Here is a 64,140-nt window from a genome sequence, read left to right as displayed (position 1 = left end):
TCAGCTCTGGTCGTGACCTGAGGGTCCTGGGTCTGAGTCCTGCATCGGGCTCCCCACAGGGAGCCTGCTTCTCCCTCTGCCTGTGTCTCTGCCTCTCTCTGTATGTCTGTCATGAGTAAATAAATGAAATCTTAAAAAACAAAACAAACAAGATCCAGTAGGGAGAACCCCTGCCCTGCACCTTACCTACCTATGTCAGCCTCAAAGAAATTACTGTTTCTCAGCGTCCATTTCCTCTTCTCTCAAGACAGAGGGTAACAGTACCTAATTTTTGGGACGTTGTGAAAACTAAGTAAGATTTAAAAACAAAATAAATTAAAAAGTAGTATTAAAACTCAGTGCATGAATATATCTCAAATAATAGTAACAAGTGTTACTCTGTTGGCTTCTTATAAGTGGCTGTTTGAGTGGTTCTGTAGCATCACCTGAGATCTGACTTTTACTTTACTTACTTACTTTAATGCACTGACTTTTAAAAAATAACAGCTTTATTGAGATATAATCACATGTCATAAAAGTCACCCTTTTAAAATATACAATTCAGTGGATTTCAGTATGGCCACAGACTTGTACAACCATCACTTATCTAATTTTCATTACCCCAAGTAAAAGTGAAGAAACTATACACTCTACACAGTCGTTGGCAGTTACTTACCATTCCCCTTCCAAACAGCCACTTGGAAGCCACTCGTGTAATTTTTTTGTCTATGGATTTATCCGAACATCTTATATGAATTAAATCATGCAATTCATGGCTTTCCATGTCTGACTTCTCTCATTTAGCATAATGTTTTCCAGGTTCATCCCTGCTACAGCCTGTGTCAGTATTCTATTCCTTTTTATGGCTGAATAATATTCTACTGTATGGACATACCACAATCTGTTTATCCATTCATCTGTAGATGGACATTAGGGTTGTTCCCACTGTCTGGGCTCTTAGGATAAAGTCACTATGAACATTCATGTACACGTTTTTGTGTGTATGTCCTGATCAAGTTTTAGTTTATGGTTTATCAGGCCCCTGACTTTTTTTTTCTTTTTTTTTTCCCATGGCTTATTATGATCAGATAAAGAAATGGTAAATATGAAAGAGAGGCTGATGTCATCATTTCTTTTAAAATTTCCTCCTGACCATACCCTGCTTTACACCTATTCTCCTTATATTTTCACTCATCTCTCCCCGTGGAGTGGTCTAGTCACTCTTGTAAATATCCACATAAAGCACTCTGAGATGCTCATGAAAGATATTGTTCCTCCCAACAAAAGATATTCTATAAGTGTGGATAGAGGAGAGAGAGAGAGAAAGGAACAATGTTACAGAGGCCAGACTTATTATTCAAGGACAATTAAAATATTACTTTAAAACATTGTTTTTGACTTTTTAATTTTTTTATTGAGGGAAGCTATACAAAAGTATGCAATTCAAATAATCATCATACACACCCATGCAAATGCACATACTTGCACATCGGTTAGGATTTTCCCATCTCCACCAAGGTAAGGGTAGATGTAGGGTTGCTGGATGAAATATGGAGATACAGAATGTCCAGTTAAATTTGAATTTCAGGCAAACAATGAGTACATTTTTAGTACAAGTCTATTCTATGCAATATTTGTGACATATTCATTTTTTTAAAAAACCATTCATTATTTATCTGAAATTCAAATTTAACCGGGTGTCCTGTACTTTTGCTTGGTAAATCTGGCAATCTTAGAAGGGGACATTAAAGAACATCCATCGGGTAAAATCTTTTTTTTTAAAAGATTTTATTTATTGGGAAGCCTGGGTGACTCAGCAGTTGAGTGTCTGCCTTTGGCTCAGGGCGTGAACCTGGAGTTCCATGATCTAGTCCCCGCATCGGTCTCCCTGCATGGAGCCTGCTTCTCCCTCTGCCTGTGTCTCTGCCTCTCTCTCTATGTCTTTCATGAATAAATAAATAAAATCTTTAAACAAATAAATAAATAAATAAATAAAATTTTAAAATAAAGATTTTATTTATTTTATGACTTATGACTGAGTAACAACTGAAGCTGTGTTAGAGGAAATCCCTGAATAAAATGCAATTTGGAGTTAGCTTGTAGATTTAATTTACTTGGCACTCCCCCTACGGTTTTGTATAACTAAGCGTTGTGCCATCTTGTTTTCTCCCAATACCTCTGTGAAATACTTAGGAGTCTACCAATGGGCACAGAAAGACAAGGAAATTTAAAGACATTCCAAGATCCCTCAGAGTTTGGAGTCAACTTAAACAAAATGTTGGGATTGGTTTGGGAAAGAAAACAGACTTCAGATGGATTAAATTTATGAGAAGGAAAAGATCTGATTTGAAGATCTTTATTTTATTTATTTATTTTTTTGAAGATCTTTATATCATAGATGAGCAAACTGAGGTTCAGAAAACCCAGTAATTCTAAGTCATAGAGTTAGCTAATGTTTATTTATTTTTTAAGGTTTTATTTATTTATTCATGAGAGATAGAGACACAGGCAGAGGGAGAAACAGGCTCCATGCAGGGAGCCTGACATGGGACTCGATCCTGGGTCTCCAGGATCACAACCCAGGCTGAAGGCGGCACTAAACTGCTGAGCCACCGGGGCTGCCCTAGTTAATGTTTAAGTCGACACTGAAATCCAAACTCCTAACTCCTAGCTTGTGGAGCTTTCCCCAGTTTGCCAACACCACATACCCTTCAACTTCTCTTCCCTTCCCTTTAATTTTCTTCTCTAGTAATGTGGTCTACATAATCAGATCACATAATAATCATAATCACATAGTTATATGAGACACTAGACTGAGAATTTTTCCTAGATCTTGCAAGTATAGAGAGCTGGATTATTCAATATGGATTAATATTTTTCTGTTCTAAAAAGGTTTACAAAAGGATTAAAGGATGGGACACCTGGGTGGCTCGGCGGTTGAGCATCTATCTGCCCTTGGCTCAGTGCTTGATCCTAGGTCCAGGGATCAACCTCCACGTTGGGCTCCCCACAGGGAGCCTGCTTCTCCCTCTGCCTGTGACTCTGCCTCTCTCTCTCTGTGTTTCTCATGAATAAATAAATAAAATCTTAAAAAAAAAAAGGAAAATGTATAAAAAAAAGAAGCTCACTCCTTACCTATCAGAAAAGATTACCCCATAATCTAATAATAATTATTCTTTAATCCTTTTGTTTTTGTTTTGTTTTTAAGATTTTATTTATTCATTCATGAGAGACAGAGAGAGAGAAGGAGAGAGAAGCAGAGTCACAGGCAGAGGAGAACCAGGCTCCCTGCAGGGATCCCGATGTGGTACTCCATCCCTGGACTGAGGATCACGTCCTGAGCCAAAGGCAGACACTCAACCACTGAAGTCACCTAGGCATCCCCCAAAGAGCAAATTCTTAACCTGGAAAGGAACTGGATTTTTTTTTTTTTTTGAATATGCAAACTTACAGAATCAGCAGATTTTGAATGATTGTAGATTGCCAAGTTTCTCAAAGCTTCTGTATTTATATTCATTCTATATCTAACTGCTCTGTGTGTCTCTAAGTCAGTATTTGCCTCATCAACTTCTTTTCACATGTTCCAGGGATCTGATCAATATCTAACACTGTATTTTTCCTCTTGTAGCTCCTCAAAATCCAGTTGCAATGCCCTGCCATGTCAAGAATTTTGCAGGATGTCATTTGCTATGTATATTTTTGGGGAGCCATCTTGCTCATCACCAACCATACTTCTTTGGGGCTTGGTGTTTCAATGTTGTGAAGCTTTCACCTAGTAGGATGTGACAACTAGAGGAGACTGGTTTATTTAAATCCTGGCGACCAAGACTTTGTGAAAAAGCCTAACTGCTGAAAGTGAGACTATGGGGGCTCTTTGCTCATCATTTCTACAGGGTGAAAAATGATGTCGTGACTCAGAGTCAAGTCTTAAGGAGGACAGCTGTGGCCTAGGGCAGCATTTGCAGTGCATGTAGGGCTCTGGGGGTTTGCTGGCGAAGTGATTTTTATATGGCCTGACGAGTGCAGTGAAATGACAGTGTTAATTGGCATTTTCATTTCCTCCAGTTTATTTCTGAATCATCACATTTCTGAGTACCAGGGCATCCTGGGGTAGCATAAAATAGAGATTACCTGCGATAGAGGGAAGAGGGAGTGAGTCCTCAAGGGTTTATATAAATGATGTGTCTGCTTGGCCTGGTGGGCACCTGAGGAACCTAAAATTAACCTGATAGTGAGCTCGTGGACCTGAACCACCTTGTGAGTGGCCTCTCCTCATGACACTGTGGTTGAGGCTGTATTTCCTATCGAGAGTAGGAGACAACAATAAGCCTATTCTGTCCTCATTCACCCAGGCACATGCTGAACTGTGCTGATAAATCACTTGGTAGCTACAGAGAGGGGAAGATTAATGACCTTTCTCTTTTGACCACTGCAGATCTACAAGCTTCCCCCACACCGGGGATCTCATTTTCCTCTTCCAATTAAAACCTGTGGTTCTCCTTTCCTGAATAGCCAAATATTTTCTTTATAGAAAATAAAAATTGTCATCATATTTACACTTAAGGGAATTTCCAACACCTTAAGGGATCTCATGCTTTATTTGCCAACTAGTTCATGTATTTCATCATTTTTCATCAGGTCACGGAGGTGACTATTCTGGAATTTGTAATTATTCTTGAGGTTGATTTATCGTCAATTTTTATAGTGCTGCTCTTTCTTTTTGCAAGTAATGTGCTTTTGCTCTTGCTGCTTGCGCTTTGTGGTGGAGGGTAATTACCCACCAACTAGATGGCTATGAATAGATTTTGAATCTTGGGGAATATTCCACTTCCCTTGTGGAAACAAATCAGGGAGTTTAATCAACCCTGGAGATTGAGGATGGAGATGGATATGGTCTGGAATGGAATGTTGGTGTTTGAGAGCTACCAGTGATGGAAACATCAAGCAGCCTTAAAATGTTAGCAGCTATGAGCTCATCTTTATTTGCTGGGCTGTGATTGACATAGGTTTTCAAAAAAGATTCAGCAGCTCATTTCCAGAATACCATGGAAAGCTGGCTTCTACAAGAAGGATCCCTCTAAGGAAAGTCAAATAGAACGAGCACAATACACATCGTGCTATTACTGAATTTCTAACAATAACAAGCTGTTTCTAGCCTTGAAGGCCATTAAAAACACACAACCCGAAAAACAGAAAAGGAATGTGCCACTCTGCCAGGTCAGGTTTCTCATCACAGGAGGTGTCTAAGAGCACCCGGAGGGATACTGGTTTCTGAATCAGGTGCAATTAGGTTAGATGACCTTTAAATGCTCCTTATTCTCCAAGATTCTTTGATTATATCAAGTAAATTAGAGACTAAAAAAAGTTCAGTTCAGGAACTAAAATAAGCTCTTAGAATGGTATTAGTGTGATTCCAGAAGTATCATTTACCCTGTATTTCCAACAACCAGCAGTTTGAACCTATGACCGACCAGCCTTAGTTTTTCTTACTTAAAAAGCCAAGCTTTGGCTATGCCAGTTCTCTCTGGAGGAAATGCAGCCCCGTGCTGGCGGGACGTTCACTTACCCCGTGAAGACCTATGTGTAAGATAGTGGTTCTCCACTAGGGTGATTTTGTGATTTTTTCCCTTCCAGGGGTCACTTGATGAAATCCAGAAGCATTTTTGGTTGTTACAACTGGGGGGATGCTACTGGCACCTAGTGGCCAGGGATGCTGCTAGACATCCTGCAACACACAGGACAGCCTGCAATGGCAATCACCCAAAATATCTACAGGGCTGAGCTTGAGAAAACCTGCCCTTAGGTTTTCAGGCAAAACCCTGCTCTCTTCCTTACTATCACGTAGCAGTCATAGAACTTTGTTTAAAACACTTTATACCTGGGGCGCCTGGGTGGCTCAGTCAGTTAAATATCTGTCTTCAGCTTGGGTCGTGATCCCCAGGGTCCTGGGATAGGGCTCCCTGCTCAGCAGGAAGTTTGCTTCTCCTTCTCCCTCTGCCCATCCTCCTGCTTGTGTGCACGCATGTTCTTTCTAGCAAATAAATAAATAAAATGTTAAAGAAAAACCCTCAAACACTTTATATCTTCTTTAAAGCACTGATCACTTTTGTCTACTGAGAGTGTCGTTTGTTTGGAAACTTTCCTAAGGTCTAAAAGCTCTTACTATGGGGATGCCTGGGTGGCTCAGTGGTTGAGCGCCTGCCTTTGGCCCAGGGCGTGATCCTGGAGTCCCGGGATCGAGTCCCACATCAGATTTCCTGTATGGAGCCTGCTTCTCTCTCTGCCTATGTCTCTGCCCCTCTCTCTCTATGTCTCTCATGAATAAATAAAGAAAATCTTTAAAAAAAAAAAGCTCTTACTATGTATAAATAAAATTGGACTTACTCTGATTGGAGATGTGGAGAGGTGGGAATAGCTCTACCTATTAACCTTAAGGAGGATTTTTGAAACTTTTAACAATAGCATATAAGCAGCACTTATTGAGCACTTACTATATGCTAGGTCCTGTGCCAAAGTTTTACATGGATTGCACTCAGGAGGTGTAAATATGTGTTGAATGTTGGATTGTCTTATATAATTCTGCTGGGGTTCTGTATTAGTTTCTTGAGACTGCCTCAACAATGTCACCGAGTCACTGGATATCAGGCCCACCCTAATCCAGTATGACCTCATTACCTATTTCCAGGTAAGGTCACATTCTAAAATTTGGGGTTGGGATGCCTGGGTGGCTCAGCGGTTGAGCATCTGTCTTTGGCTCAGGATGTGATCTTGGAGTTCTAGGATCTAGTCCTTCATGGAGCTTGCTTCTCCTCCCTCTGCCTGTCTCTGCCTCTCTCTGCATCTCTCATGAATAGATATATAAAATCTTTAAAAAAAATAAAATAAAATCTTTAAAAAAGAATAAAGTTTGGGGTTTCTAGGGTCTGAATTTTTTCCTCCTCTTAAAATTTACAGATTGGAAACCTAATGGCCAATGTGATGGCATTTGGAGGTGGGGCCTTTGGGAAACCTCACAGATGAAGTGAAACCCTCATGAAAGGGGTGAGTGCCGTTACAAAAATGGCCCAAGGGAGATCCCTAGTTCCTTCTACTTTGTGAGAAAATGTCCATCTGCAACCCGGAAGAGACCTTTACCAGAAATCCTGCCATGCTGGCACCACAATCTCTGAATTCCAGCCTCCATACCTACTAAAAATAAATGTCTGTTGTTTATAATCTACCCAATCTGTGGTACTTGGTTAGAGCAGCCTGAATGGACTAAGACATGGGTGGACATGAGTTTTTGGGGGACAATATCCAACCCACTATAGTCTGCCTTCAGTCCTCTTGTGCGAAATACCTTCATGCTATACCAGCATTCCCAAGTCTTAACCCATTTCAACATTAAATCTCATCCAAACGTCATCAATTCAAAAAGTTTCAAAGGTCATCATCTAAGTCAGGTATGGGTGAGATCGTGGGGGTGATATACCTGGGAGCAAACTTCCCCTCCCTCTGTGGATCAGTGGAACTCATTGGCTTTTAAAATACAGGGTGGGACAGATGTAGGATAGACATTCCCACTCTGAAAGGGAGCAAGTGGAAGGAGTAACAGGATGGCCAATTTAAGGCAAGCTTGAAACCCAGCAGGGCAAATTCCGTGAGGTTTCGAGGCATGAGAATGATTCTCTGTGCCTCAGAGCTCCATCCTTCAGACCAAGGGTGGCTACTCTGCCTTCAGAGTCGTTCTTCCTTCTTCTTGGAGGATACCAGGTGTTTGCAGCTGAGTGCTTCTATCAGCCTGTTTTCTGACCATGGATTTCAAAAGTCGGGTAGTCTTCCTTCATCTCATCCCATTTCTGATCCTTTTGGCCCAGGTTGGCAGTGTTTCTGTTGGGATAGAATTCTCAGAAACCTTGCATGCATAGGAGTGCAGGGGGTGCAGGCCATCATTCCTCATTGCATTTTGCCCTAAGCAGCAAGGAGATGCCAGGCCACATTTTTCACCCTTTAAAGACTTTTTTAAAAAAATGTTTTATTTATTTTATTCATGAGAGATACACACAGAGAGAGAGGCAGAGACACAGGCAGAGCGAGAAGCAGGCTCCATGCAGGGAGCCTGACTTGGAACTCGATCCCGGGTCTCCAGGATCATGCTTTGGGCTGAAGGCAGCGCTAAACTGCTGAGCCACCTGGGCTGCCCCATTTTTCACCCTTTAAACGTCTCCTCAGCTAGGGGCGCCTGGGTGGCTCAGTCAGTTCAGCACCTGACTTTTGATTTTGGCTCTGCTCATGATCTCAGCATCCTGGGATTGTGCCCCGAGTCAGGATCCCCCCTGTGGTGGGAGTTGGCTTGAGATTCTCTCCTCCTCTGCCCCTCTCCCTGCTCACATGCTCTCATTTTCTCTAAGTAAATAAATCTTAAAAAAACAAAACAAAACAAAACAAAAAAAACAGAATGTGGTACATCCACACCATAGAACATCATTCCATCTTAAAAAAGAATGAAATTCTGACCCATGCTACAACATACTGAACCGTGAAAGCATATGCTAAGTGAGATAATCCAGACACAAAAGGACAAACTTGGAATAGTCAAATTTATAGAGATAGAAAGTGGAGTGGTGGTTACAGGGTGTGCAGGGAAGAAGGAATGGAGATTTATTGTTTAGTTAATAGAGTTTCAGTTTGGGATGATAGAGGTGATGGTTGCTATAATAATGTGAATGTACTATATGCCGCTGGATTGTACATTTAAAAATGGCTAAAATGGTAAATTTTATGTTGTGTGTATTTTGCCACAATCAAATGAAAGAAATGTTTGCTGGAAGAATAACTTTGTTTGTATTTTGGGACATTCTAATTCCAGATGCCTAGAATATCAGTCATCAACTTCTAGTTCCTTCAAATCCTCACAAAAACAAGAACAACAGCAGTATTCCCTTATTGAATACTTAATATATGCCAGGCACTATGCTAAGCATTTTGTGTGTATTATTTTATTTAATCTGCACAACCACCTTGTAGGAGATATTGGAATCCCCACTTTACAGATGAGGAAATTGAGGATCAAAGCTGGTAAGTAACTTGTGCAGAATCACCAGCTGAGAAATGGAACACTGAGAAATTTTCTGCAGAGCCCAGGCTGTTTATCACTTTGCTGTGCTTCCCTGAAAACCTCTCTCAAACCTGTGAATCCCATGCTTTGAAGATCAGGACAGAAGGTGCCCTCTGATACAGTGTCCTCAAGCTTTTCTTAAAGAGGATGATGGCCAAGACTTACATAGTGCCTTCTAGTGTGCCTGACAGTACTTTACATATATTAACTCCTCTAATTCTACAGCAGGCCTCAGAGGTGGGTGCTCTTTATCCTCATTTTACTGAAGAGGAAATGAGGCACAAGGAGGTTAATTTACCTAAGTCATAGAACTGGGTTATCATCGCAACAAAGTAACTCAGGCTCTCCCCCACCCTCCAATTTTTAAGATTTATTTATTTAAAAATTTTTAAGTATTTTATTTATTTATTCATGAGAGAGACAGAGACAGACACAGGAAGAGGGAGAAGCAGGCTCCATGCAGGGAGCCTAACGTGGGACTCGATCCCTGAACTCCAGGACCATACCCTGGGCCGAAGGCAGGCACTAAATCGCTGAGCCACCCAGGGATCCCCAAGATTTATTTATTTTAGAGAGAGAAAGAGCAGGAGTGTGGGAAGGGCAGAGGGAGAAAGAGAATCTCAAGTAAATTCCCTGCCGAGCATGGCGTTCCATCTCATGACCCCGAGATCATGACTTGAGCTGAAATCAAGTGTCTCACCCTTAAATGACTGAGCCACTCAGGCGCTCTGACTCAGACCTTTTAACAACCTCTTTCTTTCCCACTCAATCTGGTTGATGCCACCTGAAGGGCAAAGTGATCAACTCTGCCTAGCATCTGGATGGGACCTTATTCACTTGCTCCACCTTTGTCTCATAATTCCAGTGTCTGTGGAATAAATGCATAAATGAGCAAAAAAAGGGCTCCCTGCTGCTTTCAGCAGAAGCTCTCAGCTTCACCATGCTTCCGCCAGTTATCTGACTTATCTCTAACTTTTTAAAAAAAGATTATTTATTTATTCATGAGAGACACAGAACACGGGCAGAGGGAGAAGCAGGCTCCACGCAGGAAGCCCAATGTGGGACTCGATCTCAGGTCTCTAGTGTCACAACCTGGGCCTAAGGCAGCGCTAAACCACTGAGCCACCTGGGCTGCCCTGACTTATCTCTAACTTGATGAAAGTATTTTGGGTTCTCCAAGCAGACATGCTCTTCAGGTGCCTTTCATTGATACCTGAAGGTCTTGCGTTCTTAGTTACCGGCTTTCATGAATTATTAGATTTTGTATTGGCAGCATCTAGAAGCACAGACATGCATAGAGGACAAGATAAATGAATGAGGAGGAAATTTTCATAATACCCCAGGGTCCTTCCTTATATCCCCCGGTGAAGCATCCTCTGTTACCTGTGCCAGAAACCTTACTCAGCTTAATCAGCCCGGATCGAGCTCTCCTCCTGCATCTTTGGGCGGTGAACGCATGTATCCCTGTTGGCTCGAGGTCTGAACCGGGTTTGGGCTGGGAGGCGCTGCTCCGCTTGCCCACCTCGGTCTCCAGTATAGTAGAATGAGTCGGAGCCCCAACAGTCCAAGGGAGCCTTGGTGTGTTTGGGGGCATCCGCCTGCCCATGCACTCGGCCCCCTGCCCGGGTTTTCAGGGGGAATCTGCAGTGCCAGGCGCTGGGAGGCAGCCGGCTTGGGGGTTCCTGCGCGCACACATCTTGGGGCTTCTGCATATTCATGAGGGAAGCCGAAAGTCCAATGTTAGAGGGGGGAGAAATAGTAATTCATAAATATTAATAAAGGCAGGCCACATGCCGCCTGGAAGGCTCTGAATGCTAACGAGTCGATGACGTCGGGCCTGCGCGTGCCTGCGGGCGGCTGCCGGAGCGCGGGCGCGCCCCCGAGGCCCCGGGCGCGAGCGCGGGGAGGGGGCGGAGGGGGCGGGTGGAGGAGGGGCGCCGAGCCGGGCGCCGGCCGAGCTGCGGGGGGAGCGCTCGCTGGCTCGCCGCTGCCGCCGCCGCCGCCGCCGCCGCCGCCGCGCTCTGCTCCGGCCGCTCCCCGCGGCCCTGGATGGGGGTGTCCCGCTGAGCCCCGCGACCCGCCTCCCTCCGCCAGGACCCGCACAGGTGCCGTCGCGGGGGCGACCTCAGCCCGACCGACCCACTGCCGCGGGTGGGGGTTGCACGGGGGGGGGGGTGAGGGAGGCCCGGCGTCCGGGCTTCTCCGCCGGCGGGTCCAGGGGCGCCGCCGCCCCGCACCCCAGCCCGTCCCAAGCTGGACTCGGACCCCGAGAGCCCCGCGGCGGTCGCCCTGCTGCCCAGCCCTTCGCGGGAGCGCGGCGCCCGGGCCGGGAGCCTGGGAGGACGGGCGCTTCCAGCATCATCAGATCAGAGCCTCGGCCCCCCAGCCAGGCCTGGCGTGCGTGTGCGTGCGAGTGTGTGTGTGTAAGAGAGGGAGAGCGGAGGGAGCGCTGGGGGCCGGGGGCCGGGGGCTGGGGCACCGGGAACGCTGCCGGCTGGTGTGGGGCAGTGGGTCTGCGCCTCCTCCCAGGACCGCCGCCTGCCCGGCCGCTCTCCAGCGCCGCGGGGTCACCTGTGCCCCCGGAGCCGGAGCCCGCTCCCGCGCGCGCCCCTCGGCGGGGTGCCGGGCCGGTCCCCGGGACCGTGCATTCCTGCAGTGTCAGAACCGCTGGCAGCCGCCGCGCACGCCGCGGGAGCGATTGTCTCACCACGGAGCAGGTCGGAGGGAGGACGCGGGCGGGGGCGGGGCGGGGCGGGGCGGGCGGGGCGCGGGCGCTGCCCTCGGGTGGGCCGCGGGGCGCGGGGCGCGACGGAGCCCCCGGGCGGCCGCGCCACCCCCGCCCGCCCTCTCGCCGCTCGACCCCCGCGGAGCTCCCCGCCGCTCCCGCGTCCCGCTGCCGTTTGGCCGAGGCCCGTGGGGTGTGCGTGCGGCCGCAGGCCATTGTGCAGCCGGGAGAAGCCTTCCTCTCCCCCCACGGCCCCGGGGCGGGGCGGCGGGGAGGGCGATGTGCAAGGAGGGTGAGCGGAGCCGCGGGAGGAGGGAGGGGGAAGCGGCACCGCTCAGGGGTTGCTGACTTCTTTGCAAGCAGACACTCTGTTTCTGTGAAAATGGGAAGCTGGCACGATCGTCTCTACGGACCGGTTTTGCTGAGTAGCGGTGGGACAGCTGCGTGGCTCCAGCAGGGCAGATTTCAGGGGTGAGGCGGGTGAGGATGGCAATCAGCTGAACTGCGGGGCAGGTAATAGGACGAAGGGGGAGATGGACCGGGGCCTCCTAGGAGGTGCAGAGGCCCAGCGGCGGGGAGGCCCTGAAGTCTCCACGGCTCCCGGCTCCCGCTCCGCTCAGCTCCGCAAAGCAGGGAGTGAAAATTTGTTACTGCGGCCCCAAGCTGCATCATGATGCTGCAAGGGAGAGGCTCATGTGTTTCCTACTGGGTCTCTGTTAAGCTCGGAGCCGTCTTTTCTTTTCCAAATTACACCACCTATTGGGAGCCAAAATAAACGGAATAGATTATAGGACATAAACGATAGCCCTGTAGCTTGTTCTAGGATAAAGAGAAAAAAAGACAAGGTGACCCTTCTGTGGTTCCCTTTTTCTGCCATTCTTCCTGCATTTTTTTTTTTCACATTGATTTTGGAAGTGTAGAGAAAAGAGGATAAGCTATGAATTGTATTAACCCTAGCTTTTCAGGGAGAAGGCCTCCGGGATGAGCTGTGAATGAAGACGAGGGGTGAGCTTGCCAGGCTGCAAGAGTGGGACGTTTCTGTAGGAGTGCAAAGGCGCCCCACCAAGAGAGAAGAGCAAAAAGAAAGTGAGCTACAGAAAGGACAGAAGGGGCACCGGTTCAGGAAGGGCTGCCAGCGCCAACCCAGAGACCCCTCCCGGAGCCAAGCTCTCATGGCCTCTGCCACAGCCCGGGGTCTTTCTATAAATACCTGGCTCAGTTTGGGTGTTGAGTGACTTCCAATTTCCAGAGCAGGCTTTCTGGTTTTGTTTCGTCTCCAGGTGGCCATTCATGCAGAGCTTCTTGGCTTCTGGGTAGTGAGCTGATGAAAAGAAAACAGGCTACATTATGGATTGTTCTGATGACCACGTTTCTGAACTCTAGAGCTGTGATATCCAGTTCTTTTTTTATAATTGTCTAGGTGAATTCATTTTCTCTGGAGGCTGCCTGGGCTGAGGATAGGTGCTTTCAGCATAATCTTCCTGTTGCCCACACCCAAAACTCAATCTTTGTCTTAGATTCTGGTTGGATTGCCCTCTTGTTGCTGGTTAATAGTATAGATTGTGCCATTGCAAACTAGCACCCCATTGCTAGTTTACTCATTCCGGCTCCCTCTTCTCTCTTAGAGAAGAGTATACATCTAAAGGGAGTGTAAGTATCTGGAACATCAGCTGGTTAGCTTTCATGTCTTTCTGAAATGGGGCCAGTGTTCCAAGAAGTTTTGACCAAATATATTGAAAAAAAGGTAATAAAATTTACTTGGCGATAGTTCTCCCATTTGATCATTTATTGGACATCACATATGCCATACATTGTGCTTAGCACTTTCAAAGATTATCTTCATTACTCTACAAAATAACCTTCAAGTTAAGTACTATTTTATTTTTTTAGGGATTTGTTTATTTATTTGAGAGAGAGAGAGAGAGGGCATGAGCAAGGGGAGGGGCAAAGGGAAAGGGAGAGAGAGAATCTTAAGCAAACTCCCCACGAACGTGGAACCCGATGTGGGGCTCCATTTCATGACCCTGAGATCATGACCTGGGCCCAAACCACGCTTAACCGACAGAGCCACCCAAGTACCCCTAAATATTATTTTAAACCTCCTTTTATGGATGAGGAGACTGAGGCACAGACTTTTTAAAAAGATTTTATTTATTCATGAGAGACACACAGAGAGAGGCAGAGACATAGAGGGAAAAGCGGGCTCCCTGTGGGGAGCCCGATGCAGGACTCGATCCCAGGATCCTGATCCAAAGGCAGCCAAAGGCAGATGCTCAACCACTAAGCCACTCAGGTGTCCCCTAGGCACAAATCTATCAGAGGCTGATAATTTGATGGAAGTCTCACAGCTAGGAAGGGATAGGATCAGCATGAGAACCTGGAGTCCAGACTCTCCTGGAGTCCAGACTCTTAGCTATCACAGATTCCAGCTCTAGTCCACACAAATCCTTCATCTGTAAAGCCTTCCTTGCTCCCTATTGTGCTCTGCGATCTTTTCTCAACTTACTTTGGCACTCACGGATTCTCAATCTTTTTTGTGCTTTGGCGCATTTGGCAAAGTAGAGCCTATGGTGTTCTCCTTCAAATATGTTTTTTTTTTTTTTTTAAAGATTTTATTTATTCATGAGAGACACAGAGAGAAAGCCAGAGACATAGACAGAGGGAGAAGCTCCTCCCTGTGAGGAGCCTGATGTGGGACTCCATCCCAGGACCGTGGGATCAGGCCCTGAGCTGAAGGCAGGTGCTCAACCGCTGAGTCACCCAGGCATCCCTCGTTCAAATATGTTTTTTTTTTAAAGACTTTATTTATTTATTCATGAGAGACACAGAGAGAGAGAGAGAGAGAGAGAGAGAGAGAGGCAGAGACACAGGCAGAGGGAGAAGCAGGCTCCCTGCAGGGAGCCTGATGTGGGACTCGATCCCAGGACTCCAGGATCACACCCTAAATCAAAGGCAGATGCTTTAACCGTTGAGCCACCCAGGCATCCCCTTCAAAATATTTTTAAGTACACAAAATATAGTTATATTTAAAGAGCCCTTTTAGGGGTCTGTAGACCCTAGATGATGAATTCTTGACTGGCAGTTAGTTGTGTATTGCTTTATAGCTGTGTTGTCCAATATGGTAGCCACAAGCCACCTGTGGCTAGTCCAAATGGAAATGTACAGTGAAAATACACTGGATTTCAAAGACATGGCATGAAAAAAGAATGTAAAATGTTTCACTAATATTTTAAAATGTAGATTACATGTTGGAATGCAATCTTTTGGATATAGTGAATTAAATAAAATGCATTATTAATATAGATTTGTATAATTAAGATTAACTAAGTTAATAAGTTATTAAAATTAACTTCCAAAGCTGTTAGCTGTACACCAACATCTTCATATTTTAACAGATCGGAAAATCAGGACTGGGATGCTTGTCACTTAGCTACACTTTGGCAGGTCTGTTTGGCTCTTGAGCATATGTTCTTTCTAAGATATCATACTGTTTTTATATATCTCTTTATCTTTACATCTTATCATGTGGCCTTTGCAAACTGTAAATATGTAGAATATGTTTTGACGTGATGCGACGGTAATTGGCTTAAACCTAGTATAATCCCAGTAAGAGGTAGCCAGGTCCTTGCCTGGCATGAACTTTGCCTCACTTATTTAGAGTTTAAGTTTTATAGGCAGAGATGGAGACTGGTACTTGCCGGGCAAAACCCATGGTTTTTAATGCCTGTCTGGTTCTCCTCAGCTGGTAGTTCCAATTTCAGCATCTAACTGGATCACTACTCATGCAGAGAGAAGAAAAAAGTTTGGTTACCTTTCCATGTTACAGGGAAGAACGTTGAGTATATAGAGAAAGGTAGATAATAATGCTGCGCTGTCTAAAATTGAAGATGAGAAACTGGGGGTACCTGTGTGGCTCAGTCGATTAAGCATCTGCCTTTGGTTCAGGTCATGATCCCAGGGCCCTGGAATTGAGACCCACATGGGGCTCCCTGCTCAGCTCTCACTCTCCTCTGTGTGCTCTCTCTTTCTCAAATAAATTTAAAAAACAAATGAGAAACTGTATGTGGGGGACAGATGATCATTTTTCAGTGAGTGCACATTGATTGATTGCCTTAGCCGCAGAGCAGTGTATGCTCAGAGCCATGCATGATTTCCAGGGGACTTCTGTGCCCTCGAGGAATTTAAATTAAAATTGGGGAAGGGCTTGAATAGCCACACAGTTGGATAAACCACAGTCGAAGGCAGTGTATGAGGAGGACCCGGAGATGTGGAAAGGAAAGCAGGCCTGAGTGTGCAGCTTTCCAGCATGCAGTGCCCGAGATGGTTTTGGAGGCTGACCTTGGAGCTCGTGGCCTTATCCTCTCTCCTTCAGGATAACCAATCGTTTGGTCCAGTCCTCTAGCCTTAGACATAAGCTCTGTATCTTAGTCTATTATTTGTTGATGAGGGTAGTAATATCCAGGTCTGTGAATCCCTATCCAAAAGCCTTGGGGCCAGGCATTTTAGAAGCCAGTAATAGAGTGTGCATTCTGCATAACATCTCCTGGGGACTGGGGCAGCAATCACCATAATTAAAAAAAAAGTAATATTTCTGCAGCAAAAACACACTAAATGGGATAAATTAAAACCATAAGCAACTTTATATTCACGTAGATCAGGTTTGGTTGCCAAGCGAGGTCAGGTCAGGTTTTGCCACCAAATAGGTTATGAAAGACTTCTGGTTTTCAGAGCATGTGGTTAAGGAGGTGGACCTATGGTGGTAATAATAATAATAATAATAATGTGGACCTATGGTAATAATAATAACAACAACAATAATAAATGGAGAACATATGGGACAACGATGTTTACTATCTTCCAGACACTGTTCTAAGCACTTACACGAGTTTACTCTTTTAACCTTAAGACAGTTGCTTTAAGATGATTATTTCTGTCTTGAGAAAAATAAAAGGAAGCACAGAGAATTAAGTCACTCATGAGGCTGCAACCGGTAGGGGTGGGACCAGGGTGCAAACCTGGGCAGGCTGGTCCCAGAGCTACATACTTAACCACTCTGTCTTTTGGAGCAGGGAACCAGAAGCTGGTACGTCTTCAAAGTTTACTCCACGTAGGTTCTTCACACTGATGACACCATTTGAAAGCCTCACATGTATGATAGTGAGGAAGTGCGGCAGCAATGGGTACCTGGGAAGTTAGAATCTTCGTTTTCAGAGGGATAGAGTCGTGGGATACATGGCGATGGTTCCTCGGCAGAGCTGGCGCAGTAGCCCAGTCCAAGCTCACGTCACCTTGTTTTTTTCTCCTAGGTAAACGAATCCTGAAAGTGGCAATTGTCCCATTGCTGTGCAAGAATGGAGGCCCCACTGGTGAGTTTGGATGAAGAGTTTGAGGATCTTCGGCCCTGCTGCTCAGAGGGCCAGGAGGAGAAACCGCCGAGTTTCTATGGCTCATCGCCCCACCATCTAGAGGACCCCTCCCTCTCTGAGCTTGAGAATTTTTCTTCTGAAATAATCAGCTTCAAGTCCATGGAGGACCTCGTGAATGAATTTGATGAGAAGCTCAATGTCTGCTTTCGGAACTACAATGCCAAGACGGAGACCCTAGCTCCCGTGAAGAACCAGTTCCAGATCCAAGAGGAGGAGGAGACCCTGCAGGATGAGGAGTAAGAAGTCTTAATTGCCCTCTGTTGCTTCAGACACAAGCCCGTAGACTGGGGCTCCTTGACGTAGAACTGGTTTTTGTCTGTGGGTTCACAGCCCATCACTTACCTTTTTCTGTAGTGGGGCAGGGTCCTGGTAATTGCTGACATTATTCTGCTGTGTTCCTTTACAGCGACCTGTAGAACTTCCTAAAATTAAAACCTTAAAAGAATGACAGATTTTTAGAATATAGGTTTTCTTAGATATGAAATGGAATTTTAGGAGCATGATCCATTTTAGTGTCTGTCTTCAGTATTCTTTTTTTTTTTTTTTTTAAGATTTTATTTACTTGAGAGAGTGGGGGGAGCCCACAATCAGTGGGGAGAGGTAGAGGGAGAGGGAGAAGCAGACTCCCTACTGAGCAGGGAGCCCGATGAGGGGTTCAAACCTAGAACCCCAAGATCATGACCTGAGCCAAAGGCAGACACTTAACTTTATTTTTATTTTTTATTTTTTTAAAGATTTTATTTATTTATTCGTGAGAGACAGAGGGAGAGAGAGAGAGAGAGAGAGAGAGAGAGAGGCAGAGACACAGGCAAAGAGAGAAGCAGGCTCCCTGCAGGGAGCCGGATGTGGGACTCAGATCTCAGGTCCCCAGGATCCCACCCTGGGCTGAAGGTGGCGCTAAACCGCTGAGCCACCCGGGCTGCCCTCAGTTTTTTTTTTATATCAGTAGTAATCCACCCAGGTATTAGAAATAAGGACCATGGGGGAAAAAAAGTAATTAACTGTGACAGAGGAATCTTGTCACCTGAATAATTTGCTTCAAGAAACAGCAGAATTGTGAAAATCACCTGCTTACAACCCCCCCCTCAGGACTCCAAAGTCATCTATAAATGTTAAGATATGTCCAAATAAGAAAGCATGCAAAGTGAACTGAGAGCCCAGGGAATTACCTTGGGCACAATAAAGGGTGGTAATTAGGTGACATGGGTTTTGAGTATGCGGATTTCCTGTGTCGCTCACCAGCCACCTTCTGGGGTCTTCACATGAGTCAAGAAAAGGGCTTTGAGTAAAGCGCTGTTTGAGGAGTGACTAGAAAAAGAAAAAGAGGGGGACCGCTGGGTGGCTCAGTGGTTGAGCGTCTGCCTTGGGCTTAGGTCGTGATCCCGGGATCATGGGATCAAGGCCCTCATCAGGCTCCCAGCAGGGAGCTTGCTTCTCCCTCTGCCCATGTCTCTGCTTCTCTCTCTGTGTCTCTCATGAATAAATAAACAAAATCGTAGAAAAAAAGAAGGGTATAATTCGGTGCATAAATTAAGGAAGGGTGCTTTGGGCACTTAGTAAAAATAGGCCTGAATTCCCTGTAGAGGTAAAATATGCATCGATTGTTCTTAAGGCATCACACAAGAAATGTCAAGTAGTTGTAATGGAACCTTGGAACAACTGGGCTTCCTTTTCTCTTTTTATGAACTTGAGTGGGGGCAGGGCGGGGGGAGTTGCCCATAAATAAGTGGGGTAAAAGGACATGTCCTAGGACAAGGGAGCCTGACCTGGGTGAGAGGTAGCTGGTTACTGGATGAGCCTGTGAGTGTACAGGACCTCCCTGTCTGTCTCACGCACCATTATATCCCCGTGCCTAATACAGGGCTTGGTGTGTCGTAAGGAATCAAAGTAATATTTTTTGAATGAAATACTGAATGTCAAAGGAATTGGGTGAGCACTAATAGCTGGCCTTGTAGGTGAAGGTAATGCATTCCCAGAGCCACACCATTTCCTTCTCTCCTTTTTAATTAATGTTGGCCTGCAGTCATGACCAGAGAGAACATTTTTACTCTGGTGACCAGTACTGTAACTGTGGGCTCGGTGTTTTAATTCAATTTTAAGTTTCAAGCTGATTCTTCTTAAATTCAGAGCCTGTTATGATTTGTTCGACTACTTTAAGTCTCAAAAGAATGGCTCTGGGGCTTCATTATACAGGGTTTTTTTTTTTTTTCCCCACTGCCTGGTGCAATGAACTAGAAATACAAAGACTATGAATTATAATTTTCATACTCTTTGCTAACTCACTGTGTGACCTTGGGCTAGTCACTTAACTCAGTCGACTGCGTGGGTCCTCATCTTTGAAACCTCCAGAGCTCAATCCTGATGAAGCGAGGCTAAGGACTTGGAAAGAACCTAATTCCTTACCTCACCCAGGCTGTGCTCTGAAAATGACATTTTAAGATGCGTCCCATTCCTTTTGCTTCCAACAAATCATTTCTTCCCTTATCTAACCCTCCCTACCCTGCGCCTCATTAAGGATGAAGGCCCAGTGAGCAGGTTCTTACTCTCTTCTAGCGCATTAGCAGAGGCCACTCAATGTTAATTACCGTCACATGGGGTTATTGGTCTGCTCACCCTGATTTTTCTGACTTGCCTGCCTCATTGACTGCCTCAGCTAAAAGACCAAAGGTTGAATAGTTCCTTAGAGATAAAGTACAATTTGGGGGTAGTGTAGAGGGACGAAGCCAGGAGTAGAGAAATTAACACTGCGCTTTCTAACCAGTGCATCTAGACCTTTCCAACTTTTTTTTAAAAAAGATTTTATTTATTTATTCATGAGAGACAGAGAGAGAGAGAGAGAGGGACAGAGACACAGGCAGAGGGAGAAGCAAGCTCCCTGCAGGGAGCCCGACGTGGGACTCGATCCCAGGTCCCCAGGATCACGCCCTGGGCTGAAGGCGGCACTAAACCGCTAAGCCACCAGGGCTGCCCAATCTTTTCAACTTAAAATAAAAATCAGAGTTAAATTGTACATTGTGCCTATAGATACCTATCCAGATTCCTCAATTATAAAATTATGATGAAGCAAAAAGGTAATTTACTATCTAATCTGGTTATGAGTCTCTTGAGCATAGCTTGTAATAAACTTGCTTAGGTTTGGTATTGGGATGGGTATTTCATCCACAAACGGATTGACCGTGTTTTGGTTGGGTTAGAGCTAGATAATGGAACCATAAAACAAAAAGCTGTGAAAATCTCAAACCTCCTTAAAGATAGCACAAGTCATAAAGCGATCGCAGTAATTCCCTTTAAAGTTTGGATTTCTTTCATTCTCACGTGGAACTATTTGCTAATAGGGAATTGGCTGAGATGTCAACTTAACTCCATGTCAGGGCATGGAAGTTTTGGGAATTACGGGAGAGTCAAATTTGAATAGCTACTTCCTAGTTTTAAGTTTAGAAACTTCCAGAATCTATTCTTTGCATATGTGTGATCATCCTTTTTTTTTTTGGTTATAAGTGAAAGGGGAATGGATGGTCCTCAGCCCATTGCTTGCCTCACTGGGGCTGCAACTGGCCCTCTTATAGGCACCCTGGACACACCAGCCAAACATGCGAGAACAATCACTTTTTCCTGTTCTTCAGATAAACTATTGGGTTAAAGGTGTAAAAAATAAAGTCCACACAGGGAGGCTCCTATCTGGCTCAGCCAGAAGAGCATGCGAGTATTGGTCTGTGAGTTCGAGCCCCACGCTGGATGTAGAGTTTACTTAAAGAAATAAAAATTTAAAATAAAATAAAGTCCATACAGTAAACAAATAACCTCGTAGTCAGCCAGACTTGAAGGTGAAGACAAGTAAATACCAAATACTCAGGACAGAGAAAGCCAAAGTAACTGATTTTCAGCAAAGTTATTTCTCTTCTCAGAGGTTCAGTTTCCCCAGAGGGCAGAGGTATTATTGATTCTGTTTAAGTCCTTGAAAGAATCTAAAAAGTTATCCAAAGCCATCTGTACTAATAATAATTCCTAAGTATTAACTGTGAAAGCACACTCATGTGAACACACAGCAGAATGTGGCTGTCGGTTTGATTGGACGCAAAACACTGGACAAGGGCAGTAGCCAGCCGAGAGGGTGTTTAGGGAGATGTTATCAGATTGGAATTCTAATAAGCCCTTTAGGCTAGTTGTCTGCCTTAGTGTCAAGAATAGGTACCCAGAGGTGTGTGTGTGTGTGTGTGTGTGTGTGTGTGTGTGTGTCAGAATTCACAGAGCCCTGATGGCCGTGTTGCCAGTAGACCCAGATCTTTGTATATGGGGTTTCTCCCACCCCGTCCTGTGCAGTCTGTTCCCCCCTTGCTGGCCTCCTTTTCCAAGTCCCTGGTGTTATATAGGGAAAGATAGTTTAGCCAGTTCCAAGGGCACCTGAGCCCAGGCCGTGAGGCACACACACCAAGAGCCTTTTCTGTCATTACGGGGAATTGCCAGTGCCATGGCAGCATCATGACAGGAATGGAGGCAACCTGTTTAATCTTGGCCCTTTGATGACAAAATCAAGGAGTTGACATTCAGAGTCTCCCTTCCCCCAGATAAAAGTAAGCAGCAGGGGCTTCTCAGGGAGGTGGAATTCCACGGTCCACCTCAGGGCGCCCCGAAGAGGGAACAGATTCCTCCCCAAGGTTCCTGCCTGTGGTAGGATAGATGGCCTCTCCGGGGAGGAAAGGCCTTCCCTTCTCTTCCTCACAGAAAGCTTTGTGTTTTGCCCTCCCACCACTGGCTCTTCCCTCCTGTGGCTGCGGCCTGCCGCCAGGGCCCTGCCTTCCATTTAACCTTCGCTGGGGCAGGAGAGCCAGACAGGAAGCAGTCACGCACCCCGCTGCCCCTGCCATTCCTCCCTTTGTAGACTCATGAAAGCACCGTGTCCGAGGATAATGTAGTTAGAGACCGTTCACGCAGAGCTGGTTTCTGAACTGCTGTTCAAGCTTGTGATTGGGAACTTGGAATATTATTCTGATGCCCGTGCCAGTACCAATCATAAAATGATAAAGCATTGGAAGAATTACGTGGTTGGGAATGTAGGCTCTGTAGCCGTGTGGCCTGGATTCAAATCCCACCTCTGTCATTACTGGCTGGGTGAACTTAGACAAGTTAACTGACTTCTCTGGTTCAGTTTTTTTTTTTTTTCCTCCTTAGGACCTGCCTTATAAAGTTGTGAGGAGAGAGTGAATTGATCCACACGAAGGTCTAGAAGAGTAGCTGCCTTCTAGTCAGTGCCCATTAAGTGATGGCTGCTAGTGTTGTTACTGTTACGTGGGCACTGAATACGTGTGGGAGGATAGGGTATGCAAGCCATTACAGAGAGCTGAGAGTTGCTCCATCTTAAAGGTTGTTTATGAACCTCAAAGGGGCAAAGAGTACTTTAGAAAAGAAGAAGAAAATTTGGACAAAGCAGGAAAGAATGAGGATGGCTTGAAACCCCAAGGAGACTTAAAGGTTGTTTATGAACCTCAAAGGGGCAAAGAGTACTTTAGAAAAGAAGAAGAAAATTTGGACAAAGCAGGAAAGAATGAGGATGGCTTGAAACCCCAAGGAGACGAGGGTGTATGGGAATCATCACTAAAAATCTAGAATAAGAAGATGAAAGCCGCAGTATGTCGGGTAAAGGCTCACAAGAGAAAAGCTGCCACTCTTGCCCTACATGATTTGACAGGGTCCCCAGTTGTCGTTTTAAGGATGCACACAGTTTCAAGGTCATTGGCAAGTGTGCAGTTCGTTAAAGGTCCCAAGCTTCTGTCCAGACTGAGAGAGACACAAAAGGCTCCTGCCTATTTTGGGTTTTGCTGAATCTCGTTTTTCCAGGCACTTGTTGCAGGGACAAACCTGAAGGCCAGTGCCCGCACACTTGTTGTTGATTCTTGCAGCAGAGAGTGTACCACAAACGATGCAAGGAGGAGTCGAATGAATAGCTGGCCTTCCTGGTGGGTGTGGTGCTTGGAATTTTGTCTTGGAGACAGCAAATCATATTTGCCTCTTGGCTTTAGAATGCTACTGAGACTTGCATTGTTAGCATTAGGCTGGATTAATGAAGCTCTAATGGTGCCTGATGGAGATTGGATTATCACCCATGTTTAAGAAGCAGACGCTGAAATCCTGCTCAATGGATGTCTAATGAACACTTGATGAGTCCTCTCAAAGTGCTTTCTTGTAATTGTAGGAAAATAACGAATAAGCGGATCACCCCAATAATGGCTATGAGCTTGTTTTCTTGAGTTCCTTCAGTTTGCTTCATGACCGATTGTATACCTTGTGCCCTAGGAATACCTCTTTGCCTCTGTGCCCATAAATCGTATGTCATTCTGGATTTTACGTATATTAAGAGCACTCGCCTCTCCAGATTTCAAGTGCCTGTGCTCTTGTCCATCCTGCACTTAACCTTTTCAGCATCTTAACCCATATTTTGTCATCTTTTGAATTTGATCCATATGGACACTTAGCTGCGTGGTTTTTAAAAAATTATTTAATTTATTTATTCATGAGAGACACAGACACATAGGCAGAGGCAGAAGCAGGCTCCCTGTGGAGAGCCCGATGTGGGACTTGATCCCAGAACCCTGGGATCATGCCCTGAGCTGAAGGCAGATGCTCAACCACTGAGCCACCCAGGTGTCCTTGGCTGCTTATTTTTAAATGGCCATTTCTTTATATCAGTCTATCTAAATAAAATGTACATCCTTATACCTTGTTTTCGTAGATATCACTCAGGTTTGACATGTGTAGGCACCTGAGGGAGATTGCTTAGAGCCTTCATTTATCATTAGCTAATATCAACTCAAGTGCCATGGCTGCCATGGATTATTATTTAGGCCATGCCTAAATGCCATGCCTCCTTATTTTAGGAGCTTGGTTTACTGATTTATATTAATCTCTCAGTGTTAACTCATGTGTTTATTTTTCTGTGTGTGAGAGTTTGTGACTTTAGGTAATTTCCCCTAACTTCTTCCTTTTTTTTCCCCCTCAAAGAAACCTTCCTAAGTGAATTAAATGACACGAATTGTAGAAAAGTGTTTCTTATAATGTACATATTGGAATTCTAAAAAGACATGTAATAAAGAGAGCCCCATCTTTCCTCACTAAAGACCAGTTGTTAGAGGTGTACTGATTGGTTCCTTTCATATATTTGCCTTAGAGTGTCCATGATGGAAACGGGGCACACTCATACTCTGCATTGGTAGAGGGGGGGAATTATGCTACCCGTGGGCTTGCTAGAACATTTTGGCTAATAAGTAAGCATTAACAGCATTGATATATCCCCCTTAGCTACATTAGAGGCCAAGTAATTAATTCTTGACCCATTTGGATTGCAGGCCTCTGAATTGAAATGCATCTAAACTCTAGGATGGCCCTGATCTTAATGAGATTCAGCCAGAAAATCTGCCCCATATCCATCTGTCTCTATCATCTATCTATCTATCTATCTATCTATCTATCTATCTATCTATCTCATGATCTTCCTCTTTCTCAATCTTCTTTGCCCATAGGAACGGAAGGGAAACATGGGCATTTCTTAGGTTCATGAGACAGGAACTATTTGGTTGAGGGGCAGATTTATTTTCAGGGGCAATTAATTTTTTGCCAGAGGTGGTTTGATTGGACTCTACCATTTGTATCTCAATGGTGAGAAATCCCTCCTCTCTTAAGCAAACACCTTTCATGCCGAAGCCCCTGGCTGGGCTCCATTCTCTTGGCTCTTTGTCTCCAGATAGTGCTCCTAATTCAGTTTTTAAGCTGCTTTGCTCTTGCATGCTGGAAGGCAGATGATCTCAGCCTGGCACACACAGAAGCCTCTCTCCTCCCCTGGCCCAGCTCTTCCTTCCTCCAGGCGGGGCCAGGCCACAGATGTGTGCTAATGAGAGCTTCTCTTTGTTTACAGGGTTTGGGATGCTCTGACAGACAATTACATCCCTTCACTCTCAGAAGACTGGAGGGACCCAAACATGGAGGCTCTGAATGGCAACAGCTCTGACACTGAGGTACCTCTCTGGGGCCCCTTACTTAAGGCTTGAGTAGATGTGGATTCCAGTTAGAAAAACATTTAGGAATTCAGTAGGCTTCCCCATTAGGTAATGAAGCTCCGCAGTAGCTCCAAAACATTGCTGGGAAGGCAGGAGTTGTGGAGGAGGTTAAGAATAAGCTTAGGGGACATCCAGTGTATACGAGGTGATTCTAATGGCTCTCTGTAAGAAGTGTGAATGCAAATTACCCTGTTGTTGATCTGTGTCTTACAACATGCAAAATAAGGTGGTCTGAAGTAAGAGGAGGAGAGCAACTCTAACAGGCTTCTCTTGTGTTCAAATAATAATGGTTGAAAAAAAAATCAGGTTTTCCTGTCTACGATGAACAGTTCAGTCCCACCAAAAACAAGATACCAAATACCGACAGATTTGTGGCAAGGTCAAAGCCTGGCTAATGGCTAACGCTGGGGCTTACACATTAGTGAAGTAGCCACTGAGTGAGGGGTGGCCAAATGAGCCGTTCATGGACTCAACCAAGAAGATGCTTATGTGGCTGAACCTGAATTACACTCTGTGCTTACTCATGCCAAAGAAGAAAGTAGCCTAAAGGCTTCTGAATAAAGAGAATACTTATTTTGAGTAGATTTGCATGAGGAGTGACCTTTCAAGAAGATCCAAATGGCCCTTCCTAGCTGAATCTACATATAGAAAAGTAAAATCATTTAATGACTCTGCCCTTGCTAAAAGCCAATTTCTGCCTTGCCTCTCCTAATTTCCGCTGTAAAGGAAATTTGCCAATTTCTTATCAGGAAGGGCTGTCGCAACCCCGTGGGCTCAGCAAATGAGGGAAAAGGAGGTGAATCTCATCTTCATAGGTCCTCCAGAATTGAGTCCAAGTGAAAGACCAAGAGACAGATTTCCCTTCCTGGGCGACATTTCTGCGGATTGTTGCCCAAATAGCACAGCAAAGGGATCAGCAGTTGACTGATTTGTTGAAAAGGTAGCTGTATATCTTTAATTCTTTTAATAATTAGCAATCCAAAATTCTCAAAACTGCAAGGTTTCATTGATGGTAAGACGGTGACGTTGAGATCAGGAGATGTGCGACAAGCCTACTAAGCATGGATATAGGAGGCTGAGTCCCAAGTCCCATTTTGTTTTCTCTTGACATACTTACATGTATCCTCACCCCAAATGCAAAGGACAAGGAGGCAACCGTGGAATAAATGTAGCTACTGAAATTAAATCAGGTCCATCATGGTGGAAAAGGCAGATTTTACTTTGTTATCTCTTTTGCCACCTTTCCAACTCATTTTGTGGATTAAGCCAAAGGATGTATAAGATATCCTGCCCTTCAAAAGGTCTCTAATTTATCCTCATTTGCAGATTTCCCTCAAGAGGGTTAATATTTCAGGGCAAATTGAGTGACCCTGAGAAGGATGATCTTGAGTTCCACTCCTTGTGAAATTTCTTCCATCTAACCCATGGGAAAATGACAGGGTAGCCAAAGTGGATGGATTGAGGCTGTTTTATTTCATCTCCTTTATTATCGGGATTCATTACAGTAGAAGCTCTTTTAACTGACCTCAGTTTAAATGATTTGCTAGATTAACCAGCGCTCTGTACTCCTGTAAAAGAATGACCGACCCAGTGCCCTTGGCTTGCTGAATGCACACAGCCGGTAGGCTTCTTCGAGCAAGCCCTCATAGCTCTTCTTCCGCTTACGTGGTTCATTGCCAAGAATCTGTTGTTTGTATCCAAACCTCTTGATGCTTGTCCTTCTGAGTGATGTAATCAAACATTATAGAAACTGTTGGATTATGATGGCAAAGAGAGTCATATTTCGCTTTTTGAGAATCAGAGTAACACATGTACATAGTCTTAAAAGTCAAATAAGACTTAAAAAATATTATAAGGCCTAAAAAACCCGCTTCCCCAGCAGTTCCTGACTTGTCTGACTACTCCATAGAGGCAACCACTTTTATTTCTTTTGGCCTATATCCCGAAATTTCTAAGTAACACATTTATATTGCTATTTGTTTGATGGTTAAAATCAACAGTCTGGGCGGTTATCTATTAACTTTATTCTATGGAAGATAAGATCAAATGCTTTCACACCACCTCAAATATTTACACTTAGCCTTCCCCCCTTCTAATATGGGATAGTCACCAATTTATATATAGTGAAATCAATATTAAATATATACACTATTGTAACTGTGTAAATACTATTTCTTACTGAATCATGTAGTTATGTAAGGATATTTCCTCTCTTATACAGCCTTTTGTTGGATCTGATATAAAAAATAACCTTGTTTTTGTATTTGCTTAGTTTTCTGTAGATCTATCTATCAATATAGTTCAACCCCAAACTCTGAGTGAAATTTAAATCTCACAATATGGTAAAAAAAATTAGACATTCTCTCAATTTTTTTTTGGGGGGGGGGGGAGGTCCTGAAAATGTCCAAATGAGTACCTCCGTCTTTCTGCTGTAAACTAGTCTGGTTGTATTCTACATCTGGTGCACAGCTGTTGTCCTTGGACTTGCCTTCACTTTCATCCCAATAATTCTTCCTGCTTCTCTCTCCTGTCCTTGGATTGCTGTATTTTTTATCTTTCTAGGTACATTCCGTTGTTTTGGTGGGAAATAAATTCAGTATATTTTTGAGAAAGGGTACAGAGGAATATATTTTTTAGAATTTACTAGAATGTCTCTATTCTCCTGTCATATACTTGATTCGAGAGTTTGACTTGATAGTTATTTTAGATTGCAAAAAAATTTTTTTTTACTCGGGATTCTGAAGGCAATGTTCTCTTATCTTCCAGCTTTCCCTTGCTGTTGAGAAGCCCTCAAATCCATTCTGATTCTCCTTTTATATGTGACTGTCTTTTGGTTCTTTCTAAAAGCATTTAGGGTATTCTTTTTTCTTTCTCATTTGAAATATTCCATTGTGGTGTGCCTTATAGTGAGGGTTTTTTTTTTTTCCCCTCCCATTCATTCTGCATTATACTTAGTGGGCCCTTTCAACCTGGAAGCTCATGACTAAGTTGCGGCATGTTTTCTTGTCTTATTTCTCTGAAGATGAATTATTTCTGTTTTCTGCCTCTATTGAGATGATTATGTGGGTAGTTCTTTCCTTTATTATGTTAATGTGATAAATTACATGAATTGATTCTCAAATATTGAGTCAACCTTGCATTCTTGAGATAAACCCAACTTGGTCATGGTGTATTATTCTTTTCTTTCCTTTTATTTCATTGTGTGGTTTTCTTTTCTTCTGATAGCTTTACTGAAGGTTGATCGGCATACAGTAAATGGCACATATTAAAGTGTTCAATTGGATAAGTTTTGACGTAGGTATACATTCATGAAACAGTCACCACAATCAAGATATTGAGCATATCCATTACTGTTCCCTTGCACCCCCCAGTCTCTAGGCAATCCATTTCTGTCACTATAGATTAGTTTGTGTTTTCTAGAATTTTGTATAAATGGAATCATGCAGCATGTACTCTCTTTCTCTCTCTTTTTTTTTTTTTGGTCTGGCTTTTAAAAGCTTAGTATAATTATTTAGATATTCATCCATTTTGTTTCTATCAACAGTTCATTCCTTTTATTGCTAAGAGGTGTTCCATTTTAGAGATATACTGTAATTTGCTTATTCATTCGTCTGTTGATGGGCATTTGGGTTGTTTCCAGTTTTTGAATATTGTAAATAAAGCTATTATGAATATTCTTGCCTAAGTCTCTTTGTGGACATACGTCTCCATTTCTCTTGGGTAAAAAATTTACAAGTGGAATGTTGGGTATGATATGCTTTTTAAGAAACTGCCAAACTATTTTCCAGTGTGAGAGCTCCAATTACTCCACATCCTAACACTTGTTATGGACAGCCTCTTAAATTTTAGACATTTGAGTAGGTATCTTATTTTGGTTAAATTTACATTTCCTTAATAACATATGGTATTGAACATCTTTTCATGTACTTATTAATAATCTGTGTATCCTCTTCAGTGTGTTCAAATCCTTCGCCCACTTTCTTAATGGGTTGTATGTGTTCTTATTAAGTTTTTATGGTTCCTTATATTAAAAGATAAAATGAGGCATACTAAAATTTTAAGAGTTTATGTGAGTAAAGTCAAATAGGATGGCACCAAGCCCAAAGTGGTAAGGAGTTACTTCAGCAGGAACAAGAGGGACAGACTTTTGTATAGAAAAGGTGAAAGCAAAGGAAGGATGATATTTGGTTGACTATAGCCTAAAGGATTGTAATTATTTGGGAAAGCCCAGTTGGCTGTTTGTGATTGGTTGTTCTTTGGTTTGAATTCTTAACCTTGAGGCATTAGAGGCTTTGGTTTGGGTTTGCTTGGTAGGCTACTAAGGCACTGAAACCACCTCAGTCCAATGGCCTCCTTGTTTAATTAATCTAACATATACATTCTAGACATAGTCCTTTGTCTGATACTTGGTTTATGCACATCTTTTTGTCTATGGATTCTCCGGATTGCCTTTTAACTTTCCTAACATATTTTGAAGGTCAAATGTTTTTTAAATGTGATGAAGCGCAGTTTACTGATTTTTTTTTTCTTTTTTTCTTTTTCTTTTTATAGTTTGTGCTTCTTAGGCGGTATTTAGGTAGTCACTGAGAGTTTTTTTCTTAAGTCTTCTAGAAGTTTTATAGTTTTAGCTGTTCTGTGGCTTATGATTCCTTTCAAGTTAGTTTCTGTATATGGTGTGAGGTAAGGATCAAAGTTCGTGTGTGTGTGTGTGTGTGTGTGTGTGGATGTGTGTGTTTGTGTATGACTATCCACTTGTTCTGGTACTACTAATTGGAGGTATTATTCTTTCCCTATTATATTGTCTTGGCACCTTTGTCGAAAATCAATTGACCATATATGTGTGGATCTATTTCTGAATTCTTTATTCTGCTTCATTGATGTGTGTCTATCTTAGGCCAATACCATGGTGTATTAATTACTGTAGCTTTGTAATAAGTCTCAACATAAAGTAGTACAGTTGCTGACCCTTGAACAACATGGGTTTGAACTGCATGAGACCTCTTACATGTAGATTTTTTTGGGGAAATATAGTACTGTAAATATATTTTCTCTTCCTTATGGTTTTCTTCATAACATTATCTTCTCTCAAACTTATTTTATTGTGAAAATACAATATATAATACATTTAAAATCCCAAATATGTATTAATCAACCGTCTATATTATCAGTAAGGCTTCCATCAACAGTGGGCTACCAGTAGTTAAGTTTTGGGGGAGTCAAAATTATATGTGGATTTTTGACAGTGCAGGGCATCTGCACCCCTAACCCCTGCATTGTTCAAGGGTAAACTGTATAAGTCTTTCAACTTTGTTCTTTTTTTTGAAATTATTTGGCTATTTTAGGTCCTTTGCATTCCCATATAAATTTTGGAGTCAGCTAATTAATTTTTATAAGTTGCTGGAAATTCAACTGTGACTGTATTATATTAAATCCATAGATCAATTTATATATTAGATCAATTTGTTATGTTAATGTGAATTACACTAATTGATTTTCAAATCTTAAACCAACCTTTCATTCTTAAGATAAACCCCACTTAGTCATGATATAATATCCATTTTATATAATGTGGGTTTTGATTTGCTAATATTCTATTAAATATTTTTAAAAGATTATTTATTTATTTATTCATTCATAGAGACACAGAGAGAGAGAGAGAGAGGCAGAGACACAGGCAGAGGGAGAAGCAGGCACCATGCAGAGAGCCTGACGTGGAACTCCATCCAGGGTCTCCAGGATCACGCCCTAGGCTGCAGACGGTGCTAAACTCCTGTGCCACTGGGGCTGCCCCTTTATTAAAGATTTTTGCATCTATGTTCACAAGGAATCTTTTTCTGTAATTTTCTTTTCTTTATTTTATTTTTTTAAAAGATTTTATTTATTTATTCATGAGAGACAGAGAGAGACAGAGACACAGGCAGAGGGAGAAGCAGGCTCCACGCAGGGAGCCAGATGTGGGACTTGATCCGGGGTCTCTAGGATCAAGCCCTGGGCTAAAGGCGGCACTAAACCGCTGAGCCACCTGGGCTGCCCAATTTTCTTTTCTTTTCTCTTTTTTTTTTTTTTTAATTTTTATTTATTTATTTATTTATTTATTTATTTATTTATTTATTATAGTCACACAGAGAGAGAGAGAGAGAGAGAGAGAGAGAGGCAGAGACACAGGCAGAGGGAGAAGCAGGCTCCATGCACCGGGAGCCCGACGTGGGATTCGATCCCGGTCTCCAGGATCGCGCCCTGGGCCAAAGGCAGGCGCTAAACCGCTGCGCCACCCAGGGATCCCTCTTTTCTTTAATGTCATAACATGAAATGGGAATTTTGCTTTCTCTAGTTTCCAAAAGAGTTTGTCTTAGATTGGTATTATTTCTTCCTTACATGTTTAGTAGACTACACCAGCGAAACCATCTGGACCAGTTTTCTCTGTGGAAGGTTTTTGATGATGCATTCAATTTCTCTAATAAATATAGGAGTGTTCAGATTTTCTATTTCTTCCTGAGTTGATTTTGGTAAATAGTGTTTTTCAAGGAATTTTTTCATTGAATCTAAGTAATTGAAGTATTGACCACAAAGTTGTTTATGATATGTGCTTATTATTTTAATGTCAATAAGATCTATAGGATGTTCTCCTTTTTATTTCTGATCTGCTAATTTGTGTTTTCTTTCTCCTTCTCTCCCACTCCTTCCCCTCCTCTCTTTTCAGTCTGGTTATGGGTTTATCACTTTTTTTTGGGGGGGGGGGCTTATCACTTTTATTAATCTTTCCAGGAAACCACTCTTGGTTTCCTTTTTTCTCTGTTGCTTGTTCATTTTTCTGGTTTGTTGATTTATTCCCTTAACTTTATTATTTGCTTGCTTCCTTCCTTACATTTACTAGGGTTTTACTAAACCTCTTAAGGTGAGAGTTTAGGGCAGATTTTAAACTTTAAAAATAACTGTCTTAGTCCACCGAGGCCGCTATAACAAAATACCACAGACAGGGTGGCTTATAAACAACGGAAATTTATTTCTTACAGTTAAGGAGTCTGGACATCCAAGATCAGGGTGCCAGCATGAGAGTTTAGGGCAGATTTTAAACTTTAAAAATAACGGTCTTAGTCCACCCAGGCTGCTATAATAAAATACCACAGACAGGGTGGCTTATAAACAACAGAAATTTATTTCTCACAGTTAAGGAGTCTGGACATCCAAGATCAGGGTGCCAGCATGATTAGGTTCTGGTAAAGGCCCTCATCTGGCTTGCAGCCTGCCAATTTCCAGCTGTGTCCTCACCAGGTACAGGGGTTCTCAGGATCTCTGTGGAGCCTCTTTTCTAAGGTACCAGTCCCATTCATGAGGGCTCCACTGTCATGAACTAAGCAAATGCTTGAGGTCCCACCTTTTAATACCATCACATTGGGCATTAAGATTCCAACAATTGAATTTTGGGAAGACACAAAAATTCAGACCAGCAGTGACATAAGCATTTTAAAATTAAAAAAAATGTTTCCTTTAAGCATTGCTTTACCTGTATTTCACAATTTTGATATGGTGTGTTTTTACTTCTGCTGTGTTTCAGACTTCTGTTTGAAATATTTTCTAATTTCTCTTGTGATTTCTTTGACCTATGGGTTGTTTAGGTGTATGTTGCTTAACTTCAAAATATTTGAGGATTTTATAGTTATCATTTCATATTGATTTCTTATTTAATCTGTCAGAGAACACAATATATACCAATTCAATATTTTAAAATATATTAGGATTGATATGCAGCCCCGCTTATGTTGTATCCTATTAGGAATGCACTATGTTCCATTGAAAAGAATGTATATTCTGTAATTATTGTAATTATTTGTACTGTTCTGCAAAGGTCAACTAGATTAAGTTGGTTTATAGTATTGTCAAAATTTTCTAGATCTTAGCTGATTTTTTTGGTCTGTTTATCCATTATAATTTATTTTTGTGTTTTAAGTTTTATTATTGAAGTATAGTTGATGTACAATGTTAAATTAGTTCTCTTTTTAGGTGCACAGCATAGTGAGTTGACAATTCTATACATTACACAATCCTTACTGTGATGAGTGTAGTTACCATCTGGTGTCATTAACGTTATTACAATATTATGGACTATATTCCCTTTGCTGTACTTTTAATTTTCATGACTGACTGATTAATTTTAAGTAAGCTCTACACCCAACATGGAGCTTGAACTCACAACCCCAAGATCAAGAGTCATGTGCTCTACCAACTGAGCCAGCCAGGCTCCCCATGATTTATTTATTTTATAACTGGAAGTCTGTACCTCTTAACCTTCTTCAGCTTTTTTGCCCATGCCCTCCTACCTGCCAGCCTTCCCTCTGGCAGCCACCAGTTTGTTCTCTGTATTTATGAGTGTTTCTATTTTTGTTTTGGCTTTTAGATTACTAAACATATAAGTGAAACCATGGTATTTGCCTTTTTCTGTGTGACTTATTTCACTTAGCATAATTCCCTCTGGGTCCATGTATGTTGTCACAAATGACAAGATCTCATTCTTTTTTGTGGTTGAGTAATATTTCATCACACACACACATGCACACACACACCACATCTTTATCCGTTCATCTATCAATAGACACTTGGACTGCTGCCATACCTTGACTATTGTAAATAATGCGGCAATAAACATAGTGCATTTATCATTTTGAATTAGTGTTTTTATTTTCTTTGGGTAAATACCCCAAGTAGCATAATTACTAGTGGTAGTTACTAGATGGTATCATGTTTCTATCAATCCTTTTACTTTTCACCTGTCTGTATCTTTACGTTTAAAGTGTATCTTTCATAGATTGCATATCTATGCTTTTTGGTTTATTGAGTTTAGTTAATTTGCATATCATTTAGTTCATTAACATTTAGAGTAACTTTATTTTTTGAAATTTGTATTTATTTATTTATTCATGAGAGACACAGGGAGAGAGAGAGAGGCAGAGACACAAGCAGAGGGAGAAGCAGGCTCCATGCAGGGAGCCCGACGTGGGACTCGATCCCGGTCTCCAGGATCATGCCCTGAGCTGAAGGTGGTGCTAAACCGCTGAGCCACCCGGCTGCCTTAAAGTAACTTTAATAGTTTGTGTTTAGGGGTATGATCTTGCATTTCTATTTGTCCTATCTGGGTTTTTTATTGTTGTTGATTTTCCTCTGTTCCACCTTCCCTGCCTTATTTTGGGTTAATCAAACTTTTTGGTATTCCATTTTCTTTCTTCCATTGGATTTTAGCTATACCTCTGTGTGTGTGTGGTTTTTTTGTTTGTTTGTTTGTTTTATTTTTGGCTTTTTACTGACTATTCTAAGGATTACATTCTGCATTATTAAGTTATCATAGTCAATTTAGGGTTAATATTATGCTACTTCACATAAAATATAACACACTCTTAACAGTATAAATGTATCCCTGTCATCCTTTGTGTTATTGTTGTCATACATTTTACTACAATCCACATTATGTACCCCACAACACAAGTTATTATTTTTGTTTTAGACAGTTAAGAAATTAAATGGAAGTAAAAACCACAATTTAAAAATATTTACCAAAAAAAAAAATATTTACCATTTCTGGTGTTATTTATTTTTTCCTGTAGATCTGATTTTTAATCATTTCCTTTCAGGCCAAAAAACTTTCTGTAGTATTTCTTGTAGTGTTAGTTCACAGGTGACAGATTCTCAGCTTTCATTTATTTCATGTTTTCCCTTGTTTCAATGATCACAGCCTTGTACTGTCTGTGCCCAGTGCCTCAAAACAATCAGCTCTTAGATTTTTGTCCAGATTTATAGTTGTATGTGGCAGGGTAAGTTCAGTACTAGCTACTCTTTTGTGGCCAAAAGAGACTGTCTCTTCTGTTTTTGCCTTTGGAATTCCTTTTATTCAAGTGTTGGACTTAAACCCGTCTTTTGCTTTTTCTCCCCTCTATTGACTTACTTTGTTTTGCTCTTTAGGTGATTTTCTCAGCCTTATCTTCAATTCTTCTATTGAAAATAGGTTTTGCTACCATAATTTAAATTTCTTTTTTTGTTTTTAAAAATAATTTATTTATTTAAGAGAGAGGAAGAGAGAGCGAGTGAACAAGCAGGAGGAGTGGCAGGCAGAGGGAGAGGGAGAAGCAGGCTCCTCACTGAGCAGAGAGCCCAATATGGGGCTGGATCCCAGGACCCTGGGATCATGATCTGACCCTAACTGAAGGCAGATGCTTAACTGATTGAGCTATTCAGGAGTCCCCATAATTTTAATTTGTAAGAACTCTTTCTTGTTTTAAAAAATTGTTTAAAAAAATTAATTCTACTAAACAAGCTATTTTTTTTAAAGATTTTATTTATTCATGAGAGATGCAGAGAGAGAGGCAGAGATATAGGCAGAGGGAGGAGCAGGCTCCATCCATGCAGGGAGCCCGATGTGGGACTTGATCCCAGGACCCCAGGATCATGCCCTGAATGTGAAGGCAGATGCTTAAGCACTTGAGCCACCCAGGTGCCCCAATAAGCCTGTTTTAAGGAAGTAATATTTTCTTGGTGTTCCTGTGAGGGCAGCAATGATAGGAAGGAGTTTCTTCTGCCCTCTGTATTGCTTTTGATTTACCTTTCCTTTGTATTTGTTTTAGTCCCTGTTTTCATGTTGGGGATTATCTGCAAATATTTGGCAATCCTTGGGCATATTTAAAAGTGAGACTAGACTCCCAGAGCTTTTCCTGTGAGGGCAGGGCTTGTCTCTTGCTAGTCTCCACTGTAGCAATCAGTAAGGACCTGGTCATTTGTTTGGAGACTCCAAATATTAGCATGTATCTATAGATCTTTTTTCTTGGGCGTGTAACAGAAATGTACTGACCACTAAGTGAATTCCTCCAGTGTTTTGCTTGAGGAGCATAAGCCTGACTGCCAGCATCCTTGGAGCCTAATCAGGGCAGGAGGCTGAGGGTCTCTGGTGAGTATGTAGACTTACACTTAATCCCTCTGTTTTGGGTAAGATCCCTTTCCCCAGCTTACAGGTGGCCTGGTGTCTCTTGAGTCCAGGTCTTCCTTAGCTCAAGAGTGAAATCTCCACTTCTTTTGATGGTGAGAGGGCAGTAGTTGCCTCTCTACGTGGGACAGGAGAAGAAACCTGGGGTTTCACTGCTCTTATGAAGAATCCTGGCAGATCCTTCCTTTTACAGCCCCACTTCCCCGTGCCCCTCGAAGTCTCCAATTCCAGAGCCTTTCATCATTTTTGGAGTGAAAGCACATACTTTGGGAAGCTTCCTCTCATTGGGCTTAAACCCTCTAGGCTACTAGCTAAACATCTGCTTTCTAGCATCTTGTTTGCTGTTGTCTTTCCTTGGGTTCATTTTGTACCTGTGCAATATTCCCTTTTGGCCCTTTTGCACTCACTTTAGTAGGGTATCAGGAGGAAGAGGAGATAAATGTGTGTGCTCAATCTCCTATGTGTCTTCCTTCTGCTATTAAAAAAAAAAAATAAAAGGAAACGGGAGACCATTAAAAAAAAATGTGTTCTAGGGTGCCTGGGTGCTGCAGTCAGTTACGTTTCTAAATCTTGATTTCGGCTCAGGTCATGATCTCAGGGTTGTGAGATTGAGCCCAGGGTTGGGCTACACAGCATGGAGTCTGCTTGAGTTTCTCCCTTTGCCCCTCCTGCTCATGCTCTCTTTGTCTCTTTCCTCAAATAAATAAATTAATTAAAAATAAAATTGTGTTCTAGTGTTGATGAAAGAAGAAAGACAATGTGGAACCTCTACTCAAAGACCTATCATGGAGAATAAGGTGTTGGCCTTACTTTAGGAGCTTGGGGAAAAAATAAGTATATGTTTACATTTTTAGGTCAAAATAATATGCTTAAGCTATATAGTAGTATCATTATTTACAGTTCTCCACATTTATTGGGTTTTTCAACTAATAAGTATTCTGTTCCTGACTGATATAAAAGATGGTCTCTTTCGTCCCTATGACTGTAATTAATAGCAGGTGGTGGTTGTCTTGGACAAGAGGAAAGACAGTTCAGGACAGTGCATTCCGCCCTTCTGTTTTCCAGGTAATGAAGCAGCTAAGTTGTATTTGGTGGTGGATTGACTATATGAGGTGATAGTGTTACCATTCCTCCTTGTTCATTAATTCTTTCAAGAAACGTCTGTTGTCTACATGCTGTTTGCTGTGCTCTGGTGCATCTCACCGTGGGGATTCAGAGGCATTGACTTAACCCCACACAGATGTTTCCTGGTTGTTCACAAGCATGAAAGGATGTAGCTGTCCTTTCCTTGGGCTGGTGCATGTTGATTTTTTTTTTCACGGAAGGTGAAAATAGATCTTTGTTCTCTAATTCTGGTCGAAAGGCAACCACCTATGTGGAACAATTGTGATAAGGGCAGGGAAATATAATGCAGTAGAGACTCCCTTTATTGTGAATAGAATCATCTGGATTGCTCTGCCAAGAGACACTGGCTAATAGTCACTGTTGAGCACAAGGACTCGGTGTCATTGGAGTCCTCGCTCAGACTACTGTGCGGCAAGATTTAGCAGCATTCTAGGCTCCAGGGAAGGTTCCCTGCATTAACTGTCAGGCTTTAAGCTACCACATTATGGCTTTAAGGGCACAGCCTTTACTGAGAGCAGGAGGAAGAAACAGCTTGCTGAGAAGGATGGCCAGACCTTTCCTGGCTTGAGGTCTTCTTTTCTCCGTTCTGGAAAGAAGTCACTTGGAAGAGTGATTTTTCTTGGAAGAGCCATAGTTCAACTTCTACAGTATGGAAACAACTTGAGTTTTAGTCTCTGCAGAAACTCAGCCCCAGATGACCTGGCCTGAGGGTTGTTTGTGGCTTTGGCCTTCCCATTGTTACACCAGAGGCTAAAGGAACTCCCCATAGCGATTTCTAGGTCTCTGTCCTATGTTAAGAATAAAAGTGTAATGTACTCCTCCATGTGCATGTGTGTGTGGAACTCACGTGATCCTACCCGTATACATAAGTGCCATCATTTCTCAAAACTCTTTTTTTTTGTCCTGTTAGTCCTCACCCTGCTTTACCCTCTGCACAAGATATTGTCCTCGTAACGAAGGGCAGGTAGGGATTCTGTAAATTTGCAAGGAAAGAGGGCTCATTGAGAAGTGACAGAAACTATTAGAGTGGAACAGAATCTGCTAGGACTGGGGGGAAATGGGGGACAAGCCCTAGAGAGGGTGGGGAAGGATGGGAGCATGAGAGCCAAAAGGGAGGAGGAAGGCCAGGGAGGAGGCCGATGTCGTGGAAGCAGAGGCAGGGAATCATTCACACACGGGAGAGCGGAGGAGCCAGGGCTTTCTGCAGATACTTTTATGTTTGCTTCTCCTTTCATTTTACTTTTTAATGGCAGACTTCTGAGGTCTGAGAAAATGTGGCGTAGGTGCACTTCCCACAATACTAGGAACTCAGAGTAACTTGTCATTTTTTTTTTTTTAAAGATTTTATTTATTTATTCATGAGAAACATAGAGAGAGAGGCAAAGACATAGGCAGAGGGAGAAGCAGGCTCCATGCAGGGAGCCCGATGTGAGACTCGATCCTGGGTCTCCAGGATCACACCCTGGGCTGCAGGTGGCACTAAACCGCTGAGCCACCCCGGCTGCCCACTTGTCATTGATTATAGTTGATTTTCAGATCTCTTTTTACCTAAGCCTGACAAATGAGACCTGTCAGCTTTGTGCCAGAGACGGGGAGACAAGAGAAAGCTCCCTCCAAGAGACATCCATGCCACTACTCAGGTACACTAACATTTAAACTAGAACCTCCCTCTCCACCTTCAGCCTGGAACTCAGACGGAAGTCCTCGTGAAGGGAGATGGCTTAGCTCAACGATGCACTATTAACAGCCAGTGAAAATTAGCCATATCTCAGAAAACGTAAACCTTCCATTTTTAGAATAGACTTACTGTCAAAAAAAAAAAAAAAAATCTGGTTATAGACTTAACACTCGCTTATAAAAAAGAATCCAAACAGAAAACAACTCTGTTTCCCAGGGTGAGCCTAACTTCCAGCACAGGCCTTTCTGGCCCTGAGAAGGTTTGCCCTAGGAGTGTGGTTGTGAACAAACTGTGGCTTCAAGAGCTTCACTCTGTAGAGCGGGATGTGCGGAAGCCAGGCTGCTACCACAGGTGGTAGACTTGGCGGAGAGAGGAGCATATGGGTTCGCCAGCAGAAATAGATGTCGCCATCTGGCACACAAGCCCCTCAAATGATCCCCTTACCTCCCTGCCCTACCCCTTATCCAGGGTGAGCGCAGATGGCATTTGAGATACATTTGATTAATTTTTTAATGACATAGTCCTGGTTTTAAGCAAACGTAGATAGAAGGTGATGTGTTTCGTCAGGGGAGTTTGCCAAGGTGGGGCTCAAGGAATAGGGGAGATGTTTCTGAGGACAGATTATCTCTGACATGATTGCTTGGGATGAAACTGGGTGTTTTCTATTGGAGCAGGGGAAGTGTAATCTCCGGGAAGGAGGCAGATCAGCATGCCAGCTATCGAGGAGCACGTAAAACTTGATTCCTGGATGAGAGGTGTCTCTGCAGCAAGATTTCCTGGAGGCACTCTTTGCCAGCCCCCAGAGGACTTTCTAAGTAGACTTCTGGACATAGGCAAAGGGTTAGGTGGTTTAGTGGTTTATTTTGTGCCGGATTTGAACATAAATGCCAGACTGTGGCCGTTAGGGATGTGATTAGTAAAGCCAGATATGCTGTGACTATCTTGGTGGATTTCAACATCTAGACTCTTAGTGGTTGTGAACTTTCAGAATTTTACTTGGTATTGTGGAATTTTGGAGGAACAGGGCACATGTTTCTATGTTTTTTGTTGTTTGGTGTGTGCTTCTATTCGTGTGGTCAGGTGGTTCTGTGGCACGTCCCGTGTGGATTCACTGCATCCTTAGCAGCTGTGACACCCTGCCTAGATTCCAGTCACAGGATGGCATTGCATCAAGTTCTAAAAGCTTAACTTTCTGAACCAGAACAGCGTACCCCTTAAAATGCCTCAGACAACTAACTCTGGAAACAACCCCCAGAGGAAGTTGTTTCAATCTGGGGGAGCCCGGATTGAAACTCCTTATATAAATAAGAGTGCCTTTGCTGCAGGAAATGGTTGTGGCATCACTCACCTTGACAAGGCTCCTTGTTCATGTAGGGACAATCTACCTGTGGGTTAAAGAGCAGTGCTCCTCCCTTTGAGTCAGACATCCCTCATTGTCCTTTTCGACGGCGCTGGACTCAGGGATGCATGTTGCACAGAAAGGGTGTGTTTGAAATTTGATGAAACTCTGGGCATCTCTTCAGATTCCCTCGTCACACAGTGGATGGCCGGAGGGGCCTCTCAGTCTGCGTCCTCTGTTCTAGAGACCAGACAGTAAACAGAACCCTAGTTCTGCTGATGATCAATCAGAATTCCACCCCCCACCCCCCCTTCAGATCCATGAGAAAGAAGAGGAAGAGTTCAATGAGAAGAGTGAACATGATTCTGGTATCAATGAGGAGCCTCTACTCACAGCAGATCAGGTATGAATATTTCTCTTGGTTCTTGGGACTTTTTGTTCTTTGGATCAAGAAAAAGTTTAAGTACATACTTGTCATGTCCATTTAAAGCAGAAGAAAAATACATGGTCTCGCCGTGGCTGTGTCGATGACTCCTAGTGTCTTTGAGCAGGGATTTTATTTCTCTCTCTGTCTCAGTTTACCCACCTGCAGTAAATAGGGAACATAATTCCTGACCCTTGGGTTGGGTGGGGTTTGTGTTTGATTACAGCCAGAAAGAGGCCCAGTGTTGACTGGCTTTGCTTCTTGCTAAGCCTCTGAGTACAATCTCATTAAGAGTCAAGACGCTTAAATAAAAGATCCCAAACACATATTCTTGCAAAAATAGAAGTGACTGTTGTATGATGAGTATTTTCTCATATTTCGTAGAACACCTAAAATGTCGAGCCTTCTAGAAGGAGTCTTAACAGACAGTTGTGTCTTTGTTTAAAAAAAAAAAGGTAGTGTTTGACATTTGATTGAATTAGTTATATTTTGGCTTGAGTCATTTATTACTTGGGGGACAGGCACCATACACACTGTTGACAAAGTAGTTCTGAAAAAGCTCCACCAGGAGCCTTTGGTGCCAGAAAGTGCTTTTCAGCAAAAGGAACTCTTTCCTATCTGTGATAAAAATGCAGATAGATGTAAACAGGTAAGGATCAAGAGATTGGAGGGCACCAGATAGGAAGAGAATTGGGGCTAACAGTTATTCTTGTGAATTGTAAAGAAACAATTCAGTAATTCAAAGTCAGTGATAAGTACTCTGGGAGAAGGAGAAACTCAACCATAAAATTGTAAAGGGGGTTTGTCATTGGCTTGCATTTTATAAAGGCTGTCGGTAAGCAAAGACTAAATATCCCCTAAATTTGCTGAGTGGAGGTGAGACGGGGTGGGATTAAAAGAGAAATTCTCGAGGTGGTTACCCTCAGTCCGCTCGTCCTTGGTCCAGCTAACGGGAAGAAAAGGCTGCCTCAGGGAGAGCACAGCCCATTGGTCTGGAGCCTGAATCCATCACAGAATCGAGGACAGACAAATGTATGCGTGCCCGGTCGTGACCAGACCCATCTGCGGATGCCTTTCATGCTATCTTTGCCTCTTCCATTTTCTTTATGTGTAAACAATTAATGAACGGAGCAGCTTGCCCATATTCCTCTGGCAGTCCTCTGATTTAGCTCTCTCTTCTAGGGGCTGATCTGTATTAAGAGTCTAGATTACGGCTGGGTTTCTCAGCTCTTTCCTGCTCTCCAGACCCTACCTATCCTTTTGTTATTTTCTCATCCTGGTTTGCTCTGGTGGCTGGGCAGCTTTAGTTTCTATCTAGGTGACTTCTGGAGAAATTTCCTCTACATAAAAAAGTCTCCCCATTTTGAGTTGTTCTAGGAACAGCGTAAGCACTGTGAGCAATTAATGGACTGGGTTTTGTGTTAAAATTGGGTGGATAAAGTACTTTCCCACTTAGAAATGAAGTGCTCAGCAGATTGAAGTAAATGTTCCCTTCTAGGCAGCTCTGCTTTGTTTCCCGAAAGAGGAGTTTATTTTCTATAAAGCACTCGTCTAAATGGTGTTCTTGGAAGAGATTGCACATGAAAGAGTACCTTACATTAACGAAAGAGTGTATGGAAGCCTTTGGTCAGATCTATTTTTATTATTGTTCAATATGTATTAAATAACAATATTGCTTTAGGAATTTTACAGGCAGCAATGTAGAAACACCCTTAACTGATCAAAATTCGAGCTGGAATGTTCCTCCAGCAGAGAACAGAGTTAGCATTCTCTTGCGTACCTTCTTCAGGTGATTGAGGAGATTGAAGAAATGATGCAGAACTCCCCAGACCCTGAGGAAGAAGAGGAGGTTCTAGAAGAGGAGGATGAGGGAGAAACCTCCTCCCAGGCAGACTCGGTCCTCCTGCAGGAGATGCAGGCCTTGACCCAGACCTTCAACAACAACTGGTCCTACGAAGGTGAGGGGCCTGGCAGGTGGGTGTGCCAACGATGAACACTGCTGCCTGCAGGCCAGGCCGTGGGCACAGGCTTCCCATGTAGCTAATAGGACCTCAAATCCAGGGAGTTGGCAATGCCTTTCCAACTGGGTGTCAGGACAGAAGTTAGCAATTTTGGGGGGTGGGATGGGGGAAAGGCAATTGAGCAAAATCAAAATGGTAAAACTAACCAAAGAACAAGACTAAAGCAGATTAAGTAGAAGAAATCGGAAACCCGCTGTCCAAAATGATACTACCATAAAATCAACAAAAAAGGTAATAATCACGAGAGCTGATATTTTTGGAATGCCTGCTACGTGCCAGACCCTGTTCAAAGAATTTCTGTGCATAATCTCATTTCATCCCCACACCAACTCCATTAGGATTGGGGTAATTGAGTATGCTGAGAGGCTAAGTGACTTGTTCGATGCCACTATTGGGGAAATATAATTAAAAACAAAATCTAGGGCAGCCTGAGTGGCTTAGCAGTTTAGCACTGCCTTCAGCCCAGGGCATGATCCCAGGGACCCGGGATAGAGTCCCGGGTTGGGCTTCCTGCATGGAGCCTACTTCTCCCTCTGCCTGTGTCTCTCTCTCTCTCTCTCTCTCTCTGTGTGTCTTTCATGAATAAATAAATAAAATCTTTAAAAAAATAAAACAAACAAACAAAAAAAACAAAATCTCCTCCCCACCCAGAAAACCTCTCCACAGAAGGAGAAGAGAAAGAGAACAATTTTACTATTGAATAAGCATTAAGCCAGAACCGAGCGCCCATCACAGGCAAGTCGCTAAAGGGATTGCAAAGCCAGAAAGAAATCCTACTCTCGTCTGCAGCTAAGTGGATACAACCCATTTCATTAAATCGGTTTAGCAATCTGGAGAAGGGGGACTAGTTAGGGGCCTGTCATCTTCCTCGATGATTACTTTTCCAAGCTGTGACTCCCGGGTGCTTGAGGAAACATTCCTGAGTCCCGAGGCTGACAAGAGGCTTATTTTGCCATTAAAATGATTGGCGTCCATCTGCAAAGGACAGAGGAGGGTGTTCACAAAGAACAGGCAGGTGAAGGGGAGAGAAACTTGCTGTCCTTATTTTCAGCAGGGAGAGCCAAGCCTCCTATTTTTTTTTGTATCTGCCCTGACACCACATCCAGGTGGTGAGGGGTGGAGCCCACATGTGAAGCGGGGCAGGTTCACTCCAGAATCCCACACTCCTGATCTGTGTCGTGTTAGCTCTCTGACACAGGTTCATGGTAATTATGATCACGCAAAGAAAGAGGTGGATGAGGCGTGAAATGAAAAGATGTGACACGGTAAAGGCAAAATTGAGTACAAAAGCCATCAGTCTGGAGGGATAATGGTGCCCATGCTGCAGGAGGGGCCCGCGCTCGCCGCCAAGGGAAGGAGGGCTGGGTAGGTGTCAAGGTCCAGACCCCGGATAGAGTGGTGGTAAAAATCGAGGCCTGATCTGAGGAAATGTGTCCTGAAAATGAGACCCTGTGGCCCTAAGGGAGTAGAGGCTGGGCGAGGGCAAAAGCAGAAGGAATGTGCTCGGAATGATGGGGCAGATTTGGCTGCGGAGCTGCATTCAGGCCGTTCTCAGCCACACAAAGGCCCCAAACATAGCCGCGCTCGGCGGAAGACTCCGGAAAACAGCTGAAGTGTACAGTGAAATGGCAAACGCAGAAGGAGGAGGACAGCTCCAAAGAGCAGAATAAAGGAGGAGGTCGAACCGAGTCAGCACATCCACAGGCCACAGCAGAAACAGAACAGAAAAGCAAAACGGATTCTGGGGCAAAAACAAAAGATGTTAGGGACCAATTTGAAAAGATGTTCCACCCAAACCCCCATTCCAGTCAATTTTTTTTTTTTTTTTTTTTTGTAAGTAGGCTCTCTGCCCAGCCTGGGGCTTGAACTCCGAATCTTGGGACCGAGAGTTGCATGCTCTACAAACAGAGCCAACAGGACACACTCCCCCCCACCCCTGATCTATTTTCAGTGAAGAAATCTTAAGGGACAAAAACTTAAGATAAAGTCCTCTGTATTGCAGCATCTCAGGTTCCCTTTCCTTTTCTCTAATGGCAGACTCTGTACCAACTAGCCATGGTGCATTTTTTTTTAAGATTTTATTTATTTATTCATGAGAGATACAGAGACATAGGCAGAGGGTGGAGCAGGCTCCCTGCAGGGAACCCGATATGGGACTCAGTCCCAGGATCACAACCTGAGCCAAAGCAGACGCTCAACCACTGAGCCATCCAGGGGTTCCTCCAGGGTGCATTTATTTATTTATTTATTGCATTTTTTTAAAAAAAGATTTTTATTTATTTATTCATGAGAGAGAAAGAGAGAGAGAGAGAGAGGCAGAGACACAAGCAGAGACATAGGAAAAGATGTGACACAGTGAGGGCAAAATTGAGTACAAAAGCCATCAGTCTGGAGGGATAATGGTGCAGGATGAAGCAGGCTCCATGCAGGGAGCCCGACGAGGTACTTGATCCCCGTTCTCCAGGATCAGGCCCTGGGCTGAAGGTGGCGCTCAACCACTGACCCACCGGGGCTGCCCTGGGGTGCATTTTTTAATATTTGTAGCCAGCCGGCCACATGTTTCCTATATTCCCTAATATCTGCACCCGCCACCCAGGGCCACAGGGGTGCAGAGGGCCTTGGATCCCTGTGCTTGTTTTGCTGGCCGGGTGTATCTTGCTCTGTTCTTGGGACACACACCACCTTTCTACTGCTCTCAGCACACATGCCAGAAACCTCCTCTTAATGTTTTCTCCCCCTGATCCTTCACCTGCTTCGCACTAGGGATCTCATAGGAACAGGGGAAAAATAGGAGGAGGACTCCGGGATCACAAAGCCACACGTCTGTCTATGCACAGTTTTGTGAACAGGGTCCACGGGCCCCCCTGGGGGCTGTTTCCTTTTCCCTCTTTGTTTCCCCAAGAGCAGTGTTCACTTTGCTGCTGGCACACGGGCCCCTTCCTTCCCGGCACGGCCCTGAATTCCCGCCCCGTAAGGAGCTGGGGTGCAGGGAGCCCTGGGCAGCGCCCGGGAGCCGCTGGGTGGGCGTGGGCCGTGGCTGGGACGCAGCCGTCACCCGCGGGCCGTCTGCCCCCGCAGGCCTGAGGCACCTGTCGGGGTCGGAGCTGACCGAGCTGCTGGACCAGGTGGAGGGCGCCATCCGGGACTTCTCGGAGGAGCTGGTGCAGCAGCTGGCCCGCCGGGACGAGCTGGAGTTTGAGAAGGAGGTGAAGAACTCCTTCATCACGGTGCTCATCGAGGTTCAGAACAAGCAGAAGGAGCAGCGGGAGCTGATGAAGAAGAGGCGGAAAGAGAAAGGTCTGAGCCTGCAGAGCAGCCGGATAGAGAAGGGAAGCCAGATGCCTCTCAAGGTACGTGAGCCCCCAGCGGGGAGAGGGGGCGCGTGGGGCCCGGCACTGGCAAGACGGGGACCGAGCGGTGACTGCAAGCAGGACCCGGGCACGCACTAGGGCCCTGACGACGGAGAAGGCACCCCGTCTCCTTTACTCCCCTCGAGAACCTCGGTCTAGCTGGGGAGACGGGTCGCGGACATCGGAAAATCCTTGCCTGTGGCATGTGCTCCCGAGGCAAGCCCTTGGAAAGAGGGGTGATGAGCCCTGAGACTCGGGGTCAGAATCCCCCTGCTCCCAGTCCTGCCTCACCTCCTCCAGGTGTCGGTGGGGTGTCTCAGGATTGAAAACTCTGACGCCTTACTGGTATGTTGACAGGGTTCCAACCAGCGGTTCTCGGTCAGGGAGGCTCAGGGGAATCATCCAAGGAGCTTTTGCAAAATACCTTGGCCTGGGCCCTGTCCCAGACCTACTGATTCAGGCCGAGGCTTGTGCATTCTGGGAAAGGCTTCCCGGATAAGGACAGTAGCTCTGCGGACGTTGTGTTCTCCTCCCTAAGATGCTTGTGGCGTCATCTGCCCCAGGTGGACCATCCTGCTTTATTCTCTGTACACCTGGAAGCTGGAATGAGGAAACCAGGGATGTGCAGGGGCCACCTGCTGCCCTGAGGGATGACGGAGTTAAAGAGTCTTTGAGACTCAACAGCTGGTTCTTGCAAAGCTCAGGCTTCCGTGTTGGCCTATGTTTTAGACCGGGTGTTATCTGGGACCCGGTGGTAGCCGTGGGTCTGGGTAGCTTAGGGAGGACACCGAAGTCCCCAGGGGGTGATGACGATGGGGCGGGAAGCACTTGTTCTTGAGCACCCCCCACTCTCCGCAGCGCTTCAGCGTGGAAGGCATCTCCAACATTCTGCAGAGCGGCATCCGCCAGACCTTCGGCTCCTCAGGAACGGACAAACAGGTATGAGCAGTTCCCCGGCTCCCAGAAACCCTCTGGGCCCCTTGCCACCTGGCTTCCCCCACAGAACGGGACGTGGCGATCCCCTGGGATTATCCCAGCCCTCGGGCAGAGAGGTCTTAGCACCTTCTTGCACTCTTAGGGAGGGACACACAGTGTCTTTTAAAGGGTGAACTTTTTTCTTTTTTTAATTTTTTTTTGAGCGGCTGCCAAGCCCTCAGGTTCAAAGATGAGTGGGTCCTGGCCCTGCCCTCACCAAAGGGCGTAACCTGATAGAACAGGCATGTGCATAAATGGATGCGTTTGAGATCGTGGACTAAGTTACCTGGTTGTATGCGTGTGTTAGACACATTCATAGCTGGATCCTAAGGGCTGGCATTCTAGCACCGCAACATGGGAAGTGATTTGGGGAACATCTGGCCCAATTGCCACATTTTGCAGGGGTGAGAGCTAAGACCCCAGAGGGATTAGGTCTCCTCTCAAGGCCACACCTCGAGGGGCCAAACATATGTCTTTGGCCTTTGGGTCTGGGGCTCTTCACCCTCAGCCCCCCAGGGTCCCCCACAACCTCCAGGATCTCTCTGGTACCCTGTTCTGGGGGGGATGATCTATTTGTATAAGCACCTCATATCCAGCAGAGGGAGCAAACCCAACGTCCAAGACCGAGGGCGGGGTCGAGGTTCTCTCCCCTGTCATTTTTGACAAAAGGGAGACCCTTGGATTTCGTATCACCCGGCACAGGATAAGGAAGTACCATCTCCCCTTGAAATGTTCCCTGCGCTCAGCCTGAAGGAGGCACAGCTCACCAGGACTCCTAAATATCCCCAAGCTTCTAAGCATCCGAAGAGTGTATTGTATGGAAGGGAGGGCTAATAGGGTTAAGTCTTAGTTTTAGAGATGTCCCCCAGAGACAGGGAAGGGGTCCTAGGGGTCCTGAAGCAGCGCTGTGCAGAGGATCGTGGGTGTCACTGAGTGTCGCCTTCGGGGAGCATGTTTGTTAGGCAAAATCACAGTCCGCATGCGGATGGCCGACGGATCTTACCGCAGAGGGGCCGTGCTTGTGTCTGAAGGCCTGTGTGCCGTGTTTGTCTCGTAGTATCTGAACACGGTCATCCCTTACGAGAAGAAAGCCTTGCCCCCGTCGGTGGAAGATCTCCAGATGCTGACAAACAGTGAGTTCCTGTCATCCCCAGCGAGATGGGCTGCTCGTTTCCCTCCCTCCCTCCCTGCCTGCCTGCCTGCCCCGCTGCAAGAGGTACCCCTGGGGTCTGAGGCCTCAGGTTTCCCCAAGAGCAGCGTTAGCTGGGTCAGCCTGTGCATCACGTTCCCCTACAGGGGACAAAGCCAAAGTCCTCTGTAGTGGCACCCAGAGCTGTCTTGTTTGCTCCCTGGTTCCCTGTAAAGGGCAGAGCTTTGCCAGGAAGGAATGAGCTGGGGAGAGGGGTCGGCGGCAGGTGGGGGCAGGACTGGTGTGCAGGCCCTGGCTCCCCAGCAGGCCTCAAAGCCTCGCCTTCTCTGCCTTGTCTGTCCTTCTGGCGGCAACTTGAGGTTTGCTTTGTCCCACCTCATGGCCCCGCAGCAGGGGGCTTGGTCTGCATTTTTAAGGAGAAGCAAGGTTTCTTCTTCAGTGGCAGTGGCGGTGGCCGGTGAGTGAGCCTGATTGGAAAGAACAGTCTTCCTTCCAGGAACTGACTGCCTCCTCTTCTCTGCTCTATTGTCAAATATTAATCAACACCCTGAGCTACGGGAGGAACCAATGTGTGATAAAGAGCCTTTTGTAGGCAAAATCTCTTTACATACATCAAACACAACAACGCCCCAAGGGCTCGGGGCACATGGTATTAGCCATCAGTGTCAGCCTGCATCTTTTAGGAAGAGAAAAATCCTAGGCCAAGGTGGCGTGGCAGCTCAGTGAATCCCAAGAACGCCCATCTCCCTGGCAACCGAGTGCCTCACTGAGTGACATAGTAACCGGGCCACCCAGCCCAGCGTCACCCTGCCTCGGAGGCAGTGGCTTGAGCTGGGGGCCAGCGCAGGGCCACTGGATACCCCGGGGGGAGGAGGGGCAAGAGGAGTTTCTTCTGTTCAGCTGAGGATAGATACCTGCAAGTGTCCCCAAGCTCCCCGCCACCCCCCCCCACCCCCCACCCCCCCCCCCGTGCTATAAAGGTGACCAAACATTTTCATTTTTATCAATTTGAAGAACCAAAGCAGGCGGTTCTGGTAAACAAACCCTGCCTACATCCAGGGATACCGCGTCCTTGAGAATCTGGAATTTTAAATTCAAAGTACATTGGCTTCCTCGTCACTCATTTTCAACTCCTTTCTTTGCATAAATATGCACTCAGATTTTTTTTTTTTTGTCCAAGGGAACAGCCAGAAGCGAACTGACATTTATAGGTGTTTGTGTTTTCACAAGTAGTAAGCAGTTGGAAAATAATTTGGACAGATTATGGAGGTTGATACATATAAAGTACTCTATCATGTTTTTTTTTTTTTTTAAAAGAAGAGCTATAAATTTAGTACAGATACCCATTCAGGAATTCAGCGCAAAATCCTTTCATTTTAATTAAGAAACAGTGGGTTTATTTACATGTTTCCCAGTTCGTTTTAAAAAATTTTAATTGGAGTGTATCCATCATTTAGAATAGTTTGGAAATACAGAACAGTGAACAAAAGAAAATAAATAATTCATTGTCCCCTCCACAGTGGTTACTATTTTGGTGTTTTCAGCCATAATGTTTTATGTCTTCTCCACATACTCGGGATTATACTGGCTATAAAATTTTGTATCATGATTTTACTCCTATCAGTTAACATTTGGTTAACATTCTTTTTATGGCTCTCTCTTCTATCATGTGGGTACACCACAATCCAATATTTTATTCCTTTTAAAAGAAAGAAGGGTCTTTCCTGCATGTGAATTCAGCTGCAGGTTATAAAAGCTCTCTCTCTCTCTCTCTTTTTTTTTTCTGGGCAAATCGTCGTATGGATTTGTGAATGTCTCCTCTTGACTCCTGAACTAAGGACATAGGCCCCAGACCAGCTCTTGGGACCGGACAACTCCTATACCTTTTGGATTTGGGGAGTGAACTTAAGACACATGTTGGCTGAATGCAAGGATTGCATTTTTACAGCTGTCTTCTTTTTCTTCCTCTTCTGTTTTTTAAAGATTTTACTTATTTATTCAGGAGAGACACAGAGAGAGAGGAAGAGACACAGGTAGAGGGAGAGGCAGTTTCCCTGCAGGGAACCCAATGTGGAACTCGATCCCAGGACCCCAGGATCATGCCCTGAGCCGAAGGCAGATGCTCAACCATTGAGCCATCCAGGCGTTTCCCCGTACTTTTTATTTTATTGATTTATTTTTTTGAGAGGGGGAGAGAGCACACTTGAGCAGGGCAAGGAGCAGAAGCAGACTCCCCGATGAGCAGGGCCCCTGAGATCATGACCTGAGCAGAAGGCAGACGCTTAACCCACTGAACACCCCCAGGCTCCCTGCTGGGGTCTCCTTGTTGGGCATTTTGTGTTGCCCACGTTCAGTCATCAGGTATTTCCAGCCTGTTAGGTTGACTTGAATACACATCTGAAACTACGGTAGAAATAAAAAAACTACCACCTGGAGGGCCTCAGGTTCAGGCTCTTGCTTTTCTCTGGACCTGGTCACTGCCTCACGCCCCCCAGGCTCCATTCATCACCCACTCCCAATCTTTGGAGTCAAGTTTCATGATCCTGATTTGAAGCGAGACAGGGTGATCAGTGGAGACCTAGGCCATGGAAACCCCTGGGGGGAACCCGGTACTGTCCAGGCTGAGGTTGCCTCCCCCCAGTTATCTGTGTCGGCCCACCTGTATTGCTTTCTCTGCTTGCAGAAAAAGCATTTCGTGCTCATTGAAGAGAGCCAGACCCTGCAGAAGTATGATGTAGAAAGGAACATCCCCTGTGGTCTCACACCCAGGAGTGACCACCCTTAACAGTTTCATGCACATTCTTCCAGGCATTTCTTCATGAATATTAGCATTTATTTATTCATTTAAAAGTTAATGCATCATGTTCTATAGTCTTCTTGCTTTACTGATAAATATGTCTTGTGCCCACAGATCCCTCTCTTCATTTTTCATAGAGCTAGGTAAGACCACCTGGGATAGACACACCGTGTTTAAAGAATCTGTGATGAAGAATCCTATATGGTGGGCTTTCTTCTCCCCTCGTTTTTTTTTTTTTTTTAATATTGTAAAGTCCAAAAACGTTCTTAAAGGATATCCCACAAAGCTGACTTCCACAATGTGAATTATGAACATGAGAAAGTGCTACCTCGTTTAGTAACAGAAAAAGCTATTTTCAAAACCTCTATAAAAAAAGCCTTTATGCTTCAGTAACTTCCCTCCTGTTTGCCTTATATGTGTGTAAATCATGAAGCGTCTCAATGAGAAATCTACGAGCTCCTTAAGAGTCCATAATTCTTTTGCATTTCCACAAAGTCTGGCCCTGTACTGGGCACAAAATAGAAAAAAAAAAAATTTGTTAAAGTAAGTTCTTTTGTTTTGAATAAATTTGAATAATAATTTAATATTATAATAATTAGAGAAATTTTTCTAATGTCTCTTTACATGAATAGAATGTCTTTAAAGAGAGTTTTGGGGCACCTGGATGGCTCAGCGGTTGAGCATCTGCCTTCAGCTCAGGGTGTGATCCTGGGGTCCTGGGATCAAGTCCCACATCGGGCTCCCCACAGGGAGCCTGCCTCTCCTTCTGCCTGTGTCTCTGTGTCTCTCATGAATAAATAAATACAATTTTTAGAAAAAAGAGAGAGAGAGAGTTTTACTGGTGATTCAGTAATGTGATGACTGTCATTCTTAATATTTAGATTGCATCTGAAAGCTGATTCTTTTTTAAATTGCTTTATTTCTTTTCATGCTTATTAAAGATATATACTTAGGAAATCATGTGGAGGTTATAGATGAGCAAAAAAAAAAAAAAAAAAAGTAAAAGATAAAAGAAAATAAAGTCACCAACAAGCCACTGTGACTTTTTGGATGTATTTTACTCCACCAGCATGCTGACATGCTTCTTGACAGAAGCTTCTAGGCGTTTGCTCCTTACTCAGCGAATGTCTGGTTTCCTTGAATCATTTCCCACTCTGGGTTGGTGGGTTGTCTGCCTAGAAGTGAGCTTTCTGCTCTGCTGGCATCTCAGCTCATCTCTCTTTCTTTCTCTCTCTCTCTCTCTCTCTCCTTCCTTAGTTCTCTTTGCCATGAAGGAGGATAATGAGAAGGTGCCCACTTTGCTAACGGACTACATTTTAAAAGGTGAGAGCAGCCCCTGGCCCCCCTGGTGCAGGGCTCCCTGGCAACCCCTCGCCCAGGCCTCCCACCAGAGGCCTGGAACCTGCCCTTCTGCAGGCTTCTCAAAGCCTCCTGCTCGCCCAGACCACGCAGGGCTGGGGGCCACCAGTAGGCGCTTGTGAGGCCCTCACAGGGACGGGTTTTTGTCTTTGCTTGTTGCCGGGAGGCCAGGGGAGAGTCCTTCACCCTGGAGTCACCAGAGCGACTCCGCATTGCAGCAGCCAAACCAGCACAAGGCTGATTGTGAAAGCTCTGTGGAGTTCAGGCTATTTCGTGGGGAGAAACAGAGCCTGGGGCTGCCTTTACTAGTCTCAGCTGCTTGAAGTCTACATCCTTTCCTAACACTTGTTTTATTAAGGAAACTTTTAACATATGTAGGAGTCAAGTACCCAGAATAATGAACTCTCATGTGCTCAACATCCTGCTTCAGTGATCATTGACTCATGGCTGATCTCTGTTCACTTACACCCCTACCCAGCTTCTCCCCTCCATATTATTATTATTTAAAAAAAAAGATTTTATTTATTTATTCATGAGAGACACAGAGAGAGAGAGAGAGAGAGAGAGAGGCAGAGAAACAGGCAGAGGGAGAAGCAGGCTCCCTGCATGGAACCCGACGTGGGACTCGATCCCCAGTCTCCAGGATCACGCCCTGAGCAGAAGGCAGATGCTTAACCGCTGAGCCACCCAGGTGTCCCCTAAGTCTCTTTATATATATGTATTCCCCTTCCTTTCCTCTTGTCCCTTGAAATTTATTTCTTGGGGGAAACCAGGCTGTTTGCCCCATAGAATTTCCTGGTTTTGGCTTCTGCTAGTTAGTCGTGTCCTCATGGTTTAATTTAATACATTCTTCCTTTTTTTTTTAATTTTTTTTTTTATTTCCTGTTAGCTGGCAGAGCTAGAGGCTTGATCACACTCAGTCTCCAGTAAGCATTACATTATCGGTGGTGCTAAACTTCCATTAAGAGACACATATTCTCCAGTTGTCGTTCTTTGTGTGACATTTATATCATATTAGTTTGCTCAGGCTGCTAAAACAAAATACCATGGGGTGGCTTCAACAACAGAAATGTATTTTCTCACAGTTACAGAGGCTAGAAGTCCACGATCGAGGTGCCAGCAAATCCAGTTGCCAGCAAGGGCTCCCTTCTTGGCTTGCGGGGAGCCACCGTCTTGCTGTGTCCACAGGTGGCCTCCGTTGTGTGCATGTGGAGAACGCTAGAGCTCTCTGGTGTCTCCTCTTAGAAGGACACTAATATTATCAGAGCAGAGCCCCATCCTATAACTCACCTCCTTGGAGGCTCCATCTCCAAATATGGGGCGGTTAGGGCTTCAACATGGGAATTTGGGGGGGCACCCGGACATTCAGGCCGTAACAGTATCCACCGCTGATAGTCATCCGCTGTCTGGATCCTTTATTTCATTTAGCTTTGCTCCACACACACACACAACGCTGGGTACGGTTCCAGTAGGCTCACGGATCTCAGTTAAGGATCTCAGAGTTGTATTGTTTCCATAAGGATCAGAAAGATTAGTCTTGAATTTCTGCAGGAGGATGGCAGGCTCAGCATTGGGAAGAACTTCTGGCTCTTAAGGGCTTTCAAAGCAAATTTCTCAAAGGAGTTTTGTGGAAATGGGTTTGGAAAGTCTGGGAGCCCGAGGGCTGGACCCCTTTCCCCACCGTGATCCACGGAAATGTCAGTGAATTCATAAAACTAGTTAACATTTACTGAGCACTCTCTATTTGCTTCTGAACCACCCTGTGAGGTAGGCAGAGGCAGAGCACAGAGGGGTGGGAGCCACTTCCCCAAGGTCGTGGGATTAGCACAGGCCGGATCCGCGGTTTGAACCCAGGCAGACGAGCACCGGAGACCTGATCATCTATACCTTCTTCTGGAAGGAAGACACGTGATCCCAGGTGTCCCCTGGTTCCTGGGGGCGGCTCTCTGCCTCTGGGCCAGGGGCATCCTGCGCTGGCAGGGCCTGCCCCACGCGTGCTTTGACCTCTCTCCTCTCCCCTTCTCTTTGCAGTGCTCTGTCCCACCTAACCCTGCCCTCGGGGGCAGCCTTGCTGCGGAGGTCACGGAGCAAGAGTCATTCTATCACAGGGACTGCATGACACCACGTAACCTCCGACGTGTATTTAAACGTGTATACCTTAACCTGGATTAAACATGAGCAAGCGCGCGGGGTCCTTTGCTGTTGGCTTCTAGTCCTAGTGATCATTGGATGCATGACCGAGGGGCAGGGCCGGTGGGGGCCTCTCCGCCGTCGGAGGAAGGCGGCCGCTCTCACCGCGCATTATGTAGTCTGGCTCCAGCCCTGGAACACAGCTTACACTCTAAGACTAATTTTGAAATAAACCTTCATTTAATTAATATTCTTCATGTGCTTTGGAGTGTGGTGTTTCAAACCCGCAGGGGCAGGCCGCCTCGTTGCCTTTGCATGGTGTCCCGGGGCCTACGGCGGACGACCGGGTGTTGGGGGGTCAGAGCGAGGCCCTGCCGTGGGCCAGACTCGGGCTGCACGAGGCACAGAGGGAGGAGGCCACCCCCGGAGCCCCAAGATCCGGCTGCTTGGCAGCTGTCAAGGGAGCTGCACGATGTCTTGTAGGATCTATGGGTGGGGGGTGTCAGAGCAGTGGGGCGATGGGGGAGTCAGCAGGTGGGGAGTGAGTCTCGAGTAGCATGTGCCTCCTGGTGAGGTGGCCACGCTGGCCCTCGCCAGCCCCTCCACAGGGACCCGGGGCGCGGAGGGAGTCAGCTCTGCTGGGTGATCCCGGCTTGGGGGGCTGCGGCTGCCGCCCGAACGCCCCCAGGGCCCTGGGAACGGTATCCTGCGGCCGTGCGTGCCCTCCGTCTGCCCTTCCCGCAGCCCCAGGGGGCCGGCGGCCCCGACCCCACTTGGTGTCCCCGACCCCACTTGGTGTCCCAGCCTCGGTGGCAGGCAGCTGCCGGCCTGGGCTGCCCCGCAGGTGGGTGCTGTCCCCTTGCCAGGGTGCTGGCGTGATTTCACCACACCTTGAACTCGCTTGGCTTCCGTCTTCTGGCTTGAATGATCGATCATAGCCCTGTGAGTTCCCACAGCCCCGTCGTTTTTTTTTTTTTTTTTTTTTTTTTTTAAGATTATGTTTATTTATTCCTGAGAGACACAGAGAGAGGCAGGGACAAGGCAGAGGGAGAAGCAGGCTCGATCCCCGGACCCTGGGATCACGCCCTGAGCCAAAGGCAGCCGCTCAACCCCCGAGCCACCCAGGTGTCCCTCCCACAGGGATCATAGCCCTGTGAGTTCCCACAGCCCCGTCTTTTTTTTTTTTTTTTTAAATTTTTATTTATTTATGATAGTCACACACACACACACACAGAGAGAGAGAGAGAGAGAGAGAGGCAGAGGGAGAAGCAGGCTCCATGCACTGGGAGCCTGATGTGGGATTCGATCCCGGGTCTCCAGGATCATGCCCTGGGCCAAAGGCAGGCGCCAAACCACTGCGCCACCCAGGGATCCCCCACAGCCCCGTCTTAAAACAAAAAGCTTTATGGAGCCCTTGCCCTGTACCTGCCACTGACCTTATGGCTTCATAAGCTAGTCTCACATCGTGGCGACCCTCCATGGTAAGTAGGCCATGGCGTCACCCAGATTTTACAGATGAGAGGAGACCTGGGAGGAGAGACGTTCACAAGTGGTGGAGTCAGACTGTCACCCTCCACTTGCTCTTGGTAGGGTTTGCCTTAACCGCATACAACAAACAGAAAGCCATACTTTATCATGTCGGCAGAAGGCTGTGGGTCGACGTGGGCGACAATAGAAGGCCTTCTGGGTGCCTTGCCTCTCACTTGTTGGGCCTGTGCTTTTCTGGCAGCCTTGTTGCTGAGCAGTAGCCATCCGACCTTGGGGTGAGGGGGGCCCACCCCTCCAGGGAAGCTGCCCCCGTCCCTGCAGGCCTAACTCAGGCATCTACCTCATGCAGAACTACACAGGCCGAGCCCTGGCTGCTGGGAGGAGGTCGAAGCAACCATAGGTGCCCATGTAAATACTTAGGGGCTGACACCCTGACCTAAGTCTTGGTGCTTTGCCAGAAAGGGGTGACTTCAGTTCTGCATTCAGTGGCACCGTGGTTAAGGATGCAAAGGGTCATCGGTGACGGGAGGTCACTTGCCAGCTGTGGGGTTTTTCACCTGCCTCAGCTAAAGGGAAGCAGAGAATCCTCCAGAGCTTTCCTTCCTGGCTTGGATTTGTCAGATCTGGGTCAGCCACTCCTTTCCCCCCGAACGTATCCTGCCAGCAGGTGTCTGAGGCAGCAGAGACAAGCTAATCAAAGCTGCTGGCAGTTAAAAATAAATCTCAAGTGTCAGGGATCCACTCAAGCTAGGGGAGGTGAGTAGGGAAAGCTGGTGACCGGGGGTCCTCTTTTCTCGCCTTTTGTCCACATCGGCAGCCTTAGTGGGACGGTTCAGTCGAATCGCCACGATTTTGCATTGCCCTTCCCTCAATTCCTTGCTCTTCAACATGTGGCGCCCAGCACGGACAGCATCGAATTGCTGTTAGAAACATCTCGCCCCAAACCTCCCGAATCGGAATCTGCATTTTTAACAGGCTCTCCAGGCAATCGTTATTGGCATCCAAGGTCTGGAGAAGCCTTGCAAGAGCGAGTGTGCAGCGTGGTCAGCAGCGCGATTCTCCACCCCCCACACGCCCCTCTGCTCATGCTTGGGGTGCAGTGACGCGGCCAAGGTGCCCCCAGGTGCCGTGACACCTACGACTGCAGTCAGCCTTGATGGCCGGGCGCGGGACCAGTCAGGGGAATGGGCGCGGGACACGGCGAGGGGAATGGGGCGCCCGGGCCTCGGGCAGGTGGGCTCTAACCTCCTGCCAGTTAAAGGTCCCCACGAGGTGTTGCCCAGTGCCCCGTGATCAGGTCCCGGTAAGGAAACTCCGCTGGGGAGCCAGACACAGCCTCTGTGTGTCTTGTCTCTATTTCGGGAGGGAGGCAGATACAACCCAGCAGGAAGAGCTAACAGGGAGGGTGGCGCCCCTGATGCTTGTGGGACAAATTGGCTTCTAAAAATTCAGGAGAGCTTTTTCCTGCCTCGCTGGATGGTCGGGAGGGTGACTTTGTCCAGCCGGTGGCCAGGGAAGAAGGGGGGTGGACGGTCAGAGAGGAGGTGTGCCCTGCAGGGCTCTCAGGACGAAGGACAGATCAGGTCCGACGTGCACCCAGTGCCCCTCCGTGGGCACCCTGGGACCGTGGCACCCATGGCACCTAGGCGCGGCGGGCCGCGTTGGGGGTCTGACCAAAGGCCGAGGGCCGGGGCACCCCGGGGCGCCCAGCCTGCCTTGCAGCGGAGCACTAATGGGGAGGGGCCGCCTCGCCCCCCGGGAGCCCGGAGAGGTGGCCCCAGTCGCCGCGCAGGCCTCCGAGATGGGCACGCGTGGGGGCAGAGCGATGACATGCTGCCCTCGGGGCAGGGGCAGTGGTCCTGCTGGCGCCTGCTGAGTTCCTGGAGAGGCTGAGGCCTGTCGCTCGGCTTCCTGCCCGAGCTGGGGGGAGCGCCGTGCCCCTCTGCGGACCCCAAGGTGCCTTGGCTTCCTCTCGCTGCCTTTCTTTCAGAAGAACAATGAGCCACCTTAGCACGCAGCCCCGCAGCTCCGCACCCCGCCCAAGCCCTCATGCATATTCATCCCGCTTCAAAGAGCACAGCATGGAATATGCAAATTGGCCAGGCAGGAGCTGGTTGGCATTTTGATAATAGCTTTGTCTGAAAAGCCCCAGAGACACTTGCACATCCAGGTCCTCTCTCCCTCGCCCTCTTTCCCCTCCCTGAAGCCCCTCCTCGCTCGCTCTCCCGCTCTGCACGGGGAGCAGGCAAGTGCACTGCAGAACCAGGACCCCAGAAGCCAGGGGAAGAGCCCGGGGCGGGGGTCTGGCTCCAGGCGGAGCATCTCCCTTCCCACCTGGTCCTCTCCTCCCTCCTCCTCCAGCGGCGTCGCTTGGGTTTTCTCCCTGTGGAGGGGTCCCGGGATCCTGGGCCTGTCCATGCTGTGTGGGGACGCGGTCTCCGAGGCCATTCCCCCCTTTCCTTGGTCCTTCCTCCTCCTCCATCCTGGTCTTGCCCTTACTCTGGGCAGTCAAGTCTGAAAACCCAAGAGCCTCGCCTTCCCTGAGAGCAGGGAAGGAGTCACCCACAGATAGGAGAGGAGGCTTGGGTGTCGCCCCCATCACCAACAGATCGGGGGGCCCCAGGAGTTCCTGACTTCACCCCGAGGTCTCGATGGCACATCCGGGCGGCCGTCAGTGACAGGCTGTGTGGCCTTGGCATTGCCCACTTCTTTATCTCAGTTTGTGGATGGTCAACAGCGGCCTCTTCCCGAAGATGAGCCCCGGGGGTGCATCCTGCCTTAGCGCAGCCCCTAGAGAAGCGTGCAGAGGTGGGGTCCCTACTCGCCCCAGGGTAGCCGGTTCCAGTGAGGCGCTGGTGGGCTACAGGGTGGGTGCCCTGCTGCGGGGCAGGCGGGCTAAGGCTCGGAGCCGGGCGGTGAATGCTGCTGCATGCGGGTCCTTGGAGGAGAGAAGTGGAGGCAGGTGCAGGGCTGCAGGCACCTCCCAGATTTCAGGGACCAGGGGGTCCTCTGCCTTTGACCCTGAAGGCCAGCCCTGGTCAAGCTGGGGCTTAGAGAGACAGGTTACCTCACAGGAGGAGCATGGGTTTTGCCCTTGGGTTCAAATCCCAGCTCAACTACATATCAACTAAATAATTTTTAAAAAAGATTTATTTATTTGAAAGATAGAGACCGCACTTGAGAGCAGAGGGAGGAGCAGAGAGAGAGAGAGAGTAAAGCAGACTCCACACTGTGCGTGGGGCCCGACACAGGGTTCAATCCCACAAGCCTGAGGTCGTGACCTGAGTGAGCCAAAACTGAGGGCGGATGCTCAACCGTCTGCACCACCCAGGCGCCCCCACATTAGCTAAATAATTCTATTTTTCTTAGATTTTATGTATTCATGAGAGACACACAGAGAGAGGCAGAGACACAGGCAGAGGGAGAAGCAGGCTCCCTGCAGGGAGCCTGATGTGAGACCCGATCCCAGGACCCTGGGATCACGCCCTGAGCATCTGAGAATACGCTCAACCACTGAGCCACCCAGGCGTCCTCTAAATTATTTTTGAGAAAATAATTTCTCTGAGCCCCAGTTTCCTCATTTTAAAAATGGGAATATTAATATCAGTAATTCCCCCAGGGTTATTCTGAATGCAGTGTCTTGCATAGATGCTAAGTACTCAATACATCGTGACTTTTTACTAGTAAACTTTGAGGAACAAAGAGAAAGGGCCAGGTGCTATGTTCTCTCTGTTGTTGGGGACGTGATCATGTTCTCAATCCAGTAGGTGCAGAGGCCTGAAAACACAAGACAAGGCAAGAGAAGGTGTGGGCTACTCCCCTCGAGTCAGCCGTGCCCTCTGTCCTCACCAAATCCTGCCCGCCGGTGGCCCGGGGAGCGCTGGCACCTGCCGATTCTACGGCCAGAGGTCTCCGGGTGCCAGCAGCCCCGGGACCAGGAGACAAAGCAAAGAGGCTGGAGCTGGATCATATTCTGATTTCTCAGCAGGTTCATTCAAGGGGAGTGATGCAGGAGGGAGGGTGAAAAGTCCAATGTACTATTGCACTTAGCGGAAAGATTCTATTTTTACTGCTAAGGAGACAGGTAGAGAGACGGAAGAGAGAACACGCAGAGCACCCCAGACACAGAGAAGCCTCACGTGCCCTGTGACTAGGCCAGACAGGTGGGAGGCGTGCGGACTCTTTCAAGAGGTTCGAGAAGGGCATTGCAGGGTCTTCTAAAGTGCTGTTCCCACACATTGACTAGGCCTTGAGGACCACCTTTGAACACTCTGGAGGGGTGTCTTCAGAAGGCAGATCTCGGACCATGGTGGAAATTGGAGGGATGGGGTGGCTCTGTGTGCGATGCAGCCTTTCTGCCCGGGAGGCATGGGGCTCCCCAAGGCTGGGGGTGGGCGGTAAAGGCAGGTAACAATAGATGGTGGGCCGTGGGTGGGATTCCCGTATGGGGTGAGCAGGTTGGGTTTCCTGACCCATTCTGGGGGCCAAGAAATGATTTTTTTGCTCCTGCGCTTGGATCCCTGCTCTGGGCAAACAACCCCAAAAGGGGCAATAATCAGAGCATCAAGCATTTTCTGCTCAGGGCTACCGCAGATCCCTTTCTGAGATTGGTCCTGGATGGGGCAGGGGTTGGGAATCGCTGGGGGGCTGTCTACGATGCACCTACCTTGGGCCCAGCCCAGGAGACTCTGATTTAGCAGAGAACAGAATTGGGCACCTGCAGCTCCAGACAGCTGCCCAGCAATTCTAGGCATTCCAGGCTGACCTCCTGGGGGTGTTGCAGGGGTGGTGGTGGGGACGCTGCATGAGAGGCAGAGATGCCACTGGGCCCTGAAGTGCTGAGGCAGAGTCTGGGAGCCGAGTTATTGCATCTCCTTCCAAAATGTGACCCCGTGTGACACAGTGAGACCCGTCAGAAGGGCAGCAAGAAGCATGCAGCCCACTGGCCTGTGGAAGCCTGGATAGTGATGTCAGTCTCAGCTTCTCCAGCAGGGGTGGGGGCTGTCCCAAGATGGGAGGAGTCCCCCCACCAGGAGAAGCTGGGGACCCATGTCATCTTCCACAGGACTAGTTTCATGGAGCATCAGCCGAGGGCAGCTTAGCAACCATCTCTTCTAACCTCTCAGTGTGCAGGTGAGGAAGTTAATTTAGATGGTTGGTGAGAGGGAATTGTTAGCAGTCTTGACCAGATCTAGGAGAACCCAGGGCTCGTCCTCTCCCTACAAAGGAGCTTGGGAGGCCCCCGGGAGGGCAGAGCCAGCCTTAACTGAGGTCCCCGTAATAAAAATTTGTGATACTACGGGGGAAACCACCACCCTGAATTTCATGAAATAACAGGTGGGTGTGAGATATGCACACCTGACATGAGTTCTCTGAATAATGCTTGGGTGTAATAAGATGAGAAAAAAAAAACCCTGAAAATGAAAAGGTATAATGAGATATACACAACTGAAGGGAATTGTCTTAAATGGCTGATTGTAATGAGATGTACATAAATTGTAAGGCTTGTAATGAAATGAAAAAAAAAAATCCTTGCCTGATAATACTGGGTGTAATGTCTACACCTGAAATAAGTCGTCTCACCGCGCTGAGTGTAATGAGATGCACATAATTTTAAAGAGTGTAATGAGATGAAAAATAAATCAAACACTTGTCTTAAAATGAAAGATGTACAAAGATGCACACACCTGAAGGGCATTGTCCTAAATGGGTTCGCTTTAATGAGATGCATTTAATTTGCAAGGGGGCTAAATGAGATTGGCCCAGAGAGAGGCTGAGAAATATAAAACTATAAGATCTGTACAATCGAAAGTGGTATAATAAAATCTGCCTCATCCGTGGGGTGGAAATAAGATGCCAAAGTGGAAATGCACAGAGTATGACGCGATCGATCAGCGTTCTCTCGGCCAGTCCTTGGTGGTCCCTCGCCCTGCGACGCTCTGCAAAGTTGAATTATCCTCTGTCCCCTGTATGGTGCCAGGCACACCACAATAGGCACCTGCGAATCCTACTGGCTGAATGACGGGGTTGTTGTCTCTATAGCAAAAGGAAGGTAAAGGGAGCAGCTATAAACAAGTAACTTCTAAAAGGCAAAATAAAACTACCTTCTTTTCTTTTTTTGAGAAAGAGAGGACAGCAGGAAGGAAGGGGCCGAGGGAGGGAGAGAGATGATCTTAAATAGGCTCCATACCCAGTGTAGAGCCTGGTGCAGGGCTCGATCCCTCGACCCTGAGGTCATAACCTGAGCTGAAATCCGGAGTCGGACGCTTACCCGACTGAGCTGCCCAGGTGCCCTGAAAATTATTTTCTGAGAGCAACGCTTCCCAAAGTCCTCAGGCATCTTGCCTTGGAATCTGGGAAACAGTTGGTCATGGGACCAGATCTGCATATATAACAAGCAGCCCTGGTGGGTTTTATGTCCCAAGATTCCGGTTTCCCTATTGAGGCCAGAGAGGCAGGTAGCCGGAGCGAAGATGTCTGGATGTAGGACACAAGGAACGCTTTGCAATGAAACGTCGGAATATCTTCACTTCCACAGATACGTTCTCTTGGATATTTTTTTTTCCCTTTTTGTCAAAGGCCAAGCCTCCTGAACTGTCTTGTTTTCTCATGCTTGATGGAGCAGTGAGTAGAGGGAATAGCTCCTTCTTAAGAAGCAAGAATGCAAATATTGGAAGGAAAGTCAAAAAAAGGCAAAAAAAAAAAAAAAAAAAGGCGGGGGCGGGGAGGATAACTAACCAACGAGTCAACCCGACAGTGACAGCCTGGTAACAAGTGTCAGTGTTGGGGGGAGCACGCTTATGGCCAGTGTTGTGATAACCTGGAGAGCGCGTCGTAAGGGGTAGCGATGACGGGATTACACCCCGTGGCCGTGTTAGGAATATAGGTCCTGGGTGTCAATTCTCTGTCTTTCAAATGTTGGCACAAAATTTTTTTTAGAAACAGTATGTGGTCCAAACAAAACACGTCTGGGAGCTCAATTTGACCTGAGTGCCACATCGGACTCGAAAGTCTTGTTTGCAGCTCTGAATGCTGACCTCTGAGGTCAGGGTCCCAGGAGGAGGTCGTATTTTCACGGTGAGGGTGATGTCACCAGCACACATTCAGTTGCCTGTTCTCCTAGAACGTAAACTCCTGGGGGCCAGAGCTTTGATGCCCGCAGGTGTATCCCCTGCACCTGAAGCTGCTGGAGACGGAGGTGGGAGACCGAGGTGGGGCTCTATAAATACACATCAGCTGGATGAGTGAGTCTGAGCGGGCTGGGGTGTGCCGGAGCCATTGCCCCCAACTGGCCCAGGGGTCTCCCGTCAAGGGAACGTAGCTCTGGCCCTCGGCTCCCGTGAGCCGGAGCCTTCCAACCTGGAAGGTCTGTCCCGCTGGGATAGGGGTTGGGGCCAGACATCGTCTGGAACGGCTTCCAGGGCCCCGACGCCAGCACCCCGGTCCCACCCTGCACTGTCCCGTACCTCCACAGGGATCGAGGCACATCTTCTCCTGGGCCCGGAGAGGGCTTGGTCACGCACGGACAGAGGTTGCTCCTCCTCATAACACTGCCAGCTGCATCTCAAATGATTTGGGAAACCCCTTTATCATTGGTGGCATGGTTGAAAAGCTGTCAGAACCTGATAGAAAAACTGAGCAAGAGGTGGGAGAGGCTGGGGCAGGCTACTCTGGTTTCTCCCAATAGGGTCGCCTACAGTGTGTTTTGTGGAATATTAGCAAAACTCGAATAGATACTACTTGGGGGGGGGAAGGCAAATAAATCTGGGGAACAGGATAAACAGGTTTCTCAGAGCCTTTCCTTTACTCCTGTGCCTTCTGGAACCCCACCAGCAGAATAGAATATGCAGTTCATCCTAGATTAATTTGGCCACGGATTTTTTTTTTTTTTTTTGATAGCATGGCTTTGAACAGTGTCTTCCTTGGAAACCACTTCTTTGAAAGCCTCCTGGTTTCCGGGCTCTGGGAGGTGAGGCTCTAAGGTGTCATATACTTGCGGGGCTTGCGGGGCTCGAGACTCCTCACCGCCCAGAGGTGGGGTCTCTGTCTGTGGATGCTCTGGG

General features: G+C 46.0%; 1 protein-coding gene across 7 annotated transcripts; it reads left to right on the top strand.

The window, feature by feature from the left end:
* Positions 1 to 11,018: 11,018 nt before the first annotated feature.
* On the top strand, positions 11,019 to 54,837 carry FEZ1 (fasciculation and elongation protein zeta 1). Of its 7 annotated transcripts, none has more exons than XM_072822576.1 (10): positions 11,020 to 11,181; positions 17,108 to 17,463; positions 25,134 to 25,233; positions 40,700 to 40,786; positions 42,597 to 42,765; positions 45,907 to 46,178; positions 47,037 to 47,117; positions 48,211 to 48,286; positions 52,358 to 52,423; positions 54,491 to 54,837. In XM_072822576.1, the coding sequence occupies exons 2-10, from the start codon at positions 17,153 to 17,155 to the stop codon at positions 54,505 to 54,507; spliced, it is 1,179 nt and encodes a 392-aa protein (XP_072678677.1). In that variant the 5' UTR covers positions 11,020 to 11,181; positions 17,108 to 17,152; the 3' UTR covers positions 54,508 to 54,837. The 7 variants fall into 7 exon arrangements, with proteins under 7 accessions (XP_072678683.1, XP_072678681.1, XP_072678677.1 ...); XM_072822577.1 differs by lacking the exon at positions 11,020 to 11,181 and adding an exon at positions 12,105 to 12,272; XM_072822579.1 differs by lacking the exon at positions 11,020 to 11,181 and adding an exon at positions 12,128 to 12,281.
* Positions 54,838 to 64,140: the final 9,303 nt, after the last annotated feature.

Source organism: Canis lupus, chromosome 3, assembly GCF_048164855.1.
Source record: "Canis lupus baileyi chromosome 3, mCanLup2.hap1, whole genome shotgun sequence".
Classification (NCBI taxonomy): domain Eukaryota; kingdom Metazoa; phylum Chordata; class Mammalia; order Carnivora; family Canidae; genus Canis; species Canis lupus.
Note: the sequence above shows the minus strand (reverse complement) of the source record. Positions and strands in the feature narration are given on the sequence as shown.

What these genes read in the sequence shown, in the direction of transcription:
- FEZ1 (XM_072822576.1), top strand. Translation starts at nt 17,153, where the DNA reads ATGGAGGCCCCACTGGTGAGTTTGGATGAAGAGTTTGAGGATCTTCGG. An exon ending in CCTCAGGAACGGACAAACAG is followed by an intron (nt 47,118 to 48,210) that starts GTATGAGCAGTT and finishes TTTGTCTCGTAG; the next exon opens with TATCTGAACACGGTCATCCC. An exon ending in TCTCCAGATGCTGACAAACA is followed by an intron (nt 48,287 to 52,357) that starts GTGAGTTCCTGT and finishes CTCCTTCCTTAG; the next exon opens with TTCTCTTTGCCATGAAGGAG.